Genomic DNA, 72,089 nt, shown 5'->3' with positions numbered 1-72,089 from the left:
AGTCTGGAAAGAACTGCAGAGGTCAACTTTTTCATTTGAGTGATAAGGTCACATAAGTTTGGCAAAACTATCAAGTGATTTGAGCCAAGACTTAGACCTGCATCTTCGACTCATTTGGGGCCTAGCTCATTGTCTGTTTGTAGGGCCTGTCCCAGATATATGAACTGATGGACCAGGGTACGGCCTAGTCACACAATAGTATATAACAGACTGGACATTAAAGAGTCTTTCTCTACTTATTTGTTTTTGTGTGTGGATAGTCAGGCCAAGCTCTTTTGGTGATTATGGTGTTCACATAGAAAACTCTGTAATTTTCTTTCCAGAGCTTTATGCAATGTCAGCCTCAAACAGTAGCAATTAGAATACTTCATTATCTATAGGTAATTTTTCTTCTATCTGGAATCTATTCTTGATATCTTCCATGTCAGAAACAAATCCTTGTGGATAGATATTTTATGCCTCCCTTGATTTTAATAATCAGAAGGTCCTTAAAGAATTCTTACGTGATTTTGACTTACCCATGAGACACACCTTATTGACAACAAAAAAAACCTTTATAGTGGGGTTTTGCTCAAACTAATCCAATGCTTTTTTTGTAGTCAACATGATTTCTTCCCTACATCTTTCTATTACCTATGTAAACGTAAAACGGTGGTCTATTATTCTAGAATATAATTTGCAGAAGTGCATCTCTTCCTTTTTCATACTTTCATTAGCAATACCTTTAATATATATGCAGATTGCTAATGTAAAGTTGTGTGGAGATGGAAAAGTAGGCATATAGCCTAGTAGTCGTTAATATTCTCAATACTGTTTTAAAATAATGTCTTAGTTTTTCACATCTTCAGCATATTCCATTTTTACACATAACCTGAGATTCTTTCAAAATGGTACTGCCTCCATAATGGACCTCCTCTGTATACTCAATTCAGTCAGGATACTTTTTCCCATCTACATTGTCTTCAATGGCATTTCCGTTCCTAATGCATTATGTCTGGATTGGTGATGCTATAGTTGAAATGTGATACCTCTGCTGTTATCCATGGTTCATTTTCTGTTAGTTGATAGGCCTTCTTCTATTTTCATATTTAAGTAACACCCTTGGGATGAATTTGCTTGATTGGGTCTTTTACCCACAGTCTTTAAACCAGATTGATATCTAACTATTAATGACTTCTCTTTGAGTTTAGCCATTCAACCAATTCTAAAACCATTTGTGTCCTCATTTAGCCCAAATCTGTGCCATCTTTTCCACAAAAATGGAATGAGTTACAATTATGTTTTATTGAAATTTAGGTAAGCTATGCCTATTATTGATGCTCATTTGTTTCAGTCCAACTCTTTGTGACCCTATTAGGGCTTTTCTTGGTAAAGATACTGGAGTGATTTGCCATTTTCTTCTCCAGCTTGTTTTATGGATGTGGAAACTGGGTGAAGTGACTTTCTCAGGGTCACACAGCAAGTAAGTGTCTGAGGCCAGATTTGAACTCAGGAAGATGCGACTCTGGACTTGACTCTGGACAAGAATCTACGTTTCCTGATTGTACAGTGTTTTCCTCACCATATCATAGTGCTTTTCTGCCCCCAGGGTTGGGTAAACACTCCTCTCTTAGCCACTCCACTACTCCATGCCAAATTTGGTGCAAACATCCCAGTCCATGGAGAGCAAGAAGACAGACATTTTATGCTGTGATACAAGGTGCAGTATGGCAGGTGGCATTCACTCCTTCTATATAAATGCTCTTGGTGCTTAGCAGGGATCCAAGAGGATGCCTATGTAGAACTGCTATCCTTAAAGTTATAACAAGAAAATAAATCTCATGAGAGATGCTATGAAATAAATATTTTTGAGATAACACATTTCTTCCCTTTGCATAAATTTAACACCATGCTCCCTGCACAATATGTGATCTTTCTGCTAACTCCCCATAGACAGAAATAGCTCTGGTTAGATGTGAAAAAAGACAAGCAGCAGAAGGGAAGGGAGACACTGCACACTTGAGAACAGGATCTTAATGTGGATTCTTTTGCTACATAACTTTGTTTGGAGGTGGGTGTTTATTTATTTATTTTGGTGTCCTAGTCATTGAACCCTTCCTTGAAATTCTGCAAACTAGGGCTCACAAAGGCTTCAGAGATTACTGACCTAATGAGGGTACAGTAGAAAGAGCCCTGGATTTGGAGTTAAAGAGCCTGAGTTCAAATCCTGACTTCAGAACTAGCTATGTGTGGCCGTGGGAAATACACTTTCTATTCTGGGCCTCAGGTTTTTCATCCACAAATTAGAGGGCTAGACTCCATACTCTTTAATGTCCCTTCTAGCTTGAAAGCTATAACAGAAAATCTTTGTTCAAACATCTTCCATGAAGACTTCCCTGATTGTATTGTCCTCAAGATTGTGTCGCTAGTTCTCATATATTTATCATATCCTCATCTGTAGAGTATTTTTGGCATATGGTAGGGGGCACAGGTCTGGAAGTCAGGAGACCTGAATTTCAGTCTTAACCCCAACAATTATTTACTGTATGACCCTATTGTTGCTTCTATCTCTGTTATATCTATTCCTCTTGCTTTTCAGTCAAAGAGTATTGGAAACAATATGACTTTGTTAGCTTCAAAAGGTCAAAATTATGGACTACCAGAAGTCTAGAGCCAGAATCCAGGTAATGTTTTGCAAGCAGACAACCTAACAGTCAGGTCCTGAGTGGTATCCATCCCAGTGGTAGCTAAGGCAAGAATTCATCCAGGAGCTATGCTGCCTTGGGAATTTTGTGGGCTCAATGTTATGTAGCAATTGCCTTGAGTTTATTCTCTCTACCTATGCATTGGTATACCCCCTAGCTATCAAGGGGTAGTGTTCATACTTACTTATATTCTTTCTATATATTCTTAGGAAATAACATTTTGTAAAAGTTAATTGGCCAAGTAAAATTAGACCTTTTATCACTGGCAGTCAATGGGGAACTTAAACAGCATTGGAAAAAGATGCCCCTAGGACCCTAGAGGTACCCTAGAAACTTGAGAGGAGAGATAGCTGACCTTGTTCTGGACAATAAAGTCTCACTATGTGTATGTATCGTCTTTCTACTTATCTATTACATGAGGCCTCTTCCAAGAGGGATGTAAGCTTTTTGAGGGCAGAAACTACGTATTTACAGTGTCTAGTATGGCATTTCATAAACGCTTCTTGACTGGTAAGCTGATTAATCAAAAAGTCACTGGGTTGCAAAGCACTTAGATTTAGTACTACAGACAAAGGAAGGCAAGCTGGGCTGGTTCCCAAGAAGCCACATAGTAGCATAAGTGTTAATAAATACAACTGGTGGAGCCACATTAAGCTAAAGATAGACACAACCCTGCTAGCAATGAAGGGGCAGCTATTACCAGTTTATAAACAGAACCATATAGCAGTCAAGGAAGATACAACCTATCATCAATAGGACAGCTGCCTTTGGTAAGAGCAGAGAAGCACGTTTCATCAAAGCTAAGTGTGATAGCTTCTGTGAGATGGAATGGCCTTCAAAAGTCATCTGATCCAACCCTTACCTAAATATAGCAATCTCAAAGAGAACATTTTTAACAACTGACCATCCAGTGTTGCATCAATCCGGCTAGCAGCTGCTGTGGGGGTGTAAAACCAACAACAACCAGCTCACAGAACTCTGCAAGCCCAGGTCGTTTTGATCTGCTTTACTAAGGAAAGCAACGTTAAGGGGTTAGCAATCTTACTTTAATCCAGCATACAAATATCATTCACTTAGTTCGGGGGAAAAAGTTAACACCCTGAACTTCAGAGCAAATACAAACAAATTACAAACATACATTTATAAACAGACCAAATACAAGTCATAGTTACCAACATCCAAGTTCAGCTGGGAGCTCGACAACGGCTGGCTCAGAGTCACAGGTCACTACTGCTGCAGCTCAGAGCTCCGAAAAAAAGAAAGCCAACCCCTGGTTTTATATATCTTGTTCAGGGTCAACTCACCCACATGACCTAAAATCGTCACAAAAATGAGACTTAAACCCACATGGTCTAAAAGCCTCTGATGTCACAAACATGTCACTCAAACCCATTTTGATTGCCAGTACATCCGGTCATTGGATTAAGAGCCAAAAAGCCTGAGCATGAGTCCTACCTTGATCACACAATAACTTTCTGACTTTGGGGAAAACATTTGACTTTGTTGAGTCTTTATTTCCTCATCTGTGAAATGGTAATAATCTTCTGTTCTGCCTACTTCACAAAGATGCTATGAGGAACAAATGATATAACTAATGGAAGTGCTTCATAGGTTCTAAATCACTATTCAAATGAAAGAGACTATTATTACTCATCTGTTTGCTTGTAACTAATGAGGGACTGGTGGGAGGTAAGAAAAGGATACCATGCATTGAGGCAATATGGTACGGTGTGAGAGAGCATCAACTTAGGAGGCAACGGATGTGGGTTCAAATCCTGCCTATGTCACTCGCTACTTGTATAACCTTGGAAAAGTTAATTAACCTCTTTGGGCTTCAATTTCCTCATATGTAAAATCAGGAACCTGACTAAGTGTCCCCTAGTTCCCTCTAGCTCAAAATCTATAATCATATTATCACCCTACACATACATGAAAATGATCTTAGGGAAACTGTAAAATTTAATTCCTTCCCACAAGGAACTTACCATGTAGCTCGGAGCAGAAGATATCTAGAGACATAAGAAAAACAACCAGCAAGTAAGGGACAGTACTTGGTATATATGAAATGAGTAATTGTCTTGCAATCAAGATGGGCTCTTAGCACTTATTCAACCAAGTACCCTTGAAGAGTTTGGCCTTTGTTTCCTTGATTAAATTAGGAGTCCTTGAAGACCTCCTTGCATCAAGGGGAAGCCCACTTTACATGGGTTTGAGTGACATGTTTGTGACATCAGAGGCCTTTAGACCACATGGGTTTAAGTCAAATTTTTTTGTGATGCTTTCAGGTCACGTGGGTGAGTAGCATGTGTGACTCACCTTTGACCCTGAACAAGATATATAAACCCAGAGGTTCGCTTTCTCCCTTGGAGCTCTGAGCCATGTGGTGCTTGACTCTGGGCCAGCCGTTGTTATGAGCTCCCCGGCTTTTGAGAAAACTCAGATGTTGATGCTTCTCTGGTAACTGTATATTGTGATTTTGTCAGATGGAAATCTGCCTGTTGATTCATGTTTATTTGCTCTGTTTGTATTTGCTCTGAAGCTCAGGGTGCTGGCTTTTCCCCCTGACCTGAGTGAATGATATTTGTATGTTGGATTAAAGCAAGCTTGTTAACCCCTTAACGTTGCTTTCCTTAGTAAAGCAGATCAAAAGAACCTGGGCTTGCAGCGTTCTTGTTGTTGGGCTTGTGTTGGTTTTTCATCCCCATACAAATTGTTGAAACAGTAATACAGATACTAATAATGATAATGATAATAATAATAATAATAATAATAATAAACAGCAGCTAATATTTATGTAGTTCTATGTGCCAGGTACTGTGTTAAATACTTTATAATCATTATTTCATTTGATCTTCACAACAACCCTGAGAGATAAAGTACTGTTTTATCCACATTTTACAGTTGAGGAAACTAAGGCAGAGGTTTAGCAACTTGCCCAGAGTCATATAGCTATTGTCCAAATCCAAATTTGAACTCAGGTCTTCTTGATTCTAGGTCCAGTGCTCTATTCACTGAGCCACTTAGCTGCCCAGTAAATTAAAAAAAAAACACCTTGAAAGGAGAGTAGATGCCTCATGTCTTAGAAGTGAAGGTCTCCTGGAGGAAGTAGGATTTGAATTCAGGTAAAGGTTGCATTAGATGGCCTCTGAGGTCTCATCTAACTTGGAAGTTCTGTGATTCTGTGAGTCTGAGTTGATTCTTGAGTGATGGGTAGAATTTCAATACTGGGAATAAAGAAGCAAAAAAGGGGATTGGTTGGTCTGTCTCAATGAAACATCTAACTCAATCCAAATCATTATCTGAACAAATAGCCATTTGCATCCAGTTGGTTTTTCATATAAAGATCTTTAGGATGATCCCCTTTGAGTAACCATGATTCTCATTAAAGAGGCAGTATAACACTTAGTGTCTTGATTCAATTAGTACAATGTTATCCCCAAATGGAAGAATCTGGACAAACTCACCAACTATGGGGAATCTCTCTTCCATTTGGACTTTAAGCAGCGTATCTTCTGCAACACTAACAAACAACTTCCACAAGTGTGTGTCTCTGCATTGTGCATTGGCTGGGGTTAATGATAAAAAGGTTGATAGAGTTATTCTGTAGGTTTTATCATAAAATTGAGTATGATCTTATAAGCATGAGAGGTTCCTTTTTGGAGAAAAAATATATATTTTACTACTTAAGCAAGTGCTTTTGTTTTCCATTTCAGTGATCACCAGACAATAAGAATGAAATTATCTTGTATTTTTTATATTCCTTCAGCCCATTATGTTGCTGGAAGGTGTGATCTGTTGTAACTGCTAGCATTCATATAACACTTTAAGGTTTCCAAAGGGCTTTACATATATTATCTCATTTTATCCTCATCATAATCTTGGGAGGTAGGTACTATAATGGCCCTCATTTTACAGATGAAGAAACCAAGGCAGACAGAGGTTAAAAGACTTGTCTAGTATCCCAAAGCTAGGAAATGTCTGAGGCAGAATTTTGTGGTAAGGGAAAGACGAAATGACTGAAGAAACCAAGGTTCACTTTCCTGAGCATATCAATTTATTAAATCAATGCATGTCAATTGCCTAACAAGTAGGGACCAGGCCCCTTTCTCAGCATAGGGCTGGACCCCAAATCCAGAGGGTGACTGTTTCATCCATTAAAAACAATCAAATAAGGCCAATTAATTAAAAAGAAACAATAAAACATTAGGTAATCTGATTTCTAATTGGATGAGATTAGGGACTTTCCAAGTTGAGAGGGGAAGAGTGAACAGGAGCAGTTCCTTGAATTCAGAAAAAAATTAGGTGTCTTGCTCCCCCCAAGTGTCTGTAAACAATCAAATCAACACAGAAACAATAACTGATCAGGATGGGGCCAATTTTCACGTTAGACATATGGGCTGTTGAGATGTATTTGGATTTGACCGGGTTTCTGGTCAGCATAATCTATGTCCTTGGTTAAGAGTTTCTAAGAAGCAGAGAGAGGTGGTCCAATTTCCCAGCTATGCAGAGCTACATTCAAACAATACAATGAGGTTTTTATTTCCCAATTCCCACAATTGAATAAACTTTCCTCACAGGAAAGAATTTAACTAGAAACACAGTTGAATAGAAAGGGAACTGAGCTAGCTCCAAGATGGGGTCAATGTGGTTTGCTCAATTACACAATTAGCTACTTTCTATCATAATCCCCTCAACTCCCTCAATTTGAATTTGGGTCTTCCTGACTCCAAGTCCAACACTATTTCTACGGCATCATTTAACTACCGAATTGTAGACAAGAAAAATATCTGCCACAATTGGCCTCCAAATTACTTTCATATATATATATATATATATATATATATATATATATATATATATATATATATATATATATATATGTATGTATATAATATGTATATTATATATATATATTTTCAAGGTCAGTCAATCAACATACATTTATTAAAGGCCTACTTTGTACTCAGCACTGCACCAAGCTCTGGGGATACAGACTAAAGACTAAAGGCAATTCTTGGTCTTATGGAGTTCACACTCTGATGTGGGAGACAGCCTGAAGACAGCTATGTACAATCAAGCTATATACATAGAGAGAAATGTACATAATACATACATATTTCTTTATACAGGATAAATTGGAAATAATCAACAGAGGGCAGGCACTAGCACTAAGGTACATCAGGAGAAGCTTCTCATAGAAGATGAGCTTTTAGCTAGAACTTGAAGGAATCCAAGGTATCTAGGAAGCAGAGGTGAAGAGGGAGAGAATTCCAGGCAGGGGGGCAAAGACAGAGAAAGCACCTGGAGTCAAGAAATGTAGTGTCTTGTTCAAGGAACTGCCAGGAGGCCAGCGTCACTGGATGGAACAGTGCATGTGGGTGGGAATACAAGGTGTAAGAAGACTGGCAAGGCTATGAAGGACGTTGGATTGCAATCATCTAGGCATGAAATGACAAGAACCTACACCAGCTGGAGGCCATGTCAGAAGAAAGAAGGGGGTGGATACAAGAGATGATATGAAGATAAAATCAATATACTTGGCCAGACCATTCTTATAACAATTCTCTAAGAATGAGAAAAGTGGGCATATGGATCTAGAGTTACAAATATATTTTTGATCACCATGTAACAACAATGCTACTTGCCGCTACTGTGGCCGTGTAAGGCCAGTAACGCTAGCACACAGGAGGGCTGCTAGCACAGGTCCTTTGATATGCTTTTCTAAAGAAAGAATTTTAAGGAGTTTACAATCTCACTTTAATTAAACATACATACATCATTCACTTAGTTCAGGGAAAAAAAGTCAGCAAGCTGAACTTCAGAGAAAACACAAACAGAAATTACAAACAGAAACTATATAAACAGAACAAAATAACACACATTAACAGACAGGGCTTCTAATTGGCTGACTACAGCAATACATATAGGTGCCAGAGAGAGAAGGACCAACATCTGGGTTTTCAAAGCCAAAGGGCTCCAACAGCTACCCAGAGTGTCATCTGGTCAAATCACATGACACTCTTCCATCACATGACACTCTCCCATTGAGTGGACCCCAAGCAAAATGCTAACCTCAGAGTATATATGTATGTATATATGTGTATATATGTGTATATATATATATATATACTTCTTCAGGGTCAGAGGCCATAACAACTATGTGACTAAAATTCACGTGACTTAGGCTTCAGGTGACTTCAGCAGGTCATCAAAGACGCTTGATTCAATCAAAGGCAAGACTCAGTCAAAGGCACTTGACTGCCTTAGTGCTGAGAAGAACAAGCATCCAAGTAAAGTCCTCTTTCATCTTGACTCAAGGTTGACTTCCAGGTCCCATGGCTCCTCCTCTGTAGGCCGACCACTCCTGACTCTTGCCTGGATTCACAGGAAGGTAGCTCTTGGCTCCTGCACCAGGCCTCAGCTCAAGGGGACTGCGCCACTGCAAGCTCCTGCCCTACAGCAGGCTCCAGGGGTTCCTGCCCATAGCTTCTGTTTCTGAGAAAACTGAGAAAGCTTAACAGGGCAGCAACACATACCACCAATACCACCATCTCAATTCACCTCCAAAGTCCAGAGGCTTTGTGTTAACATATCAGTTCACTTTAACAGATCTCAGAAGGGGCTTAAGCTAAGCCTCCTTCCCATGCGCAGGTCTCTGCCCTACAGCTCCACTTACCTCCACTCGCCTTCAAAATTCAGAGGCTCTTTCGGCAAGTCTCTGCCATCAAGGTCTCCTCACTCTCGGAGATCTCCTCCAAGCTCTTTTAGGCTTCCTCTCAGCTCCACCCTCACAGCTCATTCTTTTTCGTCTCTTCTCAATGCTGACAGCTCTCTCTCAAGCTGGCTGTCTCTCAGTCTTCTTCTCAACACTGGCAGCTCTCTTGATACCTTCTCTTCAATGCCCTCTCAATGTTTGCTTTTTTCACACTCTCCTTATATACAGTTCTAGCTGCCATCTGATTGGCTAGAACTCAGGTCTCTGATTGGCTAAATTCATGCACATCTGATTGGCTAGAGCTCAACACACATTCAGTCCAGCAAAAATCCTACCTTCCTTGCCATTATACAACATTTGGGAGATATTTATGGATGTGTGATTTCTTCCTCTTGAAAGCCATTGGCACACAAAAATCGGAACAACTGGTCAGGATGCAGCGGATGATTTTGGCATCATCAATGTCTGCCCAAGCTCTAAGTGCTGCACAGCTGCCTTTATGGTGCTTTGGTATCTTCCCTATCCTGAGTTGTCTCATGAACCGATTAATGTCTCATGATTTTTGTCATTGGTTCTTTTCAAAAATGAAGGACAAACAACAGCTGGGGTGTATGTGGTGTTTTGGGAGGTCTAGCACCTCTGGTGTGAGGACTTGCCAATCCCTTTTCAGGGCCGCTCATCCATCTTTGGTGTCCACCCATTACCAAACTCTCACCTGTGGCTCCAAGAAGCAGTAGCATGTACAGCAGCCAGACCCTTGTTAATCATCTCTGCAGACGGACTAAATCAGGTTGAGTATAACCAAACCTGTTGGTAATTTAGGGGGGTGTCTACCCCAAGCAGGTGAAGATATCCTTCTGTGGAATAGGTGGATAAGAATACTTTGTTCCATGGCTATGGGACACTTAGAGCTTGTTTAGACATCAATGCTGCCAAGCTCATCCACCACATCCTGGCCCATCACTAGTCATCCTGACTTTTATATGCCATTGGCTTTCCATTACTCTGGAAGAGAGAATGAGGCTGACCACTCTGTACAACTCTGCCTCACTTAAATCCAATTCATGCACATACGTCCTGTGATGTCATTGTTCCTCTTCGAAAATGAAGGACAAAGAATCTCAATGTTTGTAATATTGTGTTACCTCGAGAACAGATTTCCTCATTGTGTATTTAGTCTGGCCCAGGTGCTCTTCCTACTTCCATTCTTTAAAGCACATTTGTACTTCTTTTTTTTCAGAACATCAGAAACTGAAATGTCAGAGTCCAAATGTGGTCATTTCACTTTTGCTGATATTGAAAATAGATCATTTTGACTTCATGAAAACATCTGTTTCACTCTATGTCTGTTTATCGTCCTCTTGCCAGATTCACGTATGAATGTTCTTTGTATGATGGGTCTTGATGAGTTTCCATGCCAAGCTTTATTCAGACTTTTTCTTATCTGCTGCTTTTCCTGTTTTATAACAAACGTTTACTCAACACTCATCCTTAGTAAACACATTGATATTGCTCAGAATCATCCTTTACCATCCTGTCTGGCAATGTTTTACAAATACGTTTTAGTATTCCAAACCATTGTTCCCATCTTTCTCCACTTAACAAGGAAATCCAGTGTTTTCTGGCCAAGAAAATCTAGGCTCCTTTGGGTCACTGTGGTAATTATATTTCATTTGTCAAATCTGGCACAGTTACAACAATCATGGTCAACATCTTTTATTTTTTTCATGTCTCATCTTATCACATGGAGGACTTAGGATAGGTTGAAGTGATTGCAGTTGTTCATATTGCCTTCATTATATTATCATATTTTTTTCTGATTTGATGTTGATTTTGACTTTTGCTCTAATTAGTTTATGGTCTTCCTGAAAACAAATAACTGATTCTGAAATTATTGTGCATCAGTAGCCAATCATTTCCTGTCTGTAAAGATATAGCCAATTTTGTATTTTATTATATTGTGCATTGCTACCGGTCTAGTAATGTCCAACTCTTTTCCTAAAGAAATTATTCATGAGGATTCTGAGGAGTCTTTCTTAAATCTGAACCATATTTCCCAATATATTTCATGTCTTATTGGTGTCTTTCTTAAATCCGAACTGTATTTCCCAATATATTTGTCACCATCCTAACCTGTATCCACATTTTCATAGAAGTTACCTAGCATCAAAGGAGCTATTGACCTGGAGGGTTTGGAAAAGTTCTTAATCAGATTTCCCTATCTTTTATTTTCCGTAAGAGATGATACAAAATTTGTACTTAGCTCCAAGTAAATTTTTCTGCTTATACAGGCATATCTTGAATATGTTATGGGTTTGGTTCCAGATAACTGCAATAAAGTCACACAAAATTTTGGTTTCATATAAAAGTTATGTTTACATTATTCTATAGTTTAATCAGTGTGCAATAGTATTATGTCTAAAATTGTTCATACCTTAATTAAAAATACTTTATTGCTAAGAAAAATGCTAACCATCATCTGAACCTTCTGTGAATCACAATCTTTTTGCTGGTGGAGGGTCTTGCCTTGATGTTAGTCACTGCTGATTAATCAGGGTGGTGGTTGCTAAAGGTTGGGGTGGTTGTGGCAGTTTCTTAAAATAAGACAACTATGAATTTTGCCATATCAATTGACTCTTCTTTTCATGAAAGATTTCTCTGTAACATGCAAAGGTGTTTGATAACATTTTACATACCATTAGGATTTCTGTCATAATAGGTGTCAATCCTCTCAAACCCCGCCACTGCTTTATCAATTAAGTTTATTCAATATTCTTCAATATTGCTGTGTCTCAGGGAATAGGATGCCCAAAGAAGAGGGAGGGAAATGGGGGAACGGTTGGTCTGTGTAGCAATCAGAACATGTACAACTTTTATCGATTAAGTTCACTGTCTTATATGAGTGTGGTTCATGGTGCCCCAAAACAATTACAGTAGTAGCATCAGAGATCGCTGATCGCAGATCACCATAACAGACATAGTGAAAAAGTTTGAAATATTGTGAGAACTACCATTGTAACACAGAGATATGATGTGAGCACAGGCTGTTGGCAAAATGGAACCAATAGACTTGCTTGATACAGCGTTTCCAGAAACCTTTAACTTGTAAAAACAAATAAGCAAACAAAAATCCCACAATATCTCTGAAGCTCAATAAAGTGAAGCACCATAAATGAGGTATGCCTGTACTCATTATAAGCATGGCATTATAAGATGACCAAGTGAAGTGACATTTTATCGCATTTGATCACACAATGAAACTAACTTCAACAATTCCTTTTTTGCCTCTAGAAGGAGAATCAGTAGACCATTTAGCTATAATTCTTTTTTTCTTCTAATTTTATTTATTAATCAATATTGGTATAGTTCAGTTGACCTAATAGTATGCCATTGAACAAAGATCACATTTTGAGAGTTTCATCAATTATTCCAGTAGTCACACATGGTCAAAAAATTGTGTGATTCAGTCTACGCCTCTGCCTCCTTTTCCACTACTTTGCCATTTTAATTGCAAACTTCTTGGGTGGCGGGGTCTTTTTTTAGTTTTGTCTTTGCATCCTTGTCACTAAGAACAGTGCCTTGCACGTAGTACACCTTTAATAAATGTGTGTTGGATTTAAACAGATTAAATTGTAATGGGGTTGTGGAGGACTGAAGGCCATTTATTTTTTTTCCTTTATTTTGTGTTTTGCCATGATCATTTGTCATCTAGAAGAAGGCTTCCTGATGATGAGGCACTTTCCATTTAGCTAGTTTGGTCCACAGGAGTTATTTAGTCTGTAAGAAGGACTGTATTCATAATAATGACAATCAGTCTGTCTGAAAAACTCCAGTGTCAGATAGAACTAAGCTAAAATGCAATTGGGAAATGTTTAACAAAATAAATAAAAATGCAATACAACACAATAACCATAGTTTATGGTTTTCTAAATATGATACCCACCATTTCTATTCGAGCTTGACACCACTGCAAGAGTGCTGGAACTTGGAATCAAAATACCTGGTGTCAAGTCTTGCCTCAGGTACTACCTAGCTGCATAGCCATGGGTAAGCCACTTAATTTCCCATAGACTTGGTTTCATCACTTATAAAAGAAAAAAAAACAGGAGGGAGAATACCTGCACTACCAGTTTCATGCACTTGGTATAAGGCCTCGATGAGATAATGTATAAAACTGCCTTGGAACCCTTATATTGCTATATAAATGCCACATGTTTGCTGTTGCTATCTTCCTCTTCTGATCCCTTTTTTCTGTAACCTTCAGATGGGGTCCTGGGACAAATCATTACCCTACTATTATTCTTTTATATTTAATGTTCTATGGACAATTATTGTCCAGTTGGATAAAAGAATTGCTTCTTGTAATTGAATGAAGATATTAGGACATAAACTCATCCCCTAGGCTTACTGAAAACTTCTTCAGAACGACTCAAGTTCCAAAGAGGACAATACAAATGCTATGTACCTTTTCCTTTTCCAAACTGATTTTTGTTCTCTTTTGCTAAGTCTCTATAATTTTGACAGCTTTTTATTCTGTACAGTTTGGAGATTTTGGGAGAGTATTTGATATGGTGAGATCTACCAAAAAGATTGTTGTAAAAATGTTATAGATAATGTTATGTTCAGGTGTTGAGGGCAAGAGGTTAGAGAAAGAAGGAAGGAGTAATTTATTAAGTGCCTTCTATGTGTCAAGACTGAGCTAAGCATTTTACAAATATCTCGTTTAATCTTCATAACAATCCTAGAAGTGGGTGTTACTATTGTCCCCATTTTATACTTAAGGAAACTGAGGCAGACAGAGGTTAAGTAACTTGCCTATGGTCATGCAGCTAGGAAGTGTCAAAGACTAGATTTGAACTCAGATCTTCCTGACTCCAAACCCAGCATTCTATTTACTGTGCCACCTAATTTCATCTAGTCGGGCCAATGAATTTGGCCTATTATAATGGTCCAGTTATAGTACACTTTATAGATTGAGTTCTATAGGATATTTTGAGACCTTTATTTTTAGGATGGGGATTTGTCATCTTTCTGTCCATGAAAGATAGCAAACTTCTGATGTATAATTCTAGCCACTGAGTCATACATGTCTTGCCAGGTATTCAGTAGCTGCTAAATTTTTATAGTCCACAGTAATAATTTGCACAGTTTCTACCATTTCCTTGCATAATTTACATTGAGAAATAAATCTGGGCTCTGTAAGCATAATCATTCTGTATTTTTTGAGGCAATGGTCTGGTCTTAAATCTCCATCATAATTCTATTTTCAAAAACCAATCAACATGATTTCATCATTTGTTCAGTATTTCTTTATTAATACTGTTGGCAGAAGTAGAATCTCAGAATCACTTTAATTTGTGTTTCTCTAATTAGAAGTGATTTCATGCATTTTTTTCTTCATGGCTGAGTTCTAATGGTCTTCTAATGCTATTCTTGGCTCACAGTCATTTCATAGTCTCTGTGCAGAAGAAAAATGAAATCTAACTTTTGGAGACATTGAACATTCTAATGTCATGAATCTTTGACCTTGTGTTTCTTTAATACTGCATCATTTTTTGTGAAGGCACTTTCCAAATCTTTCCTGGTTCATTTTGTAGTTCTGAAAATGTACATTAATGTTGTCATTATGTAATTGTGAATTTTTTTAAATGTGTTCTTCCCATTCAGCTTTGATTTTGGATTCCCAGTAAGTCTCTTAATATGTCCCACCACAAGCCTTCTCATTAATAGTTTTATATGTCTCTTTCCTGGAGGGGATCATGGCACTTGGAGGGAGAGGTGGGCACCAGACATCTAGAACCATAGCAGATGGTTAAATTTTCAGTATGAATATTTACAATTCATCAGCAAATGCTACAAATCAGAGCTTGATTTATTGTTTTGTTGATTGTCTATACTTAAAGTGATAAAGAAAATGTTAATAATCCAAATTAAACTTAACTTGTTTCCTGTACTTTGTTCCCATTGAACTGGTTGTTAAACATTTACCTGCGTACCCCTGCTTGTGGGTATCACCTTTGGCCATTGGACCTCAATGTTATTCTAAGTGTAAAACTTTTTGTGTCATAGACATAAATGTAGAAGGAACAGATTTGGGCAGAACACGTACTGTTTAAATCCAACACACATTTATTAAAGGTGTACAGACATGCCCTAGATCTCTGGTTTTGTTTTTATTGCTTGTTTTACACAATTTCACAACACAGTCTTGGTCTCAGTTTTTTGGTCACTTTTTACCTATTTAACCCCAAAGTGAAAGTGTGTGTGTGTGTGTGTGTGTGTGCGCACGCGCGCACAGGGAAATTCTGATTATTTTAGAGTTTCCCATGTAGGAGAATCCAAACATACCCAATAGATTAAAAAAAGGGCAGTGTTTATTTACTTGCAATTGCAAAAGAGCTTCCAAAGGGGTCCTTGGAACCATTAGATCCCTGAAGCCTATTTGAAGCAGTTTGTGTTCATATTTGATTTGCAAACATTTTAGTTTGCCTAGAACTTTTTAGGAATCCTTTGATTGTAGAGAGATGTACACCAGCGTATAACCAGGTTTAATCTTCCATAACAATGGCAGCATTACAATGGTTTTCTCCCAAATGGCCCTGCTTGAGGTAGGCAGTTCCATTACTAGCTTACTTCCCTCATGACCCCTAATCCTTTCAGCCCTTTCCTCTCTCTCTCTCCTTCTAATTAAGTAAAATGACTCTTTTAGAGCATTTGTTAGAATGTAGTTTGTAAAGAAATTTCATAGCTGTTCTAAAAATACTTAAAAAGTCTGGCTGGAGAGCTAATTTTGTTTTCCTTCCCTATCATTAATACAATATCTTCTTGGATTAACTCTTCAAAAGTAATGTTGGGGATGTATTGATTCGTTGGTTATTAAAAAATGGCCAATTATGGTGGTATTAGTCTGTCTTGTATTCCCTAACTGTAATGTCATTTTCATCTAGCAAAAAAAAAAAAAAACAACAAAAAACACTTTTCCCATTTCTTTGGGGCATGTTTACTTTATTTAGCTGTGGTCTGTGTTGTGAAGTGCTTAATAATAAATTCAGAGCATAGTTTGCCCCAACTTCAGATTGAATTTTGTTATGGATGAGATTCAGTATTTTATTTCCCAACTGAGACTGGTCAATACAGCTTGACTCAGCTGAGAACAACTCAAGATCTGATTGGCTTTCTTGCTGGCTCTTTCCTGTAGGAAATATTTGATTGTGACCTGTCAAACTGCCAGGTAAGCATTCATTGAAGTCAAGGTCAGTTCTGTCCTATGCCTTGAAGCTGCCATGTATGAGATGTTTTTAATTTGGGACACGTTTATTAAGTTGTTACTTGCAAATATTTTAATAATAATAATTCACATCTACAGAGCTCTTTAAGGTCTCTAAAATATTTTACATACGTTGCTTTATTCACAACGATCTGTAAGGTAGGTGCTATTATGACCCCCATTTTACAGATGATGAAACTGAGACTCAGAGACATTAAGCAATTTGCCCAGGATCATATAACAAGTAAGTGTCTGAGTCAGGATTCAAACCCAGGTCTCCTCCTGATTCCAAATGCAGAGCTCTTTTTGTATTGCCTCATGCTTTATCTTCAAAAGGCTTGTGATTCCACCGGTGTGGATTTTTCTTCCATTGGCTCAGAGTGGCACTGCCATGCCCCTAGAAGGTTGTCTTCACAAAATTCCTGAGTATCAAAGAGGCTAAGAGACTTGATCCAGGTCGCACATAGTAAGTGAGTGGTACAGCTAAGCCTCAAAGCCAGGTTCAGGCCTTGTATTATTCCCACAGTGCTCTGAAGCCACAGGGTCAGGAACAGAAAAAAGAAAGATAGAGGTGGCAGCAGTCAGGAATCCCTCTTTAAATGGTGAGAAGGGATGTGTTTGTCAAGATGGGAGGAAGAGAAAGACATTTCAGGTAAGACAAAAAAGTGGGATTCCCCTAAGTCACAGAGGGATATGAGCCAAAACTTCATTGTCAGGTCGGAGTACAGAGCATTAGGCAGAGTGGGTGCACTGGAGGGAGCCATTTTCCTCTACCAAGACAGGAAAGCACCACTTTCCCCTATAGTGAACCAGCATGAAAAGCAAGAAAGACCCATCAACCATGGAGATAGAGACTGAGAAGCAGGATGCTGCAGTAAAGGTACAGAAGCCAGCTGCCAACCATCAGCCACAGTTGTTCCTGATCGTTCCTCAGTGATACTCATTAGAAATTGGGCTATTTAAGGGAGCATCAGATCAGATTGTGGTTATTATATTAGCTTTCCTCAAGGTTCAGCTAAGGTGGTACATCTTATGCAAACCTTTCCCTGATTGTCCATTTTTCAGGACTCTCACCCTGTGAAATTTCTTTGTATTTACCTATTTTGTAAATATTTACATATGTATATGTACATGTTAGATCTCCCTCCAATAGACAACAAGCTCCTTGAGGGCAGGGACTGTTTTATTTTTGCCTTTGTAGTCCCACTATCTATAAAAGTGCCTTGCTCTTTTTTTTCCTTATTTGGGGTTTAGGGAAGGACTCCAAACTTGTAAATTAGTTGTCTAGGAAATTCCCAGTATAGACATTCCCTCCAGTGAGGCAACTCAAATCTCATCTGAAAGTTATGGTCTTAGAGAGGTGTCTGATTGTCTATGGTCCATACGTCAGAGACAGGAAAAGAATCATGTTTCCCTGATATCCAAGCCAGCTCTCTTCACTATGCTGTGCTGTCTTTGTACACAGTAGACACTTAATAAATGTTTGTTTAATTTGATTGAATACTATTAGGTCATTCAATAGATAAACATCTATCAAGCACTGACTATACCATTCAAAAGGAGGAAAAAAAAACTGCTCCTGCCCTCAAGGAGCTCACAATCTAATGGAGGAGATAACACGCAAACAAATATACACAAAGCAAGCCACATACAGGGGAAATAGGAAGTAATTAACAGAGAGGAAGCACTAGAATATAGAGGTTTTGGGAATGGCTTCCTCTAAAAGGTGGCATTTTAGTTGAGACTTAGGAGAAATCAGTAGGTGGAGCTGAAGGAGAGAATTCAAGATATTAGGGACAGCAAAAGAAAATGCCCAGAGCTGAGAGATGGTGTGCCTTGTTCCTGGAATACCAAAGCCACATCTCAGTGAATCAGAATGGCTTCATGGATCCAAGAGAATTCTTCTGCTAGCCATTGTCTTGGGACTCCATCCCTTCCATTTCTGTATATGAATCTCTCAAAACTCCCTAGATTTTTCTTCTATAGGGTTTGGAGCCCAGGGAGCTTGGCCGATGGATTTGTTTTGGAGAAATCATGGATCCCCTGGTGCAGACTTGTTCTATTTCATCTGTGATTTAGGGAAAAATGCTGAGATAGCAAACAGCCTTCTCAGATCACCAAGAGAACTAGGTTCTAACACAAATTGTCCTGGATTCTCCTAATTTTCATGTGCCACTAGAAACAGCCAACACATGACAGCATTTGGAGAAACAGGGGTCAAGAAGGTAATCCTTGCTAAGGAAGGAAGTGAGGCTTGAACTGGGAGAATAATGGATGTAAACCAAAAGCTACTCCATGCTCAGTTATCTCTAACGTCCCAGAGACTAAGACCAAAGTGAATGTTTACTACTGGTCAGAGTTTAAAAGACAAGAAAATCTGCCAAAACTCTGACCATCAACATTCAGGGAGTTCAGAGAGGTCACATTTTGTCCAAACTCAAACTCCTTATTGGATGTCTAGATCTTATAGGAAGTCTAGGTCCACCTGACATTGACCTGAGTAGGTACCACTGACTTAGAATGTGCCCTACCTGCAGACTCTTAAGCTAATCTGTAAATACTGTCTTTCTTTTCTGCTTGTATTTGCATCTTCAGTTTTTAGCACAGTGCCTAGCACTTTGTTGGTTAGTTGTTGCCCTTCTTTCTCAATTAGGACCAAAATGACATCTCTGTGTTGGGGTTAAGGTACAGTGTGTCCAACTGTGTCTGATCCAACCAGTATGAGCTTGGAAGGTTCTACCCAGGTGGAGTACCAATAGTCATGAATGCTTATTACTTTGTTTTTCATTGCCTTGCCTAGTCTGTTCATCTTTGACATTCTCAGCTGTCACTTTAAGGGATAATATTGAGCTGGGAAGGCTATGGCTGGCCATAGGCAGAATAAAAAGCTGCCTAAAGAGATTTCTAGTGAGAGGACATGAAAAACACTCTCCCACTATACTCTCAAACATCTCTTCCACCGGGTTTCCCCATGCCTAAATCCCTACTATTAGTCACTTCTTTAGGTTGAGTCATTAAAAACATAGGAAACCATAAATGCCCATTAACTTACAGTGTTAACAAAGACTGATGTAGCAGGTGACCTTGGAAAACCAGAGAGCTTGGTCCTGAAAGGAAAGAACCCAGAACTGATAACTTCAGATGAGGAAGAAGTAAAGCTGACATGGCATAATAGAAGGTAGCAATGCTACTAAGCTCTGCTCTATAGCTCCTCCAAACAAGTCTATATAATGCAACAAAAATCTGATGGAGAAATAATTAAAAGGCAGTGATTCCTTTATTGAGTCCAGGTCATCATAGAGAGACAAAGAGAGGTCGATAGATACTGAAGACAGGGTTGAGGCAGGAGTGTGAGGCATGCAGAGCACTCTAGCACAAAAGGAGGTCCCAGATCCATACTGCAGCACCCCTGGACCTACATCTTGGCACTTCATTGGATACAGGTACCATTTGGGAGCTTTGTTACCCGGTATTTGGTTTCTAGTCACAGATCAAAGATGGAATGAGAAGAGGTCCTGTGCAAATCATAGGGAGTCTCAAGGAGGTGTACCAAGAAAGAAAAAAGTTCTGAAGTCAGCAGAAGTGACAGTAGCATGGGTTGGACCTCAAGGGCAAAGCAGGGTCTTACTTCCAGTACCTAGGCCAGTTTGTAGAGGAATAACCAAGGTAGGAAACCCAGACCATAGGGGAACCTATAATTCTGCTGCTTTGAACCAATAGAGCTTTCCAGTTGGCTGGTAGAAGTGGAGACCAGCAACATTCTGTTCTTTCAGCAACCCAAATCCAGGTCAGGAAATCATAGAACTCAGGCCAGAGGAGGAGCTGTCATCAGATTTTGCACTGGATCAGACCACTGTGGAAGCAGTGAAAGCTTGCAAGGCATTGGCCTGTCCCTGAAATCTTAGAATACTACATCCCTCAATACACCAAGAAAGCAGCAACAAGGCCAGCCCAGACCTTCGTTCTTTAATGTGGCAGAAGCTAGTCCTAATATCAAGTCTGATAATGGGCAAACAACAAAAGAGCCCCACCATGATGAGCTACTGTGGTGTATTAGGAGGGCAGAGTTTATAATCTCAAAGAGGATCATAAACATGTCTGAAAGGTTCGGAACCGCCGGATATAAGAAACTCTCAAAGTAGAAGGCAGAAGAATCAAAACATATATTTAGGCTCCACAGTAACCAACCCATGAACCAGCAACCCCATTTTGATATATTGATCAAAAGCTTCCAGGCCCAATAAGTACGCCTTGAAAGAGTAACCAGGAGGCTACAGAGAAGCATGATTGCATAAAGCAAAATCATGCTTCCCCCTCTATGGTAAAAAGATTACCCACTGGCCTGAAGTCTTTGTTCAGCTTCCTCCCGTAGGTCAGCTCTGCTACTGGCAGCTCCTGCTTCAGCTGTGGCTGTGGCTGTAGCTGTGGCAGCCTCTGGCTCCAACGGGAGCTGCTTTTAACCATCCAGCTTCTGCGGGGGTGTAAGGTACACCGGGGAAAGCACAGGTTCTTTCAATCTGCTTAAGCAAGGTGAAGGGGTTGACCGGGAAAGCACAGGTTCTTTCCATCAGCTTAAGCAAGGGAAGCAAGGTGAAGGGGCCGACAAGCTTACTCCAGTCCAACATACAAACAGCATTCAGTTCAGGGGAAAAAGCCAAACTAGTCAAGGCCACTTGTTGACTAAGTGCTAAGGAGCCCATTTTTGGTTGCCAACACACTTCTTGCTTCCCCCTCTACCTCTATCCTGCTGACTACGCCATATGTGTCAACAACCCGGCTGGCAGCTTCTGTGGGGGTATAAGATTCACCCACAGCCAGCACCCAGAAAGCTGCCAACAGGTTCTTTCGATCTGCTTAATTAAGGAAAGCAAGGTGAAGGGGTTGACAAGCTTTCTTTCAATTCAAATATCATTCAGTTAGTTCAGGGGAAAAAAACCAGCACCCTGAACTTCAAAACAAAATGCAAACAAATTACAGACATCAACAGACTTTGTCTGATTCAAGTCTCAACAGATAGTTACCAGAGTTCAACAAAGTTTCAACATCCGGGTTTACAAGCTGGAGGGCTCCTTAGCTACAGCTGCCCGGAGTCTCCTCATCAACACCATCTCCAGAGCCCCGCACCAATAGCTCTGTCCTCCCTTCTTATATGGCTTTAGACATCAGACATCATCTGAATCACCAGAGCTCAGGCTCTGGTGATTGGTTCTTGAGTTGGCCCCTCCCCTTAGGACCCTGGGATGTTCACATCCACATGGATTACATTAACACCTAATGGGGTTTGGGCCTGGGGCTTAGCACCTAGTAAAGCTCACTGAGATAAATTGAGTCACTCAAAGAAAACAAAGACAATTCTGGTTACATGTGGCAGCAGGAACACTCAAAACACAAACACAGAAAATGGGAGTGACTATAAAACATCCACAAGCAGTGCCTCAGAGGAAAGCAAAGATTGGGCACACACTCCATAAGAGTTCTTGGAAAAGATGAATCAGAAGCTTTTAAAAAAAAGTTAAAACTTTTTTATGTAAATTGAATGGAAGTACTCAAGAAAAAAAATAGAAAAAATGAGAGTTATGGAAGAAAAAAATAGAAAGGGAATTAACAGCTTGGACCAAGAGGTATTAATCTCACCCATGCACAAACTCCCTGAAAATCTAAATGGATCAAGTAGGAACAAATCACTGACTGTAAACTAACAAGAAATATTAAAATAAAGTTAAAAGACTGAAAAATGGAAGCAAATATAAAGTATCTCATAGCAAAAACAATTGATCTAGAAAACAGATCAAGGGGAAAAAACTAAGAATCATCTGGATTGTCTGGATGCTATGACTGAAAAAAGATCCTAGACATCCTATTTCAAGAACTCTTATAAGAAAAACTGCCTTGATCTCTTAAAACCAGAATTCAAAGTAGAAATAGAAAAAATCCATATGGCACTAAGTTGGGAGGTAGGCAGTGTGCTTTTTCAATGAGACACTAGAAAGGACTGGTGTGAGGCGAGTGGAGGACTGTGAGATTCACGAGCACAGTCGTGGGAAAAACACATATAATTCCCAGATAGCAACACCCCAGGTCACTCTCCCTTGCCCCACCCCCTGCACATGTACACATTAATGTACTTCTGTGCCAGGGCTCACCAGCTACTGCAACACATAATGTCAGTAGGCTGCCTCCTGGGGAATCTGAGTACTTGGAGGAGCACCCAGTATCAGTAGTGATGGTAGTATACTTCAGTACTGGGGTATCCTAAATTCTATCACCTGCCATCATCTCCATGACTTCCTGCTCTAATGAACTTACCCTAACTGTTAGAATTCTCACTTATAGTCCTGCTGAGCAACAGTTTTCCATTCACCTAAAAAAATCTTCTAGGCCTTCCATCTGTTGACTAAAGTGATTTGACAAAGACCGTACAGCTAATTACTGGCATAAAGCAGGAATTAAATCCAGGCCTCCTCACTCTCAAATCCATGTTCTCCCAAGCCACACCCTCCAAAAAAAACTACTGCCATTTATTCAATCAATCAACAAGCTAGCTAATTAGCATGTTTAATTAGTTTAAGAAGGAATAATGGCCTTGAGCTCTAGATTTGGAGTCAGAAGACAATCCCTCACCCTATTGTTGCTGTTGTTCAGCTTACATTTTCGAAAAGGACCAATGATATCACAGGGTGCATAAACTGGATTTAAATGAGGTAGAGTTGCACAAAGTCCTCAGCCTCACTGTCTCTTCTAGAGTCATCAAAGTCCAGTGGCAAGAGAAAAGTCAAGGCAACTGGCAGCGGCCTAGGATGCAGTGGATGACTTTGGCATCTTCGATGCCTGACCAAGCTCTAAGCGCTCCACGTCACCTGCTTTAAATGTTTTCATGGCCATTGGAACAAATTGTTCTCATCTTCCCATTCTGCTTGGGGAAGTCTCCACATGCTTGCGGTAGACACCCTCCCCTTAACTCACCAATGGGCCCATCAGTTACCCTCAACCTGGTTTAGCCTGTCTGCCAAGGCGGTTTTAACCAGCATGTGGCTGCTGTGAATGCTGCAATGTCTTAGGGCCACAGGTGAGAACTGGGTGAAAGGTGGACACCAAAAGTGGATAAGCAGCCCTGAAAAGACTGAGCAGCCCTCACACCAGAGGTGTTAGTCCTCCCTGAGCACCCCATAACTCACACAGGCAAGTGTTCACATGGTGGTCAGAAGAAGCGATACAAGGACACTCTCAAGGTCTCTCTCAAGAACTTTGGAATTGATTGTGTAGCGTGGGAGACACTGGCACAGGATTGCTCAGCATGGCATTCCCACATCAGAGAAGGTCCTGTGCTTTATGAGCAAAGTGGAATTAAAACTGCTCAAAGGAAACATAGGGTGCACAAATTTACAGTATCCACCCCAAATGTTCACTTGGACTCTTTGTGCCCGACCTGTGGTAGAGCATTCCGAGCTTGTATTGGTCTGATCAGCCACAGTTGGACAAACTGAAATTCGACTCTAGCATAGTGATGTCATTTTAGTTTTCTTCAAGAACGAAGGACAACAACCAGAACCATGTACCCCATTTTCTTATTACTTCCATTGACCGTCTGTGCGACCTTAGACAAGTCATTTTTCATCTCTAGTGCTCACTTTCTTCTGTAAAATAAGAGGGTTTGACTTAAATAATTTCGAAGTGCCCTTCCAGCTCTAAATCCTACAATGCATTGGAACTAGAACTCAGGTCCTGCCCAGTATCCTCAACACTAATCTTAATCCAAATAGCAAAATTTAGGGTTACCAAATGACTTCAACAATGCTAGGACGTCTTATCCTTTTAGTTAATGGTGATAGATAACTCTTTAGTTAATGGTGATAGATAACTTTTTAGTTAATGGTGATAGAAAACTTTTGTTTGGTCAATATTTCTCATGGCATCTTCATACCCACCTCTGTGGATCTCTCCAGTAAAACATGATCTGATGTATTCTGATGTTTGCGATGAGGACAAACAAGCAGCCAGAGGGAAACAGCCCCAGGCAAATTTGTGGTCCTCTTCTTCCTTTGGCTTTGGGGGTGGGGGAGAGCTGAAACAATCTCTCCAGCTTGACTATCAAGGAGGGCATCGATTGGATGGCTTGCTGCCTAGAGGAAGGGTTCTGGCCTACCTCCATGGCAGACACAGAAGGTAATGCGTCATTACCTGCACTAATGATTCTCTGAGCTCGCTTCCAGTCAAATAGCTTGTAAACAAGCCCTGATTTATGGCCCGGCACTAACAGCAGCAGTGAGGGAAGTGAAAATATGTACTGAAAGAGGCAGCTAGATTTATTAAGCCCAGGATGGTAGGCATGTTTCTGGATGCTTACAAGTCATAAATTGCCTGATTAATAATCCCTTACATGTGCATAGCCTCTTAGCTTCTCACATCCATACATCCATTATCTTGTTTGATCCTCATGGAAAACTCTGTGAGGTCCAGCAGCTGGGGTGGGTACTATTATCCCCATTTTACAGATGAGAAAGCTGAGATTCAAAGAGGAGTTTCTTCAGCTTCCCACAACCTGCCTATATCAGAGACAAGACTGGAAGCTAGGTCAGTTTAGCTGGACTGTTGGAAGATCCCCAAACACATTCTATAGTTTCCCTGAGTCCCTCCTTTCCCACCTCTTTACCTTTGCTTACAATAGCCTTTTTGCATGGAATGTCCACCTTCATGTGCCCTCCCCCCCAAACATCTTTACCTATCATCATTCCACCTATACATCTCAGGCATGCTCAGGGAGGTATTATTTATGTGGGGGATAGAGGTTCTTAAAGGCAGCTAGGAAGTACAATGGACACTCCAGGCCTCCACTCAGGAAAACCTGAATTCAAATTTATCCTCAGTATTTACTAGCTGCTGTGTGACCCTGGGCAAGTCACTTAACCCTATTTCCCTCAGTTTCCTCATCTGTAAAATGAGCTAGACAAGGAAATGGCAAATCTTTCCAGTATCTTTGCCAAGAAAACCTGAAATGGGGTCATAATTATTAAAACAACTGAACAAGAAAAGAGGTTCTTAAATTTGCACCAATAGTTTGTACTCAAATATTTGAATGAATCTATAATCTCAGTGCAGATTGTAACCCATCAATGCCTGCTCATCCAGTGTGACCCTTGGCTATGACCTGCCATAAGTACAACCCAATGTGTTGATATAGTAATACTCAAAATAATAAAAACAGACAGTACTTTAAAGTTTTCAAAGCATTTTAAATGGGTTATTTCATTTGATCCTCAATCTTTTTTGGTAAATACTACAGGTATTATCATTCCCACTTTATAGACAAGGAGATTGAAGTTCAGAGAGGTTACATGATTTGCTTGAGATCACACAGCTAGTTCAGAAGTCGGATTGTACCTAAATTTCACTTAATCTAAATCTAAATCTCCTCTGTCTATATCTTCTTGGACAGATGTCGGAGAAGATAAATGAACTAGGTGCACGCATTTTAGAGTGTTCTGATAAACCAGAATGAAAAGAAGCAAAGAAAGATACATCATCTCTGTAGAGACTCATTTTCCCAGGATTCTTCACCACTACCTCCTCCCTCTCTGCTGAGTATTTTGTGTAGTTTGTTGGAAAACTCTCCTAAAATTTTTGTTTTACTTTACATACCATAACCTAAGTACAAAGTTGAAACAGATAGCTCTTCAAATCTACCTCAGATTTGGAGTCAAACACAACTGGGATAACCCAACAACAACATATATGTGTGTATGCATGTCTGTGTATGTATATCAATACACATGTTATGTACACGTAGGACAGGTAGGTAGCATAGTAGAAAGAGTGCTGGGCCTGGAATCAGGAAGACCCAAATGCAAATTTAGTCTCAGACACTTACTAGCTATGTGACCCTGGGCAAGTCACTTCACTCTGCCTCAGTTTCCTCATTTGTAAAAATGATCTGGAGAAGGAAATGGCAAACCACTTCAGTATCTTTGCCAAGAAAATCCCAAATGGAGTCATGAAGAGTTGAAAATGACTGAACAACAACAAATATACATATATACACACAGATATACACATACACACATATACACATACACAAACATACATATGTATAAACATGTACATATATACACATGCATGTGTATACGTATATACATATTTACACAACCACATGCATATACATATGTATGTGCAAGTGCATACACATGTATTTTTATATATATGCATATATATATATATATATATATATATATACACACACATATATATGTGTATATTCCCCTCACCTACCCAAAACACACACTCACATACACACACACAAACACCTAGGGACCAGGCCACCTAGATAGCTTCCAGCCTTCAAGAGCTACCTGAGTCACTGAGAGTTGATGTGATGGACATGAATCTGAGAAGCGACTAGGACGACTCAATCCACTAAGCCTGAGCCTTTTCATGGCCTCTCACACCTGGCCTGGAGTGGAACCTTAATTAAATGCTTGATGAATTGAATCAAGTTGTATTGAACAGAATTACTACCTACTCACTTTGGCCTTTTCAGATGTTTGTGGCTGCAAGGAGAAAATCTGAACTCATAAGTTCATCGTTACATGGAGTTGCAAAGCCCAAGCCAGAAGGATGCTCAAGGTTGCCTAGCCCGAGTTGAACTGAACTGAACCGTACAGATGAGAAACTACTTTCTAGTTGTCTTAGAAGCCAAAGCAAAGGAAAAGAGCATTTTGTTTCATTAGCCAACTGTGTTGGTAAACAAAATGGGCTCTTAGCATTCAGTTCAACCAAGTGCCCTTGAAGAGTTTGGCCTTTGTTTCCTTGATTAGATTTGGGAGTCCTTGATGACCTCCTTGCCTCAGGGGAGGGCCTAGTTTACACATGAGTTTGAGTGACGGGACATCAGAGGCTTTTAGACCATGTGGGTTTAAGTCGCCTCTTTGTAAGGATTCTAGGTCATGTGGGTGAGTCGCATGTGTGACTCACCCTTGACCCTGAAAAAGATATAAAACCAGGAACTGGTTTTCTCTTTTTCAGAGCTCTTACCCACAGCCATGGTGGTATGTGTGACTCTGGGCCAGCCCTTGTTATGAGCTCCCAGGCTGAACCTAGATGTTGGTAACTAAGAATTGTATTTAGTCTGTCTGTCGATGTTTGTAATTTGTTTGTATTCGGGTTCAGGGTGCTGGCTTTTTCCCCTGAACTAAGTGAATGGTATTTGTATGCTGGATTAAAGTAAGCTTGTTAACCCCTTAATGTTGCTTTCCTTAGTAAAGCAGATCAAAAGAACCTGGGCTTCTGCAGTGTGCTGGTAGCATTCTTGTTGTTGGGCTTGTGTTGGTCTTTCACCCCCACAACAGCTGCTAGCCGGATTGTTGAAACACCAACCCTCGGGGAGGTCAGGCCTTCCTTTACCATCTTACAGTGGGAAGAAAAAGTACATGATTTGTACACAAATATGTAGTGATCTTATTAAATATATTTATAAATGGCCATGGCCATTTCAGCTCCATGGCACATGGGAGTGGGATCTTTGACAGGGACTATGGGAGTAATTACCCACTTCATCCCCAGGCCAACCTTCCTCCTTCCCTCCATAACACCTACCTGCTGTTTCCAAGAGTATCCTTTGTTCTCCTTGGTTTCACTTTTTTTCCTCTCCTTGAATAGGAATGTTTTCTCTTCTCCTATGCTGTTTGTTTTCTACTGTCAGTGTGGATCTGATCTTTATTTTTTCTTTCCCTTTACTGGACCTCAAAGCATAGAATCTCTAAATCAGCAAGGATTTCAGAAACCAACTACTAGACAAAGGGCTCTCAAACTTTTTGATCTCAAGACTCCATTACACTCTTAAAATTTATTAAGGACCCCAAACAGCTTTCTTTTTTGGAGGGGGGAAGTCAGGGCAATTGGGGTTAAATGACTTGCCCAAGGTCACACAGCTAGTAAATGTGTCAAGTGTCTGAGGCCGGATTTGAAAAGGCCGGTGCTTTACTCACTGCACCACCTAGCTGCCCCAGAGCTTTTGTTTATATGAGTTAAATCTATTTATAGAATCCATTTATAGAAATTAAAACTGACCATTTAAGAATATTTACTTATTAATTCAGTAAGATGAATTAAAATATTTATTAATCATTAACAATAATAAATCCATTACATGTTAAATGTTAAATGCTACATGCTAGCATTTATAAACATTATATATTAGCATTGTATGTTAAATGTATTGTGTTAAAATAACACATTTTTATGAAAAATAACTACTTTCTAAAACAAAAAAATTGTGAGAATGGCAGTTTTTTTCATATTTTTGCAAATCTCTTTAATGCCTGGCTTAACAGAAGACAACCAGGAACCCAAAACTATGAAAATAGCCTTGATCATCACAGACTCCCTGAAAGCATCTCAGATAATCCCATGGGTCCAAGGGCCACATTTTGAGAACAACTCATCTGGACCAACCTTTATCTAACACAGAATTATATCTGTGACATATCAGACAGGTGGTCACCCCTTACACCTATGTCTTCTATAATAGACTAAGGGGTTTCTTTATATGTTTATTTGAAACTTTGAAAGATGAATAGAGATAACAAGGCATAGGGGATAAAGAGTTGTCCTTGAAACCAAGAAGACTTGGATTCAAGTACCATCTCTGACACATTCTAGCTATATGACCATGAGGAAGTTTCTTAATCTCTCTGAGATTTGATATTCTTATCTGTAAAATGGCAGGGTGAAGGGGGAGGTCAATGGTACACTGGTAAATATTTAACAACTAGCTCTCCAAAATTTTTTTAAAGACAAATAGGACACATTTTTATGTTTAATTTGCATCATTAACAATTTATCCATAACTTTCTTGAGTCTAGACAATCAACAAAACAAAAAAGAAGCCCTGATGTGTAACATTTTTCAATTTCAAAAGTGTAAGTTCTCACACTAAAAAAGTAATCAGTTCAAGCTGGCTTCCGCATACACCTGCTTCCGGTTGTAGATCTATGATGATACTAAAAGTAGCTAGCATCTATAGAGTGCACTAATGTTTGTAAAGTGCTTAGAAGTATTGTCTAATGTGATCCTCAAAACAACCCTGTGAGAAAGATCTCATTTTCCTCATATTACTAATGGAGAAACTGAGGGTAAGAGACAGTGAGCTGACCAGGTTCACACAGCAAGAAGTATATAAGGCCATAGTTATTGATCCAGGCAGTTAGGTGGTTTGATTGGCAGAGTGCTAGATTTGGGGTAAGGAAGACCTGAGTTTGAATCCTTCCGCCGACATTTCCTAGCTGTTTGACCTTGGGAAATTCACATCACCTCTCTCACCTTAGTTTTCTCATCTGTAAAATAGGAGTAATAACAGCACCTCCCTCACAAAGTTGTTATGAGAATAAAATTTGATAATACATGCAAATGAATTATACTAAGAATTGGCAACCTTTATCAGTGGAGGGAGTTATATTCCAGTAATAACTCCACGCTAATGAAATAATAAATTGAGGGTGCAGGGGGAGGAAGGAAGTTGTAATGACAGCTTTTGCTCCTGGCATCTTAGAGGCTGATTGGTGGAGTAAAGAGCAATGGACTGAGTGTCAGCAAATTCTACAGGTTTCACTTCTGCCTCTGCCTGTTCCCAGATAGAGGTAAGCTACTTGCCTCACTTCTCTGAGCCTATGTTATGAAGGCAGAATTCATGATTTCAAAGAAAATCATATATATATATGTATATATATATATCTGAATGGTTCAGAATTGCAGGATATAAGGAATTCTCTAAGTAGAATGCAGAAGAATTAAAGCATTCATTCAAGCTCCAAAGTAGTAGACCCATGAACCAGTGTCCCCAATTCAATATCCTGGCCAGAAGCTTCCAGGCCCAATAAGTCCTCCTCACAAGAGTAACCAGGAGGTTACAGAAAAACATGATGACTTTAAATGAAATCATAGCCGTGCTTCCTCCCTCTGGTAAGAAGATTACCCACTGGCCTCAAGCCCTTGCTCAGGACTCTCCGGATCCGCACTGGAGTCAGCCCTGCCACCAGCAGCACCTGCTGCTTCAGCTCTTCAGTTTTGGGTTTGGCTGTTGCTGTTGCTGCCGCTGGCTCCGACATGTCTCAGTCTCCAAGCTGTGTTTTCTCCTTCTACACAGTTTCAGACATCATCAAGCATCGTCTGAGCAACCAGAACTTAAGCTCCTATGATTGGCTCTGGTCTTAGCACCTCCCCTTAGGAGGGACCTTCACACCCACATGGGCTTAGCACCTAGTAATTAGGGGTTTGGGGCAAACTTAGGAGCAAAGATCTAATCAGACCTTCCTTAGTTGGCCCCACTCCCTTAGTCAGCCCCATCTGGGGCCCACCTTAAGCCTATTCAAATGGGCAAGAAAGAGCTTCTCATGTACTGATTGCCTTAACAGAGCCTTAGTTTTCTTCTCTGTAAATTGGAAATAAAAATGTCTGCACCAGCTCACACATTGGCAAAGATGCCAAAGATGGCAATAGTTAAAGCTGATGGAGTTGGAGGATGATGAGCATGCTGATGCATTGTTACTGGAGCTGTGAATTGCTACCACCATTTTGGAAAGCAATTTGGAATAATGTAAATAAACTCACTAACCAGTCTATATAGCCTTTGATCCAGAGATTTTATCACTGGGCTTATACCCCAAGGTAGCCATTGATAAGAAGGAAGTCCCCCTATACACAAAAAGCAGCATTTTTTTTGGAAAGGAAAAAGTAGATGACAGTAGATTTGGGAGTGTAAATAAAGTGTGGTTCATGAATTAGTGGAATATTACTGTGCTATGAAAAATGATGTGTGTAATGAAGATAGAGAAGCATTGAAATATCTGTATGAACTGATGTAGAATGAAGAAAGCAATGCACATAGCAATTACAACAATGTAAATGAAAAGAACAATGACACACCAAAAAAAATCAAAATTGAATGTAATAAAATTATGAAGATCAAGTTGGACTTGAATGAGAAGACATGAGAACACATTCCCAGCATATCCCCTCTTAGATGTGGGAAATTCGTAGGTGTTACACACTGTACATGTTTTTTTTGTATTTTCTCAATGTATCAATCAGTTCTGCTGACTTATTTTCCTCCTCTAAAAATATCATTTGTCATACTGGATGACTCTTGGAGAAGGGGAGGAGGAGGAATACATGGTATATTATGAATATGTAAGAAAAAGAAAGCATTAATGAAAGTTATTTTTAAAACACCATTCATTATTTGGGATGGCTCTTTGACAGAGGGATGAGGAGGGATACTGGAGAAAATATGATGTAAAAGAAATCAACAAAATGTATTTAAAATAATATCTGCTCTATCTGGCTCTAAGAATTCCTTAAAGGCTCAAATGAGATGGATCATGATGTCCAAGTTCCCTCTCAGTTCTCAAATTCTATGAAAGCACTCTGTAAAATATAAAGACAATTGAAAAGATTATGTATTAGAATTATTAACTCTTTATCCTAATTGACTTTAGGGATAGTGGTTTTCAAGACATAAGTGAAGCTACAAAACTGAGACTAGGAGAGAAGGAATTTCAAGAAGGGAGTGAAAGTGGACCAGATCTGGGAAAAGGCTTGAATGATACCTCTACCTGGTCAGAGGTTTCCAGGGAAAAGTTATGACAAAGACCTGAAAAATAAACTGAAGTAATTTGGGCCTTCCCTGGGGGAGAAGGGAAGGGAGGAAACTAACTGGGGGTTACAAACTGAGAGGCAAATAATAATGATCAGGATGCAAAGCTTAGGATCAAAATCTAGAGTTGTATAGAAGGGTCATTAAGATAATTCTTCATGGTAGATATCTGTGTGCAGCCACCATATACAGGGATACTGGGCTAAGTAAGCTAGGAGAGCTCATTGTTAAGATGGAGCTGTATATCTTATACCATTGGAGCAGTCTAGGGTAGCACATATGTCCTGTTCCCATGGCCTCCTCAGGACTTTGAGACCACAGTAGCAGCAGGTAAGCAATTACTTAAAGACCCCTAACCAATCTTGTATAAAAATGAGTAATAACCGAGAAGCCTGGTAGACAAACAGGGGCGATGAAGAAACAAATGCCAGTGGACTGGGCAAGGTTGGGGAGTAAGAGGGTAGCGTGAAGTTCATGCTTTACATAATAATTGGGCAACATGACCTCTGCAGTCCTTTCCATATCTTAAGATCCTATGATTCTCTGCTTCTATGAAATTACTACTCTAATTCCTCACAATGACATGGAGGTGACCTGGGGTTCTTGGCAGGAGAAAAAAAATAATGATTTTATTTTCTTGTGAGTTTATCATGGGGTCCTTTTTAAAAGGCAATAGTTGTCTGGTTTTTAGTATGCACAGATTTCCTTGGAAAAGTGAGTTTGGTGCATCAAGAGAATTATGGGGTCATTGATTGCAATCTGAAAATGTTAGGATTAGGTTTATCAAAGATTAGATGATACATTTAGAGCTGAGAGAGGCCTTGGAGTTTATCTGGTATAATCTCCTTACTTTACAGATGAGAAACCACCTGTTTTATTTTGTTCTTTCCATACCCTTTTTAGAAAAAGAATTAAATACATTCCACCCAACTTTAATTTTCATTCTCATTATAACCCATAGAATGCTTCTAATTTGTAGAACCTCCAGAAACCTCCAGGATCCATGCCTATAGTCATGAGGAATCAGACAGAAAGTGTCATTATGTCACATTTACCAGTAATCATGCCTAGAACAGCTCCTATAAATCCTGCCAAGGTGCAGAAGCTTCCAGCAATGAATTGTGAGTTTAGCAGTATTTGGGGCTCCTTGTCAGGAGGTTTATCCTTGGTGGTCATATTGGTTTAGCCACATCAACTCGTAAAGACTGCCTACTGTGACATGAAAGGGTTATACTATGTGACCATGAAAGGGCAATTTGTGCCCATAAGATCTTTGCTCTTATAACTTCCGAAGGTCAAGGTTTCTAATCCTGGTTCTGACACTAACTGAGTGATCGTGGGCAAATCACATATCCTCTTTGAATTGTTATCGCTTCATCTATGACCATATGTGTATTCATATAGAGACATATATATGTGTGTGTGTGTGTGTGTGTGTGTGTGTGTGTGCTCATTGAGTGGGGGGAGGGTTATGGAAGGAAGAATGGGAAGGAGGGAACAAGCATTTACTAAGTATCTACTAAACTCTTTACAAATACTATCTTATTTGATGTCATTAGAAGTTATATATATATGTCCACATAGATCTGTCTAGATATGACTTACATAGAGGAGGCATGAATAAATATCTATAGAGTCTCCTGGGGCAGCTTAGTGGCATAGTGGATAGAACGCTAGGTCTAGAACCAGGAAGACTCATCTTTTTGAGTTCAAATTTGGCCTTAGACACTTACTAGCTGTGTGACCCTGGGCAAGTCACTTAACCCTGTTTGCCTCAGTTCCTCATCTGTGAAGTGAGCTAGAGAAAGAAATGGCAAACCACTTCAATGTCTTTGCCAAGAAAATGCCAAATGGGGGGGTAACAACAATGTTACTAGCAGCTGCTGTGGAGGTGTAAGACCAACAACATGAACACACAGGAGGACTGTTAGCACAGGTTCTTTGATCTGCTTTTCTAAGGAAAGCAACTTTAAAGGGTTCACAATGTCACTTTAGTCAAACATACATATATCATTCACTTGGTTTCAGGGGGAAAAGTCAGTACCCTGAACTTCAGAGAAAATACAAACAGAAATTATAAGCATGCATTATATAAACAGAGCAAATAAACACAAATCAGCAGACAGGCTTCTAGCTGTCTGTCCAAGCAATATACAGTTACAAGAGAGAGAAGCACAAACATCTGGGTTTTCAAAGGGAGGATAGTGGGGAGGGCTCCTTAACAGTTACTCAGAGTCCCTACACCAACACTCTTCTAATATGTGAGCCCCCAAAGGCAAAACACCAACCTCAGAGCTCTTATTCCCTGTTTAGGACCCTGAGGTCTCAGAGCCTACTTAGCAAAAAGGTGTGGGGCCTGGGGCTTCACACCTATTTAGTGGAAGGATGTGGGCCTGCCTCTAATTAGGCCTCCCTTTGTGGGCCCCACCTGAGGTCTGTTGAGGAGGTGGGAAGAGTCTATAATCCTTAATCATCATCACAAATGTATAGGCTTGCCTCTAATCAGGCCTCCCTTTCTTGGCCCCACCTCAGGCCTACTCAATGGGCAGGAAAGATCTATCATTTACAAATTGGCATTACATGGGTCATGAAGAGTCAGACATGACTAAAACAACTGAATAACAATGAAAGAGTCTCCTTCATCCACTCTTCTCTAAGGGAAATTGATTCCCACCAAGAGGGGATGCAGAAGATTGGCACCAGAGGCTAGCCACTCTGCTCTCCTCAAAGAAAAGTTAACAGGCTGGAATTATATCTATCTGACCCCCGAAATATTGTTAGTCTAGTAAGGATACTTTTTAGTTTTAATCTGTGCTTCTCATGGCTGTCTCTTAATGAGGAAGAAGTGCACCAAGGCTACATATCCAAGACTTGACTCCCTCCCCACTAAATGCCAGTTTCACAAAGAACATGTGTAGTGATTAGCAAATAAACTCATTTTTTGAAGCTGAAGGCCAACAGAAATCAGAGATAGTACAGATGAGAATATACTAAGAAATAGACCAAATAAATGAGCTCTCTCCCACTAGGAGTGAAATATCTCAGCTCAACTGAGAGAGTTTCAGATCTCATCTAAGAGGAAATTCCCTAAAGTCTATAGTGTAGAACAGGGAGAGGGTCTTGATCGAGGGGCTGGCCCTTCTAAATGTTGTCTTTTTTCCCAGACTCTTGGTCTTCCTTCAGGGACCTCTCCCTAAAGTGAATCTGGAGGTACATGGCTCCTCTCTTGAATGGAAACCTTAAGACCAATCTCTGTCTTCTCTCAACCTCTTTCTAACTACCCTTCATTCAGGCACAGAGTACTGAATGATCATCCTCCACCCATAAGGAGAGTCTTATATAGGGTTTGACCTGAGGGACACGTATATACATGACTATGATATTTTTCACTGTCTACCTCAATTCATTTCAACTCAATTCAGTAAGCATTTATTAAGTGCTTTCTTTGTTCCAGGCATTATGCCAGGCTCTGGGTACATGATGATAAAAATTAAATAATTCTTGACCTCAGGGAGCTTACATTCTACTAAAGGAAAACAACATGTAAAGAGCTTAAGTATATCCAAAATATATACAGAGTAAGTACCAAGTAAATTGAGGAGGAGGCAGACCACTAACAATTAGGGGACCGGGAAGGACCTTCCACAGAAGCTGGTACTTGAATTATGTTTTAAAGGAAGGTAGGCTTCTGTGAGATGATAATGAGAAAGGAAAGCATTCCAGGCACAAGGGGAAGCTATGAGAGATGGAAAGTCACATATGAAGTGTACTAAGTAGGCCAATATGACTGTCGGAAAGAGCGAGCTAGGGGAGAATAACGTGTTATCACGCTGGAAAGATAGGTTAGAAACAAATTGTAAAGGGTTTTAAATTCCAGACAAAGGATTGGTGAAGAAAACTATTTGTGAACCTTAAAATGTTTCCAAAAGATAGGTTATTATTATAGCCACTTCTGCTTTTGTCTCCAGCTATCATTTTCTCTGACTTTAGGCACCAGAGAAGAAATATAAGTGTAGAGTTATTTAGCTCCGGGCTCAGATGTCCTGAAGGACAGCTGTCAGGACTGCCATAGGTCATAAGCTCTGGTGGGATTTTTAAAAGGACAATTCAATACTTAGCATCTTTCTGTCAGACTTTCCCACTCTTATGGGGGTTGAGCTTGTATTCTGCCAGCAGTCGCCCTTTCAGTATGACTGATGATGACATTGGAAAAAGATGCTAAGAAACCACCTGACCCCATGGGTACCCAGGCCCCCAGGCACCAACCTGTAAAGGTATCAAGCAGCAGATTTGCCATACCTGGCAGCCAGAAGTTTAAGTAATGCTCACTATGGAAACAGATATTGGGATCTCAGAGATAATAAAGTACTTTCTTCTCCTCCCTTGTTATTTTATTTTTGGCATTTATATGGCAGTTTAATGTTGCAGTAAGCTTTACATGTCCAAAACCCTGTGAGCTAGGTGCTATAGGTATTATAAACTCCATTTTACAGATGAGGAAACTGAGGCACATGGAGGTGAAGTGACTTCCTCAAAGTCACACAGATCTTTAGTGTCAGGGACAGGATTTGAACTCATGTCTTCCTGCTTTCAAATCATCATGAGGCAGCCCAGTCCATAGTTAGACTGCTCCAACACTCTTTTGTTATTTTGATAGAAAACAATGCTTGGTTTAAAAAACAAAAACAGGCCTTTATGCATATCTTCAAAAACGGATGCTGAAGATAGGGTGGGAGGAGGCAAAAATCCAGTCCTTAGCAGGAGTGGCAGCACTACTGTTTTGTTCAAAAGCTGTACTATTCCTTTTGACTTAGTTTTAGTAGAAAATTCCGAGCAGAAGACACAGTGAGGAGGGAATGCAAGGTCAGAGAGCTGAGGGGGAAGGTGCTCATGAGGCAGGCATGTTATGAACTATTATGGCAACTATTATTGGGTTCATAGATAAATCACAGAAGGGAAAAGCTAGAGAGGCACAGGCATTGCTAGGTCTTATTTGTGCATGCACAATGAAAGTCAGTGTGTATAGAAAGTTTATAATGCCACCTGATGGCTTACGCAGATATAGACCCTGAGTCGTGGTGGTGGTGATGGTTTATCCTTAGTTCTCTCAAGTCCAGCTAACAGAGCAATGGTAATAACATGTCTAGAGGGAGCCAGATAAAGACTTTCAAAGTTTTTCCAAATAATAGTGATAATTAATGATGATAATGGTTAGCATGTATATAGTACCTACTATGTGCCAACCATGGTGTTAAGTGTTTCACAAATGTTCTCATTTGATCTTGGCAACAATCCTGGTAGGCAGGCACTCTTATTTACTTCATTTTACAATTGAGGAAACTAAGGCTAAAGTTAAGTGACTTGCCCAAGATAACATGGCTAATAAGTGCTTGAAGCCAGATTTTAACTCCTTCCTGACTCCAGGTCTAGTACTCTATCCACTGTGCCACCCAGTTGCCCCAGAATGAGGGAAGCAAAGGGGTGTAGCTACCTGATTTCATCTTACCCGTAGCATGTCTAAGCTATACCAGATCACTGCCTAATGCTTCCTCTTGCTTTAACTCAATGAAGGCCAGCCCGACGATTTCAGCTCAAGAAAACTATTTATATCTACATTTCCAGACCTGTTCTATCTATGATCCTACAGCCGCAACTCGGGCACCTAGTGTGGAATCATCCTCTCTGCCCGAGTCCCTAGCGAGGCTTTCAGACAGCACCATTTTGCTGATTTACAAAGGGTGTACCTATTAGAAATGAAGGCATTTTGCCCCCATACATCTCTAGACTTAGAAATGTCTGCTTTGTGAATGTGGCTTCTTTGTGTAATTCTGCAGAAATGGACCACCAAGCCAGCCAGACACATGTGCTTCCCTCTGGAATCTGCCTGAGCTACAAAAGAACTATCAAGACCGAATTAAAGGTTGTCGGGGCTTGGGAGTCAAGCTATTTCCTTCACAGTTGCAGTCTGTTAGGATCATAACAATCCTAACAAATAACTAGACAGTGCATTACGGGGAACAATTTTGAAAATCGAGAACAGCACAGAATTACTGTCTAGCTAAGTGTTCTCCATCCCTGTTATCTGTTTTTGCCAAGTCTCAGCAGATCTATCTACTCAATTTCCATTCCCAACAGGGCCCTTTCTAGGGATATTTCTAACAACTCTTTCTTTTTCTCTTCTCCTTATTCCTCATTCTCTCTCCCCAAGAATACTCCAGTATGAATTGTGAGACAAGTACTTTTTCAAAAAAATATTTTCCTTCTGACTGTAGTTGATTAAAAAAAAGAATCACATTTCCTACCTCCACACACTTACTCATCCTGTCTCTAGAACTCCTCACTTCTTTTTCAGTCTTTTGAAATACTTCCCATTCTTCAAGACTCATCTCCAGTGTCATTATCATAAAGCTCTTTCTGATGCCCCAAATTGAAGTGATTTTCCCCCATCTAATCTCAAAAGACTCAATGTACCTATTATTTTCTAATTGGTAATATGTCTCTATAAGGAGAGAATTTCCCAAGGGGATTCCCTTAGACCCTTTTAAACATCTCTCCTCCTGTTGTGTATGGACATATGAATTGGAATTTTGTTAAGAATATATTGAAAATGCCTAATTGCTTTCTAGTAAGTGGGGTTCTTATTGGTTTCCAGGACTGAGACTCAAGAGGGTTAACTCTTTGATTAGGGGTTGCCACTTTGTCATGTCCTATAACTATTAAGGAAGGTCACTAACTTGAACTCTGTTTTGAGGCTTCCCTTTACCTTTTCCCTATTCAGAAGACTGAGCAATTCACAGCAGAAAGGACCTAAAGGGGTCAGGGAAAAGAGAAGGTAAAGACTGTGAATGCTGACCACCTCTTTCCCCCACCAAAAAAATGGTAATGGCTACCTTGGTACGGGAGCATGTGGGAGTTACATGTGATTTACACATTAAGCATTCTGACCGTGGGTCAGTAATGAGAGAACCGAGAATGGACCTTCCTAACCCAATAGATGGCAATAGATTAGATGAATTCTGTTTTAGACATATTGAGTTTAAGATATCTATGGAACTTCAAGTTTGAGATGCCTAATGGGCAAGTGGAGATGCAAGACTGGAGGTGAGCAGAGAGGTTAGGAGTAGATAAGATTTGAGAATCATAAGTGTAGAGAAAATTGAAACTATCAAATTAAACAGAATAGAAAGAGAAGAGATGAAGGTCCAAGACAGAGTATTGAGGGACCCTTACATTTAGCAGGTGTGACTTGCATGAAGATCCAGCAAAAGGAATTGATGAGTGGTCATCTAGGTAAAAGGAGAACTGAGAGAGAGCAGGATCAGAAACACTTAGAGAAGAAAATTTCCAAAAGAGGGTAATCAATGATATCAACGACTACAGAGAAGTCAAGGAGTATGAGGATTCAGAAAAGGCCATTAGGTTAGTTATTTTTTGTACAATTTTCATCATACAAACATATTAGATTCTAGTGCCTTGGGGACAAGCATTGAACCATATTTTCATCTTTGTATTGTCAGTGTTAAGCACAATTCCCTACATATAGTAGATACTTTAATAAAGCTTTGCCAAATTGAATTGAATTAAGAAATCACGTTAGTGGAAGCAGTTCAGAATAGCGGATAGAGAGCAGGGCTTGATTTTAAAATAACTTGTATGCTTGAATCCTTCATAAGACACCTAGCAGCCATGTTTTAATCACAGAGAATTTATAAACTCTAAGGTACTTAACCTCAGTTTCCTCATCTCTGAAACGAGACAGTCCCTACACAAGATACCCCATATGGGTTATTATGTAGAAAACACTTTGCAAACTATCATATGACAGACATATTTGGCCTGGATTTGTAATTTCATCAGGATAAGGAGCTCCCCTGGTGAGGAAACTCATTTTATTAATGCAGACTGGTGCTTTCCAGTCAGAGAATTAGTCAGAGAATAGTCAGAGAATTTTCTGGGGACTTTGAGAGGCTTAGAGACATATTCAGGTTCACAAAGTATATATGTGTCAGGGATGGGACTTGAACTCAGGTCTTTGTAACTAAGACTGTGCTGATTCAATGCTATCTTGGAAGTAGAAATGGTTGTTGTTATTAACACAATTATGCTATCAAAGTCTATTGAAGGATACAGTATCACTTATTGCTATACTAAAATGCCTTACACTACTACCCCTTTCTGATAGGTGTATCTTATCTCTCCCTGTCATCACCATCTTCTTCCTCCACCATCAATCACTTCCCTCCCCCCCTCACTTTCTCCATCGCTGCCTCTTATGCCCACTGTTCTTTTCACAGTTCCACTCTTTTCATCTCTTCTCTCCATTTTTTCCTCCTTTTTTCTCACCTCTCACTCTTCCAGGCTTCCAGTTGTGGTGCTCATAGAGGTTGGCAAGTCACCTTTTTTCTTTGATCCTCAGTTCCCCTATCTGCAAAATGGCAATAATATTTGCATTTACCTTCTTCACAAGTTGTTGTAAGAAAAGTGTTTAACTGTATTTACAAAATTGAAAAGATATAACTTGCCTTTAGTGATAATGTCTTGCCCTTGTACAAGATATCTCCTCCAAAGGCATGCAGTGCACTTATGATATCCAGATGCCCTCCTCCACTCCCTTTATCCAGCCCTGCCCTCCCTAGGCAAGGCTTTCTGCTATGTACCTCCCTATCCCATCAAAAATCACTTGTCTTGGGTCCCATTGACCTAGAGCCTCTCCTGTACAAGGTGAAACCTGTACAGAGGCCACAGTCTAAGATGAACTAAAGGGGTATGGCATCGCCAATAGCTTCAAACACGACCACTCTCACTCCAATGGTTTTCACCTTTACTTATGCTGAAGTGCCTTCAGCCCTTCCTCCACACTCTACCCTCCACATCCAGTTCATCTCCAGCTATTAACATTCTACCCATCTTTCAAAACCTGGTACAAAGGCTAGCACCATCATAAAGCCATTCCTGAACTCTTCAGCTGGAAGTGACCTCTCCTCCTTCATCTGATCTCACAGCATTTTGTATTTCTTTTAAACACATGTCACGTTTTGTCACTAATTATATCGTGTTTATTGGTTCCCATGCTTGACCACCCCCTTTCTGCCTCCCACCCTTCCCCTCACACATTTACTTGTGCTGTAAGTGCCTTAAGACAAGAGACTGTTTCTTCTTCATCTTTTTAACTCCTAGATACCTAGCACAATGCTTCTGATTTAGCCATACTTAATTGTTTGGTTGAATAAATGAAATTCATTTTGAACATGGGGATTTCTGTTTCAACCCTAACCAACCAGATAATCAGTTATTTGGAACCCTCCATTTCCTAATTCCTCCGTTGTTAATCAAGGTTCGTTTTTCTTAAGTCTATTCTCCCCCTCCTCTTTTTATCTCCCTCCATGTACAGAACTAAAATTTAGGAAAATAAACCACAAAGGAATATTTGTCTAAGATGCACTGGTTATGTATAAATAAAGACTGAAATAATTGTTTCAGTATCATAAAACCATATGCCAAGGCTTCCCTGTTGGTGATCTTGTCTCATTAATGAAAAATGCAGCTATATCAGAATGGTATAATTTCTGAGCTGAAAGGACATTAGAATGTAGACTGTTCAGGGCAGAAGGGATCTTGGAGTAGTTGTTAGGACACATACTCTTAGAAATGGTGAGACAAAACAGTAAAGTGGAAAGAATGCTGGATTTGGAATCAGAAGGCCTTGGAAAGGATCCCAAATCTGCTACTTACCACTTCTGTGATCTTGGACAAATAGTTTCACCTCTTTTGGCCTCAGTTTCTCATCTATGAAAAAAAGGGATTGAACTAGCAAACTCTGAAGTGCCTTTTAGCTCTGAACTTATGATCCTATGATTTTGGATGTTAAAGTGCTATAGCTGGAAGGGAACTTAGAACATACAATATTAGAATATTGTATACAGAATTTTAGGTTTGAAAAGAAGATTAGTAATCATCTGGTCCAAATTCCTCCTTTTCCAGATATGGAAACTGAGATATAAAGAGATGTCCTGACTTATCCTCAACTCCTCACTCTTTCCCCATCATATCCAATCTCTCACCAAGGCCTGACAATTTTACTTTCCCAACAATCCCATATCCAACCCCCAGCCCCCAATACTGTCACCAACCTGATGTAAGCCCTTTCTCCTTCATGTCTGGAATATTGTAATAGTACACTGGTTGGTCTCCCCATTTCAAGTCTCTTCTTTTTTCAATCCATCTTCCATTCAGCTGTTTAATTAATATTCCTAAAGTGAAGATCTTACTATGTCATCTCCCTATTCAATAAACTCTAACTGTTCCCTCTCACATCTAAAATAAACTATAAAATCCTCTGAGTCTATTTAAAGCCTTTCACAATCTGGCCCCCTCCTTTCCAATCTTCTTACACCTTGGTCATACCCACATACTCTAAGATCCAATGACACTGACCTCCTACCTGTTCTTCCCTGAAGACCCTTTATCTCCATACTCTAGGCATTTTCATTGGCTGTTCCCCAGGCCTAGAATACTCTTTTCTCATCTCTGCTACCTAGTTTCCCATGCTTCCTTCAAGCAAGATAAAAATTCCATGTTTTATAAGAAGCCTTTCTTAGTCCCCTTTAATGCTAGTACCTTCCCTCCATTGATTTCCTCCAATTTATCCTGTATATAGCTTGTTAGCACATAGTCATTTGCATAATTGTCTTTCCCATTAGACTGTGAGAGCAGGGTCTCTCTTTTGTCTTCTTTGTATCCTGCCACTTAACACAGTGCCTGACAAATAGCAGGTACTCAATAAATGCTTATTGACTGACCAACTTGCCCTTGTTTACCCAGAGAGTCAAAGAAGCCATAGCTAGAAGCCATCTCCTGATTTCATCTAGTGTTCCTTCCACTATAAATAACATTGTCATGTGCTTTGAATATAGTCATTTACTGGGTATAGCCATTGTCTGTATATCTAGTGTAAGAGTAGAGATCCACCCACCCTTATTAAGCACAGATTCTTGATTTAACCATTAGCAAGCAAAAGTATAAATGAGGTGCAAATAAGCCCTAATAAATCTGGTGGGTGAAATGTTTGATCTTTGGATTGAAAGAATCAGATACATCTCTGAGGAGAGAAAGAGACAGATAGACAGAGAGAATAAGTAATTACACTCTATATAAATATTAATTGTTTTAAATATTATAAATACTGTATGCATATATGTATATTTATATAGACATTATATATTATATACCATACATGTGTGTGTATACAGCAAGCCAGTTAGAATTGAGTTTTATAGGAAGAGTTGAGGTAACTAAACCAAGGGTAGGGAACCATGTGGCCTTGAGGCCTCAGGTTCACCACCCCTGGTGGTCAAAAGAATTGCCAAGGAGAAGAGGAAAGGATTGAGCCTGTCCCCTCTCCCCAATACCACTATCCAAATGACCGTTTTGTGAATTTCAAAATTTTAGAAGATCTGGAGTTCTGATTATCAGTCACAACATCCCCTAGAAATTCTAGCAATCTCTCCTGGCAGCAGTGGCTGACATTGATAACAGTGTCTCCATCTCCAGCTGAGAAATATGAGGACAAACTAAAGACATTGAGGAAAGACATCTTCTAGACTCTACAAGAGCAATTAAACTCAGAACCCAGCACAGAGATGCAGCTAAGAACAGTTCCACAAGGACTCCAAAAGGGGAGTAAAAACACTTCCAGTAACCAGGAGCTGTGACTTTACCCTAAGCTTAAGACCACTTTCTCCAAGGACCTTCCTTGTGTTTAAATGTGAACGTTTTGTACCAGACCAGATTGCTTTTTGTATCAAACTGTTCTTACTAAAGCACTTCAGTAAATATCCCTTTACAAAAACCCATTTTCTATGGCTGATAATTAATGAGGTGTTCACTAGATAGAAGCTCAGAAACAACAGCACCGGTAACTCCCACAGCTTCTTTGGGTTATCTCTCCAACTCTAAGAGGAGAAGTAGTTAGCTGTCCTCTGGAAACCTGACCTATGAATGGGCATAGGTGTTGGGGAATATCCCCGAAGGGAGTACTACAATAGTTTGCATATACTCTCTCACTCTCTCTCTCTCTCTCATTCTCTCTTTCTATTTCCTCTTTTTGTTGTTGTTCTGGTTTTTTAGAGGCCATTGGGGTTAGGTGACTTGCCCAGGTTCACACACCAAGTGAGTGTCTGAGGCTGGATTTGAACTCAGGTCCTCCTGACTCCAGGGTTGGTTCTCTATCCACTGTACCACCTAGAGACCACTCTGTTTCCCCTTTGCTCTCCGTATTCCCCCCCCTTTCTTTCCTTCTGACCCCTTTTCTCTCATCTTAAATGCTTTAAGTATGGATATTACTTTAATATATTTCAGAGAGAAAATGGGATTTTAAAGGTATTATAGGCAGGAAACAGGATTAAAGAAGCATTACCAAAGAATCCCATTTGAAACACAACTAGATGATGGGCACGCAGTGAGTCCTCAGTAATGATGCTGATTGCTTAACTCCTAAATCTGCAGTCTTGAACCCCGGCTTTATGATTCAGGGCTACCTTGATCAAAGACCAAGGGACAGCTTAACAAGATAAGGGAGAAACTTCCTAAAGGAAACTAGAGAGGCTGAGCAGAATTAAATTGAGTGGGAAACGGATTTCCCTTCTTGGTGGCAGCTTTGGCAGCTTTGGCCTTCCACAGATGGATCAGCAGTTGCAAACACAGCTCTGCATATCTGACACATACGTGTTTGGTTTAGTATTTGTCTTCAAGCCAAAAGCAGACAGATTTGGGAAGGGGGGATAGCAGGGCCTTAGAGAGAAGAAGAGCATGCTGTCCCAAGTCTTGGGTGAAAACAGGCTCTGTTCTTGAGGCACAGCCAAAACACTTGTTTCTCACTAAATCTGAGTCATTCTCAAAACAAGATTAGAGCCAGGATGGAAACTTTCTTACCAAACTTTCTTACCAGACATAAAATCTGGTAAGCTCCACACTGGCTAAGATATTCTTTGCTTGAATATAGGACTATGAGATGATGACACAACCTCCAATAAGCAGAATCCAGTTAACTGGGGCTCCCAATTAACAGGAGGCTGTGCTATGCTCTACTTTGAAGAGAAAGAAATGAATGCAATAAGGAGGTGAAGAATAAATGTTTCTCAATCTAAATTGAATCAAAGTAAATTGCACTCAGACCATGTGTCCCATAGCCTTGTGCTTACAGGCCATGGCCTCCATGAAACCTTCCCTGAGCCCTTTCCAACCACCTCCAATGAGCACTTTAGGGTTATCCTTACAACTCTAAGAGGAGAAGTGCTAAGCACTTTATAATTCTCTCATTTTATACTCACAGCCACCCTGTGAGGTAGGTGCTATTATTATCTCCTTTTTTACAGATGAAGAAGCTGAAGTGACTTGTTCAGGGTCACCACTTCCTAAGTGTCTGAGGCTGGTTTTGAACTCAGATCTTCCTGACTTCACTTTGCCACCTAGCTCCCTCTGATTTTTCTCTTCTCAAACCTCACCATACTTTGTGGCTTTGTAAGTATAGATATTTATTTGTGGACATATTGGGTCACTACCCCTACACACACTAGACCTAGCGGAATAATAATTAGAACTTACTAGAATATCTTGCACACAGAATAGCCGTAAGGACTAGATCTATGATTTGCTTGTATAGGGAAATCCTGGATGAGAAAACTCCCCCTATGAACAAAGTTTGATACCTTCTCTACAATGTACAGTCAGAGAGAGGTGCCTAGAGCTTTTAGGTTAAGTGACTTACCCAGGGTCATACAGTCAGTATGTGTCAGAGGCAGAAATTAAACCTAAATCTTGCTATTTCAAGGCCAATTTTCTATTTACTATGCCATACTGTCTCTTATCCTGAGCATTGTAGGTTTTTAAAATGGTTGGTTGAAGAAGGACTCATATGTATATGGCACCTCAGGGCTTGTAAAGGAGTCATAATAAGTTTATGAGGAGGATTTTTGGGTATCCCCATTTTATAGGTGAAGGAAAATGAAAGTCTAGAAAGGCAGTATAACTTGCACAACACATTCTAGTAAGTGTTAGAACAGGAATTCAAATGTGTCCTTCTTTGATTCTCAGTCTAGCACCCTCTCAGACTTGGGAAGAATCAGAAGTGTTTCCCCAGCCAATGGAGATGGAGAACTGTGGCATAGTGTATTCAAAAGAGCACCAGTCATGAGGTCAGAATATTTGCATTTGAATCTTCTTGGAGATCTCCAAAGAGTCATAATTTCAGAGAAATTCCCATCCTTTTTGGACAGGAATAATCGTTTGAATGACTTTCATTAAAGTGAGTAGGCTACCATAAAAAGGCTTCAGCCTTCAGAAAAATTCTTAAGGTTCATCAATGAATTGAATGAAAGGCATACCTGGACCCTTAGCTTCTTCATCAAACTTGTCCTGGCCATTACCACACTTCAGGTGCAGGATCAATGCAGAAGTGATTGTAGAATTACCATATTTGTAGATGACACAAGTAGGAGAGATAGTTAACACATGAAAACAAAGTTTGTATACAAAAACTGCTTACCAGTCTGGAATGATGAGCTGAATCTAGTAAGATAAGACTAAATTGAACCGAATGAAGGAAGGAAGGAAGGAAGGGAAAGGGGAAGAGAGGGATGGATGGAGGGAGAGAGGAGAAGGGTGAGGAAGGGAAGGAAGGGAGGAAGGAAGGAAGGGAGGGAGGGAGGAAGGAAAGAAGGAAGGAAGGAAGGGAGGGGGGAAGGAAGGAAGAAAGGAGGAAACAAGGGAAAGAGGAAAAGATGGAAGGGAGAAAGAGATGAAGAAAGAAAGGGAAGAAGGAAGAAACAAAAGCATTTATTAAGTTAACCCTTAGATTCAAAAATTATATGCATTTGTAAAGATTTATTGGTCATGACTAAAAAGAATTTGTTGAAAAATACTTGGAAGGTTCAGTGGACTGCAAGATCACCTTAGATTAATAACATGACTGCTAAAAAAAGCAGCTAGTGGTACCCTAGATTGAGAGGCATAGTGCTCAGAACTAGGGAGACCCTCATTCTTCTATACTGTGTCCATGTGAGATCACATAAATTTGGGGGCCCTCATTTTAGGAAAGGCACTGAAAAACTGGAGTACTTTTAGAAAGGGTCATCTAGGAGGGAGGGGAAATTAGAAGCTGGGCCACTCAAGGCATAGTTAAAGGAATCAATGACCAATGCTTCAGTTAAACCACATACAGAGTATTATGTTCAGCTCTTGTTGCTGAGACAGTGAAACATCAGAGACACAGATGGTGGAATGCATGACATACAATGGATGATGATTCACAGCAGAAAAATAAATTGACTAAAAGAAGGGGGCTTGAGTATTTTAGAGACAAAGTGGCTTACTTGCTGCATCCTGTACAGGATTTTTCACTGTCCTCCATGCTTGGAATGTTTTTCCTCCTCTCATCTCTGCTTCTTGGAATTCCTAGAGACCTTAAGATTTAGCTTAAGTGTTACCTCTTACATGAGATTTTCCCTGATGCCTCAGAGTTTTTGCTTTGTTTTGTTTGTTTTTAGTATTTCTCCAGAGTTCAGGACTTGCTCACCCTCTTCCCCTCTGGCAGGTGGCCCATGATGGGCTCCATGCTCAGAGGCGGTGTGTCCAGTGAATAAGAGTACTATTTTCCACCTTTTCTTTCATTTTTAATGGTACGGGGTGAAACTCACAGGATAAGCAGGCATAACTGATTGGAACAGATATAGATCTCATTGCTTTATTTCCTCCCCAATTTCCAAACTCATCTGTATGTATTCCAAACTTCTCTAATACTGTTGACAACGCTATCATCCAGTTTTGTTTTGTTTTTTGGAACCTAATTGTCTCCCTTAGCTCCTCACTTTCCCTTCACCCCACATATCCAATCAGTTGCCAGATATTGTCATTTCTAACTCCACAGCATTTCTCAAATGTCTTCCTTTCTCTTTGCATATGAACACCATCTTAGCTCAAGTCAGTATCACTCAGACTATTACGATAACCTCTTATTTGTTTTCTCTTCTTCAAGTCCCTTCTCTTTCTTCCCATCCTCTCTATAGCTACCAAAGTAATTTTACTAAACTATATATCTATGTCATTGCCAATAAACTCCAGTGGTTCCCTATTGATTCTGGAATTAAATAACATTTTATCTTGATCTCATCATTTAAAAATTTTTTCATATTTTATTATTATATATAAATATTAGTGTAATTTATATCTAAGTAAGCATATATATAGTAGGAATGCCTGCTCATTAAAACTTTTATCATTATTGTTATTTATTTATTTTTTTACTGAGAGGAGTGCACAGTAAGTAAAAGGTCGGAAACCATTGCTAAAGACTGATAGTTCTTCACCGAAGACGCTGAGATCCAGATCCCACATATAGTCATAGATTCTCAGGCATACCACGCAAGCCCTGTACCACCCACAAGTACACCTACTTTCCAAGTTCCCTCAAAGCAAGACTGCCACACAAACTACCATCTCTAGTCTTTGACTCATCGTCTTCTTTGCATAGGGTCTCCCCTTGGGCTCCCATGCTCCCAAACATACACATTCATTCTCCCTCATCTCTATAGAATCACTGATCCTCAAATCCATATCACAGGCACATTCTCTTCTTTTCCCTTTCACTCCCACTTATTTCACAAACCCAGACCTAGTCTCTACCCTCATCTTTGTCACCAGGATTGCTCTGTCGCCAAGGCAGAGAGAATGCCTTGATGTCCTTAAGTATACCTAGAGAATTATGGACAGCTGAGAGCAAGCAAGCACTTGCATTTCCTTAGACTCACAGCTGTTCTCCCTTTGCTGGTGTAACACAGTGGAGTTTTTATGAAGGAGGAATATTTACTTCAAAAGATAATCACAAATACACAAGCTTATTCCCCCTAAAACATGGGAGGCATAATCGTCCTCCCTTCCTTCACTACCTCAGTCTCTGGGTAGGGGAAGGGGATTACATTTATAATTTAGCTCAGCTCCCATACAGCAGAGACCCAGTTGCAAATTCAAAACCCCTCTCAGGATCAAGTCACAGTCAGGCTGGATTCTCAGGACTTCCGTGCTGGGTTGGCTGGATGTTGTATCAGCCCACCTGCAATCCTGGCTCCAAAGTCACCATGGCTCAAACTCCAGATCAGGTAGGTATCACCTCTGACACCTAAAACTGAGGGTAACCAATATAGAACAGAAACAAACACTTTCACAGACACCAATATAGAACAGATACACTTTTCACCCTTTTCTTGGTGCTAAAATAAAAGCCAGTTCCATTCATGGAATCCATGATGAGCATTGGGCACAGCAGCTAGGAGCACAGTAAAAAAAAAATGGTGGAAGTAAAGCAAATAGCTTAGTTGGGCTATTTTTAAAGATGTAGGCAATCACTCAAAGAGGCTACCATATCTTATATGGTAGGGATACAGTGGGCTCCATGTTATACAAGGTAGGCATGCTCAGAAGCCAAGTTACATTGGCATCCCCAATATCTAAGGCTACCAAACTGGAGAGGCTTAAATGAAGGGGTGGCACTGGATGGTGTGGCTGTCTCTTGATGACCAGCCTAGCTAAACTTGTAGACACATCCTCAGACAGATGACTACCAGGGGATGACTATATTTTTCCTAGAGTAACTCATGACAACATAGTGCAGTTGTAATCTGCACTGAGGAACAGAGTATCATACAATTCCTGGAAGTACTGAAGAAGAGTTTTCCAAAGTGTGGGAATTGCAGATCTAATGTTTTTGAGTACAACTCCCACATAAACACAATTAATTTTTTCAATGAAAACAATGTTCAAATCAAAGCCAGCAATAGAGTAACTAGGCAAATTTGCTCCAATTGATAGAGAAGAAAGGGCTGCAATTATTTAGTACATTATGTGCAATTGAAATCATAAGATCGAGCTTGAAGTAACCTTAGAGATCATTGAGTCCACGCTTCTCAGTTTACAAAGATGAAAAGAACTGGGGCTCCTAGAGGTCAAATAGCTTGTTCAGGATCGCATAGGTAGTCAATGGCAGAGAGGGGATGAGAATCTAGGTCTTCCTGACTCCAAGCCCACCAAATTTTAGTTAAATCTTAAAGAACAAGGAAACATATATTTATTAAGCACTTATTATGGGCCAAGCTCTATGCTAAGTGCTAGGGATATACACATAGGTTAAAAGATAATTCCTACCCTCAAGGAGTTTGGGGGTGTAGGGTGTGTTCAGGGAGGATTGGTACCTCTGCTGTGATGGCTACCGAGCCCTTTTCAGAGCTGCTTTCCACCTTTGGTGTCCATCTGGTCCACCCAACTCTCACCTGTGGCTCCAAGAGGCTGTGGCATGCACAGTGGCCACACCCCATTACACTGTTTCAGCAGATGGGCTGAACCAGGTTGAGGGTAACCAAGGGGTCTCAAACCCATTGGTGAGTTAGGAGAGTGTCTATCCCAAGCATATGAACAAAGTACTTCGGAGTATAAATGGCTATTTTTCTTAATGATGGTAAGTTAAGCAAAATCATCTTATTTTTTTAAATGCTGTATTGACACTTGCAAAGTTGTTGGATATTTCTGAAAAACTATAAATTCAAGATCCTCAAATTTATATTCTGATGCAGATTGAGGAAGTGACTACATTTATGGAAAATTAGAGCTGTGGAAAATGCATTTATAAGATTATATTCTATATGTTCTTTCTCCTGCAAATATAATAGCAAAAAATAAAAGCCTGTATATTAATCATTTGATCAGACTACAGAAGCAATTTTAATTTTATTCTATAAGACCTTGATATTTCTAAATATAAATGATTAAGGAACTCTTTTGTCATAGACAAATATGGTACATTTGAAATTACTCTAGCCGAATAAGAGGTTAATAGATTTGCCTTGTGACAGCATGCTAAAAAAAAAAGTGAAGCCCAAAATGTCTTTACCATGATTAAAAAAAATGCCATGATTAAAAAAAAGAGTAGTATGGCTTATCCAAAAAGAAATGCTACTAATTTCATTTCCATTTGCTACTAATACCATACCTTATTTGTGTGAAAAGATGTTTTTAGTTGCAGTTATTATAAGGACAAAATATCAGTAGAATAGTGATGTCATCGGCCATACCACACATTAAGAAACTTCCCTTCCCCCAATAAGCTCACCTACTACATTACTATTATTATTTATAAATATGAATATTATAAAGTTTAGCAGATATAGTATCTTATATAATATTTGTGTGACATAATTGTAATATTTTAAATTTCATTGCAATGAAATACGAACTGAGAAAATATTCACATAAATTCTCTAATGAAGTTGGTATTTAATGATATTTTTATATAAAAGAGGAGATATTACTACATAAAAATGTGAAACAATTTATTTTTAAGGGATTCTTATTTTTAATAGCCAGACAAGAGTCTTCCTGGTATTCCCGCTAGGGGTTTGGGGGAGAATCGTCCTATTTAGAGATGATTCTGGCTTGGCTAAAGATTTGAGGAAAAGAGACACTGCTAACTCTTCATGACCTTAGCCTACTAATGTTCATTGATATCAAGACAAGCCAACAGTGAAAAGAATACAAAGGGGAAATACAGATATCTCACAGGTAGCAAATTCCAGTCTTAGTCTTTTGAATTGATGCTGGAGTTATTCTGCAATACTTATGATCTCCAGAAACTAGCTAACTGCCTAGTAATACGGAGTGTCCCATAGACATTGGGGTGTCTACTTCATTATAGCTGAGAGCAAAACATATTATTCTAAGGTAAACAAAGTTCCATGCTTATAACAATGACATACATTTACATTTGACTTCGATTTTTATTATAGTGGTTTCAAGTTTGCAAAGAACTTTTCTCTAAAATCTACTGAGGTGTGTTGTACCATTGTGTGTGAAGTATTACATACATATTATGCTTTTGAAGTATTATTATTCTTACTTATGGGATGTGTAAATTCCAGATGTATAAAGTGAGGCTAAGTGACTCATGCATGATTTCATAAGTATCTAAGGAGTCGACCTTGGGTCTCAACCCACACTCTTTTCACTCTACCATGTTACATACATGAATCTACGAGCCATAAGTCAGCTAGTCAATAGGGAATGTCTGAGTTGCTACAATTTCCTTAGTACCTCTGGCTATACTTTATAACTTCACAAATCCTTCCTGGCTATTTCTGTTAACATGTCCACACTTCACCACTTCCATTTTTAAGAGGAGAGATCTAACTTCTCTCAGACACACCATCCTCTTTGTACAAACCCAGCCTCCTATCCAGTTACTGACCAGCTGCTGGTGAAGACAACAAGCTGCATCCTGAAGAGGCCATTTTGTTTGATTTGCAAACATGCTTTGCCATTAGTGGCTGCCCCAGACTTTTTTATTGTATCAAATAAGTGGAAGGGAACATAAACATGCCCAATATCCTCACACATTTCCTGCATTCCTATTACTTATTAGCAGAGCTATCAGTCAGCATCAGACTATGTAATAGTAATGTCATAAGCAATTCAAACTTTCCCTGGTTGTTCTAGTGCCGATTGACTGCTCAGCCAGTGAGTGAAATTTGTGGAAAAGTAGCGGGGGTTGGAGAGGAAAGGGAGAGAAATATTTTGCTCTTATAGTTTTATATGCCTAATAATACCTCCTACGCATGGCTTTGGATCTATTCAAGAACCTTGCCTATTAAAGGTCCATATGCAGAGCATCTAGGAAATTCTTCAGAAAATGGAACTGGGGCAAGCTGCATAAAATGTTTCCTTATATAATTCTTTAAGAACAATTCTGTAGAAGAGATGGGGAGAGACCAAGGGGAGCAGGAACCTAAGGGGATGAAAATATGGGAATCTATAAGATCATTGCTGGAGTAGCTGCACCAAGCCGTGATGGAAATCACCTGGGGTGTGCCTATTGAGTTTGAGAGAAGCAGTGGAGGGGGAAATCTCACTTTCTAGCAGCTTCACATTTTAGCGACTTATTCTTGTTAAGTAGATATTAAACTCGATATTTATTTGTTGTTAAAGGAGGATGAATACTGTGAAGCAATACTGCTTCACATTTTAGCTAATTATTCTTGCTAAGTAGATACTAAATTAGATATTTATTTGCTGTTAAAGGAGGATGAATATTGTCAATACCCACTAAATTTCATTGCTCTGGGACAAAGCTCTGATTGCCATGTCCTAGTGATGTCTCTGTCCCTCTTCTACCTGCAATGGGAGTACTAAAGTGTAAATTGAGGGGTTCCCAAGGCACTAAGTCTTGCCTGAAATAACTCTTCCATGGATCAGCTGCCTTTCTCTACTACAGATGCTTCAATAGATGCTTTAGAAGAAAGTATAGAATGATTCAGAGGATTAACCATACGCATAATCATACATCTGTGTCTAAGCTGTACTGTGTGGTTTACTGGACCTACAATCAGGAGACCTGGTAAATATTATCTCCATTTTACAAAGAAGGAAACTAAAGCCCAGACTTGTTTTAGGTCTGGCTCTAAACTCAGACTACTTCCATTTTATAATGTGCTGTCCCCTGTATTATAAAAATACCTCAAATGTGTATGGGCATTCCTAATTTATGAAACATTATCATCTGTGTCAGACACAACTAGGTGGAGCAATGGATAGAGTCCTGGGCTTGGAATCAGGAAGACCCATCTTCATGAGTTCAAACCTGGCCTCAGACACTTACTAGCTGTGTGACACTGGTCAAGTTACTTAACCTCTGTCAAATGCCTCAGTTTCCTCAACTTTATAATGGGCTGGAGAAGGAAATGGCAAACCATTCCATTATCTTTGCTAACAAAACCCCATATAGGGTCATGAAGAGTCAGATATGACTGAAGTAACAATGACTACGCCTTCAAATATTACTCAATGGTGTATTGAAAAGAGTGCCTGGGGCGGGGGGTGGGGGTGGGGAGCCAGTTAATCTGACACTTATTCCTTCTGTGTTTTGGGATGGATCTTTTCATGTCTCTAAGCTTGATCTATAGAACAGAGGGAAAAACAAAACCTGTTCCCCTTAACTCTCAGGGTCGTTATGTTGTGTGTAAACTGTAAAGTGCCATAGAAATGTGAGTTCTGTTTTAGAATGACATGTTCTCTATTATCCCCATTTTTCAGATGAGGAAACCAAGGAAACAGAGTATACAAGTGATTTATCTAATGTCACCTTGAAGTTGGGCAACTAAGCTGTGACCTCCATCTCAGGGCAGAGAGTGGTTTCAGAAGCATCTTCTGTAGGCAGAACATGCTCCAAGTGCTTTCTCTCAGTTCCTCCAGAAGGGAAAGAGCAGGGTCAAATTTAGAGCCGTTTGAGATTTGGGCCAAGGCTGGGCATATAACAGAATGTTTCAAACAGGGCCCTTAACTGTGACAGGTGTGGTTGAGAGAGATACCAGCTGGCCAAAGCTGACACAAGGCAGGAGAGAGGAAGCAGGAAGCAGTGGGTGGCTGCTGTTTTTATGACATTTTCTTCATGGAGTTTTGCTTAAATAGTCTCTGATTTTACTTCCCTGTGTTCCAGCTTGGAGTTAGCTTTTGTCACTGCTGGAGATGTTATATGCCACGCGCTAGCTTATCCCTGATGAGCTCATGCAGACAGACTTTTCCTCTGTGTGGTGCGGTATGGTGTGGGGGGTGTGTGTGTGTGTGTGCGTGTGTGTATGTGTGATCATGCTATAGCTCTCTCGCATAGTGGAGAGAACATTGTATTTAGAATCAGACAACTAAGGGATGAATCTTGGATCTGATATATCCCCATTGTCCCATCCTGTTAAGGTCATATTACCTCTCTGGTACTCAGTTCCTTCATCTATACAGTGTAGATAATAACATCCACGTAATATCTGCTAGGCTGTTGAGAGGAAAGTGCTTCGGAAAGCTTAAAGGAATAGGGAGTAGGACTGTGATTTTATTGGCATAGGGCACTCCCAGATGAGGGAACTCCCTCCTCTAATGCAGTGTGACAACTTCTCAGCAATTCTTAGTCTTAGAGAGTTTCCTAGGGAGTTGGGAGTGGTTAATTGACTCATCCAAGGTCATACAGCCAATATGTGTTAGTGTTAGTTAGTTGAGTCTAGGTCTCCCTGACTCCAAAGTCCTCTCTTTATCCACTGTACCCTACTGCCTCTTACCTAAAACACTAATATAAGTTATTAATATAATTTGCTAATTTATATAAGTTGTTACTAATAATGTCAATTGTTAGGGATGCCATAGAGTGGATTTTTGTTCAGGTTCAGGCTAGACTTGATGGCATCTAAGGTGAGAATCTGTGTTTATCATATGTGTATATGTGTGTGTGTCTCAATACGTGACAAAATGGATTCCTCTTTATGTTTCTCAAAGCTGTTTACCTTCCTTACATCCCAATTTCTAGTGATCTCATGGCCATCCTCATTTACTCCCACTTCAGGTTTCAATCTTCTTTGACTCATCTCTCTCCCTTGGCTCCACAGTCTTGACAAGGGCTAATAATATCTTTTGATTCTATCCATTGATTTTATTGTTAGAATAGGTAGTATACTTGAGCCATTGATCATATCAGTTCCTATCTTATTTCTTATTTCTGAAATCACCTTTTAGAAACTAGGTGGGATTGAACCATACAGAGACCCTTTTACCATCAAAGGCAGCAACACAGAGGTGGGGATTATCATGTGAGGTGACACAGTGGATAGAGTACCTGGTCTGCAGTCAGGAAGACTCATCCTCATGAGTTCGAATGTCACCTGAGACATTTCCTAGTGGATGACCTTGGGCAAGTCACTTCACTCTGTTTGCCTCAGTCTCCTTATCTGAAAAATGAGCTGGAGAAGAAAATGGCAAACCATTCTGGTATCTTCGCCAAGAAAACCCCAAATGGGGTCACAAAGAGTCAGAAGCAACTTAAAAACAATAAAAGATTAGATAAAGCATTTATTAAGTGCTCATTATATGCTGACTAAGCACTAGAAATACAAATGAAAACAAGAAGAAAGACAATTGTTCCCTTCAAGGAGCTTCCCCTGAAACAGGCAAAGACCACACATAAAAGAGCTAAAAAGCAAGAGAGAATAGATGAAAATACTACCCACCTCCAGAGAAAGAACTGATGAACTCTGAGTGCAAATTAAAGCATTTTTTCGCTTTATTTTTCTTGCTTTGTTTTTTTTTCAACATGACTAATATGGAAATAGCATTTGCATGACTCCACATGCATAATGGGTATGATTATACAAGAATTAGTTTGCCTTCTCAAACAGTGGGGGAGAGGCTTGAGGGAAGGAGAGAAATTGGAACTCAGAATTTTAAAAAATAATTGTACAAAAAGAGAAAAAGGGAGAGGAGAAAGGGAGCAAGGTAGAAAAGTGCTGAGAGAGGTTAGGCTGAGCCAGGTTAGAAGCAAGCATGGTGGATACAGGGATTACCTCAAATGGAAGTTTTGAGAGAAATGATTATTAAATAACAAATTGTTGGGGAGATCTCTAATCTTGCCTCCAAATTTACCCAACTTAGATCATCTTATCTAGGTGGAGTTTTTACCCCACCCAGCTAGAAAAAATTTACAAAGAGATTCTAATCTGATGAAATCCAGCCCATTATGTTTTAGTCTACGGGTCTGATTAGAGGTGGACCTCCTTTCGTCTAGATTGCCTTAGGCAGGGGTAGTCTGGATAAGAGATAAGTCTCTTTGAGTTATCAGAGTCACATCCCCCACTCCCGTCATTAAAATAGGCCCATCTCTCAGTATAATATTCATTCTTCTCATTAATTGCTAATAAATCAGAGTTGATTGCCACCTTTCAGACTACTCACTCTTCTAAGGGCATATAAAAATTGAGTGGGTTCCATGAGGGATCTTTGATATTCAAGATTGCCACTGATCCCTTTTATTAATTATAAACTAGAATAATTAAGAAAATGATTAATTACCCAGCAATTAGGTCTCTCAAAGTTTTTATATATCACAGTTTCAAAGGGGAGTTCGCTAACTGGAGAAGAGGTCTTGAGGTTGGAAGTGTCTTCAGTGGAAGAAGAAGATTGTTGGAGTGAGAATAGTGAAGAGTTGAAGATAGCTCCTGGGTTATGAACCTGAGGGACTAGATAAATGCATGTTCTGCATGTACTCAAAGGGAAGGTAAAAGTGGGGAAGGACTTAAAGGAAAGATGAGTTCTGTTTTGCACATGTTGAGCTTGAGATGTCTACTGGATATGCATTTTAATATATCTGAAAGGCAGTTAGAGATGCAAGATTGGAAGTCAGCAGAGAAGTTGGGGGAGGATAGGTACATTTGAGACTCTTACAGAGAGTAATAGAGCATAGAGTTGGCAATTAAATCTGTAAAAGCTGATGAGATCACCAAATGAAGAAGTATAGAGAGAGAAGAGAAGAAGGCCAAGATAGAACCCTGTGGGACACTTACAGTTAGAGGGAGTGATATGGATAAAGTATCCAGTAAAGAAGAGTGAGGAGAGGTCAGATACATAGGAGGAAAATCAGGAGAGAGTGGAGTCCCCAAAACCTAGAGAGGAGAAAGTACCAAGGAAGAAAAAATGATCAAGTGTCAAAGGTTGCAGAGAGGCCAAAGAAAATAAGGGTTGAAACTTTGGATTGGGCAACTAAGAGATCATTGGTAACTTTGGAGAGAACAGTTTTGCTGGAATGATGAGATCAGAAGCCAGATTGTAAGGGGTTAGGAAGAGAGTGAGAAGAAAGTGGAGGCATTTATTATAGATTTTGAGGAGCTTAGCTACTAAGGGCAGAAAAGCTATAATATGATAATTGGTGATAATGTAAGGATTGAGTGAGGGGTTTTTCAGAATAGGGAAGAAATGACCATGTTTGTAGGCAATAGAAAATGAGCCAGCAGTCAGAGAGAGATTGTAAATAAGTGAAACAGTGGAGATGACAGAGGTGGCAATCTGCAGAAGGAGATCAGATGAAATGGGATTGCTTAAATAGGTAGAGGAGTTATCTTAGGCTATTTCCATCTACATTCTCTATTCTCCACCTAATCTGGTCTATTTACCATTTTTTGAACATTTCTCTCCTCCACATCTTTGCTCATACTGTTTTCTCTACCTGTTTTCAACAGTGAGAGAAAATTTCCCATCTTTCAAGTCTTCAAAGGTCTCTTCCAAATCTGAGGTTCAACTATTAAATGCTCTCCATGAAGTTTTCTGTGATCCCCCCTTCCCTCTCAGCCAGTATAATCTCTTTCCATTTAACTCCCATGACACTTTGTAACCATTCTGTGGCCTTCCATTGGCCCTGGAGATGCCTCCAAACTGTGGCCCATTATCCTAACTGATGAGTCCAAAGCTCAGACCCATATTTCATAATGGACCAGGCCAGCTCACTTCATTCTTGGTACCACTAAATCTCCAGACTTCTCTACCTCCTTGCCCACAGCCTTGCCTCCAGGAGCATATTTTCCCCATCCCATCTCCTTCTCTTTCCTCTTTATGTGTAGTCTTCAAATACAGCATTAGAAACTCAGGCTTTAGTAAGGTACATTGGGGTTCAAATTAAGCTACTCAAGCATGCCTTAAACCCAAATCACTCTGGCTCTCACTGATTGGCCAACAATAGGTCCCAGCCCAAGCCTCACTTGGTTTCCATGTCTCAGAGTGAGTGTAAATAGCAATTGTTTCTGTTTTGGCCAGAAACTCTGAGAGTCTTCCCCTCCCATATTATTATTTTTTTTTAACTAGATAAAAGAGACTATTCTTTGCCTCATTTCTTACCTAGCCTTAATCACTGAATGGGCATTGCCTCAGACAAACCAAGACCTCCAAAGGACATTAGCTTAAAAACACCAAGGTCTCCCACTACGTCCAGGGCCATCTCCAGTCCTCATGATAAATATCTTGCCCCTGGTCCCCAATGGCTCCTGAGGAGAAAATGAGGCTAGTGACTTTGCACCACCCTGCCTCACTTAAATCCAATTTACTTGCAAGTCAAGACATCACCTTCTTGATGCCATTGGTCCTCTTCAAGAAGGAAGGACAAACACCACCAACAGTCTTCCTTCATTCAAATATAAGTTTCTTCAGGTAGAAACTGTCTTGTTTGCTTGTTTTTGTATATTCATCACTAATCACAGTGCTTGGCACATGGGGTTAAATAAATATTCTAGCTAGCTAGCTATCCTGTGTCATATAATTATCTATGCAAGTATCTTATCTCCTTCATTAGATTGTAAATTCTTTATTCCATTGATGAGTTACTCCCCAAATCTCCATTTTGAATACAGGTTCAGGCCAATCATCTGTCATTTCTCTCCTGGCTCTGTTTCTAATTTTCAGACTTTGCCACAATTCCCTATCTGTCCTCTTACCCTGGAAGATCCCTCTATCCATATACCCCCTTTTTCTCACTAGTAAGTTCTTCCTGGAGTCTTCCTTTCTTATCTCTGCTTCTGACTTTCCCCACACGCTTGTTTCAGCTCTCTTTTATGCACGCCTTCCCCCAATAGGAAGCTCCTTGAGAGCAGATTGTCTTTCCTTTTGCTTGTATTTATATCTCAGGCACTCAGCATAGTGCTAGGTACATAGTAAGCACTTAAATGCTTATTGACATAACTTTGAGGAAAAGGAACATGTCTTTCTTTTTATTATTATTATCATTATTTTATGGCTCTGCCAATAATACATTAGTATACCTTTCCCACATTCCCTCCAATGTTTGTCATTTTCCTTTTCTATCCTCTTAACCAATCTGATGGGTGTAAAGTGGTACCTCAAAGTTCTTTTATTTTCCATTTGTCTAATTTTTAGTGATTTAGAGCTTTTTTTTTTTCAACTGGCTATTAATAGTCTGTATTCCTTCCTCTGCAAACCGCCTATTCATATGCTTTGACTGTCTATCAACTGGGAAATGACTTATTCTTCTAAATTTAACTCAGTTGCCTATATATTTTATATATGTCACCTTTACTAGAGAAACTTAGGGCAAAATTCCTCCCCCCCTCCAGTTTCCTCTTTTCCCAATTTTAGTTCCATTGGTTTTGTTTGTGAAAATATTTTAAATTTTATATAATCAAAACTATCAATTTTATTTCCTATGAACCTTTTCATCTCTTGTTTAGTCATGAGGTCTCCTAAGCATAGATATGAAAGGTAATTTCTTCCATGCTCCATGAATTTGCTTATGATATCACTTATAGGATAGGTATACAGCCCCGGGCCTAAAGTCAGGATGACCTGAGTTTAAATACAGCCTCACTTACTAGCTGTGTAACTCTGGCCAAGTCACTTAACCTTGTTTGCTTCAGGTTCCTCATCTGTAAAATGATCCAGAGAAGGAAATTGCAAACCACTCCAGTATCTTTGCCAAGACAACCCCAGACTGAACAATAACAACAACCCCCTTTATGTTTAAATCATGTACCTATTTCAAGTTTATCTTCATATATCATGTGAGATATTGATCTATGCTTAAATTTGCCCAGGATGTTTTCCAGTGTTCTCAGTAATTTTTTGTCGAATACTGAATTCTTACTCTTACTCCTTACTCTTACTCCAGTAACCACTAGGGTTACTGTGTTCATTTGCTTTTGTGTATTGTATATCTAATTTTTTTGCTGATCATTCTCTCAATTTCTTATCCAGTACCAAATTGTTTTGATGATTACAGCTTTGTTGTAGAATGAGATCTGATAATCATAGCTCCTTTCCTTCCCTTTTTTTCACTGATTCCTTGACAATCTTGATCTTTTGTTCCTCCAGGTGATTTTTCTTACAAATTTTTCCTAGCTCTTTAATTTTTTGGCAATTTGATTGATATGGCACTGAGTAATTAAATCAATTTAGGTAATACTCTCATTTTTATTATATTGGCTTGGCCCATGAACAATTAATATTTCTACAATTATTTAGATCTCTTTGTATTTGTGTGAGGTTTTTTTTTTATAATTGTGTTAATATCATTCTTCTGTGTGTCTTGGTAGGTAGGCTCCCAAGTATGAAATACTTGTTGCTATTTTGTCTGTAGTTATTTTAAGTGGAATTTATCTTCCTATCTCTTTCCCGTAGGTTTTGCTGGTAACGTGTAGAAATGTGATGATTTGTGTGAGTTTATTTTATATCTTACAGCTTTGCTGAAGTTGTTATTTCAATTGATTTTTTAGTTGACTCTCTCGAGTTCTCTAAGCAAACCACCATAGTATGTGTGAAGAGACAGTTTTGTTTCCTCATCTTTTTCATTTTTGATACTGGTAATTCAGGCTTCTTCTTTCTTTTTTAAAAAGTAGAAATAGTCAATGATTTATATATTTTATTTTTTTCTTCAAAAATAGCTCCTATTTTTATTTATTAGTTCAACATTTTTGCTTTTTTTAAAATTTGGATTTTGTTTCTCCTTTGATTTTCAGTATTTATATTTTGCTGCTTAATTGGAGGTTTTTAATTTGTTGGGTTTTCCAATATTTTTAGTTATATGCCTTTTTTTAACATTTTTAATACCTATCTTTAGTATGAAAATATGTTCAAAGTAAAATAATTCACAATAGTGATGATATCCAGAGACTCCAGGATGAATAATTACATTTTGCATATTAAAAATCATCAAAACACAAAGTAACCCCTGAAGTTCAGTTATACACAATATCGATAAATACAAGATTTCTAATAAGCTAACTGTACTTCACTCTATTTCTAAGAGCTTTTCAAGTACAGAATTGTCTTAAAACTAAGGTGAAACTGTGACATCTATGCCACACTTCACTTGAGTTTAGAAGAAAAACACAGCACTCGAACTGCACTATGATATCAAATGATGATGAAGATAAATGTCTATTCAAATCAAGACTTGAAAACTACAAACTTTGAGGAAACTCAAAACTTTATGGGTTGGATAGAGGCAGATGTGGGAGCAGTGGAACACAGTATGATATTAAATGTTAGATTCAAATTCCCCATATCTCCCAAATCTAGTAACTTTTAGGGCAAAATTCCTTCCCCCCTCCAGTTTCCTCTTTTCCCAATTTTAGTTCCATTGGTTTTGTTTGTGGGTGGGTGGGTGTGTGCTCATGCACATGTGACACATACCTAGACACGATCAATCTATGTTTTTTGCCACTACAATCTGAAGTCCTCTGTTTTATAAAAACAGTTATATCGATCCCAATTTCTAAAGCCTTCATGGCAATTCTGAAAAGTATTTTTAGTGAAGCCCTACTTCCTGCTGAATATATAAACCACAAAGATAGCTCTTGTTTTGTGATGTCAAGACAACTGCAGTGTATAGTTGAAAAGTAGGATTGGGTCAGATTTGCTAGAGGGTAGTGGACAAAGTGTGACAAAGCAATTCACACAAATGCAAATGGTTCAGACAAACCAAATCACACACGAAGGAGAAAGTGCTTTCTTTAATCAATGTGAGCAATTAGAGATACTGTTGTCCCTTCCCCATCACAGGGGTTAGGGACACATAACTCCCATGATCTGGAAAATCCATGTAAAATTTTTGTCCTCTCCTTCACACCAAAGAAAAAGTCTGATTATTTTTTTTTCTCTTATGGGGTGTTTATAGTACCTTTTTGTAAAATTTGGGTTAAGTATTTGGTTATAGGCTCTGTGTTGTCTGCTGGTCTTCATGTGTCATCTGCAGCTTCCACAAAACTTCCCAAAAATTCCCATTTAATTTCTTATGCCAAACCATGATATATTGAAAGTCACAATGTGGAAGGGATAACTATACATACATATATATATATATATATATATATACATATATATATATATATTCCCTAACTATTGCTTTAGCTATACACAAATTTTGATATATTGTCTATCATTGTCATCTTTAATGAAATTACTGATTGTTTTCATAATTTGCTCTTTGGTCCACTCATTGTCTAGGATTAAGTTATTTAGCTTCAAAAAATTTATGATCTATTCTTTAAAGGCCCTTTATTAATGCAATACCTATTTCATTATGGTCAGGAAATGGTAGATTTAATATTTCTGCTTTTCTGCATTTCTTTGTGAGATTTTTATGCCGTGATACATAGTCAGGTTTTGTGAAGGTACTGTACACAGCTGAGAAATAGGTATACTCCTTTGTATTCCCAATCACTATTTTCCAGACATCTGACTCCTCTAAAATTCTATTCCTCTCCTTAACTTCTTTCTTGTTTATTTTATTGCTTCCATGTGTTCAATTATAATTTTCTTTTTTAATGACTAAATATTATTTTTATTTTCAGTTTCAAATTCTTTCCCTCCCTCCATTCCCTTAACCCATTGAAAAGGCAAGAATTAAAATATCAATTATACATATGAAGTCATGCAGAATATATTTTTACATTAGCCATGTTCAAAAGAAAGAAAGAAATAGAAAAATATCATTCAATTTGCAACCAATTTTAATGTCAGAGAGTTATTTTCTTCAGTAAGGTGTTATATCTCTTTTACCAAGCTGTTAATTCTGTTTTCATGACTTTCTTTCATAGTTCTCACTTCTTTTCCCATTTTTTTCTCTATTGTTCTTACTTGGTTTTTAAAATTCTTTTTTCAATCTTTTAAAATCTCTTTCTTTAGCCCTTCCTTTTAACTTGTATAGAAATTCTTGTTGGGCTTGTGTTCAATCTGTATTTGTCTTCAAGGCTTTGCTTGCAGATGTTTTCAAGTCAATGTCTTCTTCTGTGCTTATATCTTGAGTTTCCTGCATTCATAGTAGCTCTTTGGGGTCATATTTTTTTTTTTGTTTACTAATTCTTCCAGCCTACTTCTTGACTTTGGACTTTATGTTAATGTTAAATTCTTCTCACTTCTGAGGGTGGGGATGTCTGGCTTGAGCTGATGCTGCTTTCAGAGTTCTTTCCCAGGACTTGCAAGTTTTAAGGGCTTCCAAAGTGTGTGATCCAGGGAAAGGTCTTTTTGTGACTCTCCTGGTCTGGACTGTCAGTTCCTGGCCTAGGTTTGGTTCTGTTGCTTTCTGTGTAGTTTAGTTTAAGTAGACCATTGCTGGACTCAGTAACTGTTAGCCCACTGGAAGGTTCCACCAGTTCACAGTAACTGAACTGTTGACTTCCCTTTGGTTTTGGTCTCCAGACCTGTTTTTTTTCCTATTTCAATCTTATGTGCTAGGCTAAAGATTAGAACTGAGCTACTACTCTGCTCCTGTACTTAGAGCCACACAGCTAAATTTTTGGAATTTTTTAGTGCTCAATACAGTTATCCCTTCCACATCATGACTTTTCCCATGGCAGTTTCAAGATAGCATGAATCAGCTTAAGAAATTAAATGGAATTTTTTTAGTTTTGCAGAAGTGGCAGACAACATGTAATGGTCAGCACATTGCACAGAAAAAATTTAGAGACTCAGAAATGCATAAAATATGTGTATAGTATTCTATAATATCAACCAAATTTTATAATAAGGTGGTGTAAACACCCCATGAAAGAAAAAATTAACAAGTCATTCCCCAATTGATAAATGGTCAAAGGATATGAACAGGTAGTTTTCAGAGTAAAACATTAAATATACCTATAGTCATATGAAAAAATGCTCTAAATCACTATTGATTAGAGAAATGCAAATCAAAACAAGTCTTAGGTACCACATCTCACCTGTGATATTGGCTAACATGGCAAAACAGGAAAATGATAAATGCTGGAGAGGATGTGGGAAAATTGGAACACTATTGCATTGTTGGTGGAGTAGTGAACTGATCCAACCTTTCTGGAGAGCCATTGGAACTATGCCCAAAGGGCTATAAAAATGTGCATACCCTTTGACCCAGCAATACCACTTCTAGAGCTGTATCCCAAAGAAATCATGCAAGTAGAAAAAGGAACTGTGTTCAAAAACATTTACAGTAGCTCTTTTTGTGGTGGCAAAGAATTGGAAATCAAGGGGATGCCCATCAATTGGGGAAAGGCTAAACAAGTTTTGGTATATGAATGTAATGGAATACTATTGTGCTATAAGAAATGAGGAGCAGATGGACTTCATAATAACCTAGAAAGACATAAATGATCTGATGCTGAGTGAGGGGAGCAGAAGCAAGAGAACATCATACATGATTACAGTCACATGATATCTGTAAGGACTAACTTTGATAGACTTCGCTCTTCTCAGCAATGCAAGGTTCTAAGACAACTCCAAAAGACTCATGATGGAAAAAGCGATCCACATCCAGAGACAGAATTATGGAGTCTTGAGTGCAGATTGAAGCAAACTATTTACTCTCTTTTTTTGTTTGTTTTTGTTTTGTTTCTTCTTTCTTGTGGTTCATTCCATTAGTTATAGCTCTTCTTTACAACTTGACTATTGTGAAAATATGTTTTGTGTGAAGGTATATATAGAACCTATATCAGATTGCATGCTATCTTGGGTGGGGAGAGGGGAGGGAGGAGGGGGAGAAAATTTGAAACTCAAAAACTTGAGCAACTGAATATTGTAAACTAAAACTAAAAATTAATTAATGAATGAAAAAGAATAAACTCATAAATCTGAAATAATTTAGAAAGAGGAAAAAAGAAAAAAGAAAAATTAGGACTTCTTCTGAATTACAAAGGGAGGGCCAAAAATTTTTATGTGAATTTTTCAGATTGTGGGGGCACTGCTGTGTCATGGAAGGGATAACTGTATTCAGATAAGACCCTGCATTTGATCACAACTGCTTCCCTCTGCCCTGGATCTGTGACCCAGAACTGCTAATGGGTGACAGAGCTGCCAGATGGCAACTTTCCTGCTTCTAGTGCTAGTTCCAGAGTTCCCTGGGTTCTCTTTTTGCCCTGGTGCATCCTGTCATGATATTCTGTTTTTGTTCCCTTTCCATCCTGGGCACTGAAATGCTTCAGGTCTGCCACTGCCATCACATTGTGCTTCTGGGTGGCTCCAACCCCAGTTTCTACTTTGTATTCTTAAGCTGCCCTGGGCTGGAAAAATGATTCACAATGACATTTTTTAGGTTGTTGCAGAGGAAGCATGTTGGGACAGTTGGGCAAAATTATTTTCAGTTACTCTGCCATCTTGGCTCTGTCTCAGATTATTTCTTATTCTTTGATTTTAGTAATAGTAATAGTTTGCATGTAAACAAGAGGCAATATGCCAAAGTAAAGAGTCAGTATTAAATCCAGAAAATCTTGGATTCTTTGATATAGATTGACCATATGATTGTGGGTAAGTCACTTAAACTCTCAGGGTGTTAATAAAGCTGTCAGTTGATAAGTTGCAGATTAGATGTTGACCTGCATTGGTAAATGGGTTTATTCATCCAGATTTCCCCCATACAAATGAAATTACAGGTCCAGTACCAGTCCCTTTACATATTTTATATTATTTCTTCCTCACAATAGCCCTGTGAGATAGTTATTAAAATTATCATTAGCTCCACTTAATAGATAGGGAATTAAAATTAAACAAATTAAATGTCTCTCATCCAAGTTCCCAGATGTAGTAAGGAAGAGAGAAAGGATTAGCCTTCTGACTAAGCCCAAGATGGTTTCCGCTACAGCATGCTACTTCCCAACATTTGATTCAATCCAGCAAAAGGCCTGATTTCTTGGAAGTTCTTCATAAATATTTGTTAAATTAAGTTGTGTTTGTATGTGTGCGTGTGTGCATGTGTGTGTGTGTGTGTGTGTGATAATTAAAGCCTAATTGCAGCATTAGAATATAGCCAACCTAGGCTATGCTCTATACATGAAAGAAGGATAAACTTAGGAAAGTTATGGAAAAATTAAGGAAGATAGCACTTGTGAGTGTTTATATATATACACACATGTATAGTATAGGTTTCGCTCTTTACAATGGAATGATGGATTAATTTCAGCACTCTCCGTTGCCATGGTATCTGTTGCTTTATTTATAACTGCCACTGTGCAGTCATATTCATGTAGTTGGGAAATTTTTCTATGTGAAGTATGAAGCTTTTCCCAGAGACAGAAACCCACTGAGCAAGGGTTATGACTCATTCTTCTCATTCTCCACCAAGAAATTCCAAAAATCTAGGGCCATTAAACCTCCCAAACTCAGCTTTACCTTCTCCTCCTCTTCCTTTTCTTCTTCCTCCTCTTCCTTCTCACAATAGCCTCTGATGCAACAAGACTAGTTTTACTGCCCTCCACCCCCCAACTCTCCTCTCAAATCTTTCAGTCCAGGGTCATTCTCAACTCAAAATTTTTCTGATGCTATTCCCTCTCTCATTTCATTTTGTCTATTCATATCCTAGACTTTCTTCAAAGCTCAGCTCAAATTCCATTTTCTTCAAAAAGCTTTCCACAAGGATGTCATCAGTGATGATATCTCCCCATTCTGAACTCTTAGCAACACTTGAGATCCATTAGGCATAATTAAGCAACAGATTCTGCACTATCCTAAGAAATTGGGTCTCTCCAGCTAGATGGCAAACTCCTTAGCAGGTAGCAGCTAGGTAAGACAATTGAGAGAGTGCTGGACTTGAGGTCAGACATTCAAATCTTGCCTCAAATACTTACTAGCTATGTGACCCTGGGTAGATCACTTAGACCTTCTCAGCCTCAGTTTCTGCAACTGTAAAGTTGGAATAATGATAGCACCTACCTCACAAGGTTGTTGTAAAGATCAAATGAGATAACATATATAAAGAGCAGTAGATGTTATACACGTGTCTACATAATTTATATATATAAATAATATTAATTTATATATTTATATAAACATAAAAGTTTTCATATGTATGTAAAAGTTTTATATAAAGTATTTCTATAAAGATAAATGTTTATACAAATATAAAAGTTTGAATATAAAATATACAAATATAAATATGGGCTATTATTATGCTAAGGCTAAGAGGATTGCGAATTTTTTTCTTTGTACCTCAGAGTACTGAGTCAAGTATTCTATGCATACATGTAGTAGGTGATATTAAAAATGCTTTTTCATTGAATGGTTGATTAATAATTTTACCCTTAAAGCACTCAAAATGTGGCAGGTGCTTATACTATGAACCAGATACTGTAATTCAGGACCACTGGATTTAGAACTAGAAGGAAACAAAAAGATTATTGAACCCAACATTCTCATTTAACAGATGAGGAAACTGAGACCCAGAAAGGTTGTAAAGAGCATGTGACTTACTGACAGGGGTTGACTGGGCTCATAACCTAGCTAAAATAATTAGCTGTGTTGCCCTGGGAAAATTGCTTAACATCTCTGAACCTCAGTTCCCTCATTTCTGAAATGGGGATAAGAATACTTGACCAAATGACCACAAAGAATTATCCAGAAGAAAGTGTTTTGTAAGCCTGAAATCACCATAGAAATATGAGTTGTTTTAATTATTTAGGTGTGAATTTATCAATAAGCAATTATATTAAATAACACTTTTAGTAATGTTTAGGAAAGATTTCCTCCAGAAGTCTTTCTTTGGAAGTCCATCTCATTTCCACCTTTAATAGCAGGCAAAGATGTATGCTTTCATAATAGTCTGTAAAGGAAGTATCTACCCAACTGTACCTCATAGTCTGGATAATAGGTACTCTTCATCCATTTGGTTTTTCTTTTTTTAAGAGGTTTTTTTTTAACTTTTCTGGTTTTGTAGCTGATTGAGGAGTCTATGTAGTATTCTGGGGTTTAATATAATCAATATTAACCATCCACAAATAGTATTAACTGGAGAAGATCAGAAACCATAAAGGATATCTTCCATTTGGACATCGTGAAGGACTTCTTTCATGATAGTGATGAATACTTTTAGTGAACACATGTAGGAGAAACCTAGGTAACACAGTGAATAGAGTGTCAGACTTGAAATCAGAAAGACCAGTTCAAATATCTCCTCAGATATATGCTAGGTGATACTGGGCAAATCTTTTAATATCTGTCTATTTCCATTTCTTCATCTACAAAATGAGGATGATAATAGCATGCATATTTCAGGGTTAAGAATATAAAATGAGAAAAATTTTGGTAAGTATTTTTCACATGTTAAAGTATTAAATCTGAGCTATTATTAATATTTTTTTCTTCACTGTGGCTCATTTAATGGTTATCAGAGACTTGCTAAACAATATTTCATAGTACTTAATAAGTGCTCATTGACTATTGACTGTAACCATTATAGTTGAGTAGAATCATGTATTAGCATGTGCATGGGAGACACCTTACTAAAATCAGTCAAAATCCATAATGATCAAGGAACACAAAGGAAAGCAAAAACAGCCTCTAACTCCAAGGAGACTATATTCCATTGACAGAGAGAATGTAGGAATAAATTGGTACTTCAAGGTGAATAGGGAGTAATGGAGTATATTTGTTTGTATGTAATATAGTGTGTATATATACATATATATGTATATGTGTGTGTGACATAGTACGTATACTACATATGCAGTGTATATACATGCATGCACACAGGATAAATTGGAAATAACTTCAGAGAGAGAGCACTAAAATTAAAAGAATTTGGAAAAGGGTTCTTGCAGAAGTCAGGAGGTTAGTTAAGACTTGAAGGGAGCTGGGGAAGCCAGAAGATGGAGAGGAGGAGAAACAGCCTTTCCTGAGTTCAGCAGCTGGGATATCTTTGAGCTTGGATTTCTGAGACTATGTCTTAGAGAACTCTGGAGGAGCTAGAAGGGTTTGTACACCATCTTACAGCCATCCAGGGGGGAGAATACACTTAGTCCCTTGCTGCCAGCTCCCTACTCCCTATTTCTAAGACTATGATTGACTGCTGCTGGTATGGGCAATCACAATAAATGTTTCTTAACTTTACTTACTGAGGTGTCATTGAGAATGTGAAGAGCTGAGAGCAATGGTTTGTGAGACTATGCAAATATCTCACCTAGACATCATCCTTCTCTCTCTTCCCTTCTTCTATGTTGAGGGAGGGAGCAACTCCTATTTATTAACCAACTTTTCTAGATTTGGTCTCTCCTTCCTTTCCATAAGGGCAAGGGGCAAAATAGGGAAATTGATTCTGTCAACCAGCCGTTCTCTACAGAGCAGGCACCCCAGTCTAGCTGAAGCAGCAAGCCCCCATTAGGAAGAGACAAGAAGCAGCATGTGCCAGGCAAATCAAACCACCACCACCACCTTGACCATCATCTCCCTTGAAATCCTGATAGAGACAGCCAAGGACCCTAAACCCAAAAGCCTTGGGAATAGCAATGCTTCCAGCCTTGTATCCATAGCCATCATCGTGGGAAGCCATTCTTATGGAGAAGCAGCCTGGCCAACTGCTCTTACAGGTGTTACAGTCATACCAGATAATAAAATTCCCATCATCGAAGTTCCTGGCAATGTCAAATGGTTCAACATCAGAAACTGAGATGATTTTGTTGGAGGAAGTGACATTAAAAAAGAGGCATCACCATCTGCTTTGCCTCTGCATTCTAAGAATGAGGCCTCAGGTTAGCCACTCCTGGTGGTCAAAAGAATTGCCAAGGAGGAGAGGAAAGGACTGAGTTCTAGGGTTCCCTGAGGGGTTTATAGTGTTCTCTTTTCTTTACTACCATAAACCCAAGCCTCCACCAGTTGTGCCTCAGACATCCCCATCCCCCACACCCCCATCCCTGCTATCAGCTGGGTTTTGGTGCCAGTCTCTAGAGCCTCAATTCTATTTACCTGCTTAATAAGAACAAACATCTGCAACAATACCTCTGGGCCATATTCTCTCATATACCACTCTAGTCTCTGGAGAGAGTAGGCTCAAAGCTTAGTTCATTTCTTGCATGGGATTGGTCCCACCAAGTTTTTGTTCAGATGCACCATGATTGACAACTGAGTCCTTATCTCAGCTGCCATTGGCCTAGACACAGAATATCACTCCCAAAAATTGTTCCTTGCTTTTCAGGCATTGATCTTGCACTGGCTGTAAAATGACTACTGAATTCCTGCATCTTGCTCTCCTGACCTTTCAAAATTTACAAGATCAAAGAGTCTATCCCCTTCCCCTAGAATAGAACAGAATGAACATAGAGACCAAGGACTAAGGCCTGTTTCTTGGAATCACAGGGTCTCTAAGGGAGAAGCCCTTAGACCTTTCCCCTTACAGCCTTGTCTCTTGCGGGACACTATGAATGAAGTAATCACCAAATGAGCAAAGTGGTCAAGGGTAACTCCACCCTTTTTGGGAGCCACATTCAATTCTGGCCATGCAATTAGTAAAAAAAAGCTCCCCCCAACCATGACCAAAGCATACCAGAACTAGCTACAGAAATGTCTTCAAATTCTCTACAATTTCTGCACCTCTCCTACATGGCATCATGACTCTCTCAGAAGAAAACTTCCCAGCTTCTCCATGTAAGGAAGTTGCATCAGTCATACCAGCTAATGGAGTCTGTGTATGTGACAGACCTCAATTACACTTACATGGAACCCACTCCCATGTTCAAACACTACACATGTGTACTTCTTGCCATATTCATGAGCATCCTGTCTAAGGATGAAGAAGTAACCTCCTCTAATATTTGTAACAACAAAATAAAAATAATGGTGATGATAGCTAGAATTTATATAGTACCTACTATGTTCCAGGCACTGTACGAATTGCCTTCCAAATATTGTTTAACTGACTTGCCCAAGGTCACGAAGTTAGTAAGTGTCTGAGGTGGGATTTGTATTCAGGTCTTCTGAATTCCAGGTCCAGCACTCTGTCACAAGGCTAAAAAAAATACATGTAAAATAACATCAGAATACTTAAATGTGTGGAGGTCCCACACTGGATCCCCCTGCCCCCATGTATTTTTCAGGCCAGGTACAGGCTATGTAGACAAGTTTGTAGCCTTGTCATTTGATGTATGGCTGTGGAGGTCCCTAGCTGCTTTTCTCCCCAATCTCAGTTACTAATTCCATGCCTAC

Source organism: Trichosurus vulpecula, chromosome 1, assembly GCF_011100635.1.
Source record: "Trichosurus vulpecula isolate mTriVul1 chromosome 1, mTriVul1.pri, whole genome shotgun sequence".
NCBI classification, from domain to species: domain Eukaryota; kingdom Metazoa; phylum Chordata; class Mammalia; order Diprotodontia; family Phalangeridae; genus Trichosurus; species Trichosurus vulpecula.
Note: the sequence above shows the minus strand (reverse complement) of the source record.